Source organism: Tursiops truncatus, chromosome 4, assembly GCF_011762595.2.
Source record: "Tursiops truncatus isolate mTurTru1 chromosome 4, mTurTru1.mat.Y, whole genome shotgun sequence".
NCBI lineage: Eukaryota > Metazoa > Chordata > Mammalia > Artiodactyla > Delphinidae > Tursiops > Tursiops truncatus.
In genome coordinates, this window is record NC_047037.1 from 92,666,166 (window position 1) to 92,738,254 (window position 72,089).

The 72,089-nt window shown below is 34.2% G+C and overlaps 1 long non-coding RNA gene across 1 annotated transcript; it reads right to left on the minus strand.

The window, feature by feature from the left end:
* Positions 1-4,050: 4,050 nt before the first annotated feature.
* LOC141278485 (uncharacterized) lies at positions 4,051-41,364 on the minus strand. The gene is made up of 3 exons (XR_012331243.1): positions 41,319-41,364; positions 8,342-8,381; positions 4,051-4,115 (listed from the first exon to the last, which is right to left on the minus strand). It is a non-coding gene; the product is annotated as an uncharacterized lncRNA (long non-coding RNA).
* Positions 41,365-72,089: the final 30,725 nt, after the last annotated feature.

Genomic DNA, 72,089 nt, shown 5'->3' on the forward strand with positions numbered 1-72,089 from the left:
TAGTGCATAATATAATATTTCTTTAAAAAATTTGCACGTGTAACGTCTTTTCCAGTTTATGGGAAATAGTACAGAAAAGGTGGTACCATATCTAATAAAATAGCCAAGAAAATTTAACATTAAAAAAAACCCAGGATATCCTGTACTAAGCTACCTACTCTTATATTACTATTCCTTGACTTTATAATCTACACTGCAATGAAAAAGAGGAGAAAAGAGAGAGTAAGAGAGATAGAGAGAGGTCCAATAAGCACATCTTACAAATAGAAATATATAGATTGAAAAATATCATGTTAAATGGGAACTGATTTAGTGAAGTAAATCTTACTTTGATTTAATAATTAGATGTTTATACCAATAAATGCAATGCAAACTTGCACACAAAGTACTGTTTTTATTTATAGGTGCTACATTTAAAATGAAAATTGACTAAGCTCTGGTAGGATTTAAAATCATGTTATATGAAGGTAGGCGAGCAAAGCCAAACAAAACAAAACAAAAAAAGAAAAGCAGGGGAAACTGAATACTCATTAAATACATTTATTTATCATGCAGAAGATGAATTAAACTTGCTTGGTTGGCCCCCAAAGCAGTAGACAAGGACCAGACAAAGGATAACATATACCTGAGGAAGAATGTGGTGAATTTCCCACCCTGAAATGGCATGCCAGAGGTAGTACATTTTGTACCAATGAATATGTTCACATATAAACTGTTTGAATATTAGATGGGAGAGATTTGAAGAAGGATTCAAGTATTATAACAATGGATGGCAATCCTATACTATTAATAACTCCTTTCAACTTTAACTTTACAACTTATCTACATAAATTAATAATCGGAGGTAAACACCAGAGAGAGAACATGGCCACTGCCAGATTTCTGATGTGTTGTCTAAAAGCAAATTTATAATTCTATTTCTAATTTTACTTACTTTGAAAGGCTATAAACTTTAAAAATATGTATCAAATTTTATAAAACATACCCTTCAATTCCATTTCTGGAAATGTATCCTAAAGTATCATTAGGATGTATACTTCAACACTATTTATAATAGAGAAAAGCTGCAAACCATTCACATTTCTAAATATAGCGAATGGGTTTAAAAATTCATGATATATCCAAATATTTGACCCGTATATAGCTATTTAAGTGATGTTATAGAAGAAAATTTAATAACATATGAAGAGTCACATGTTACATATACCATTAACATTTTTTAAATGTATAAAAATCATTTGTATGGTATACTTAAATTATAGTTGTAAAAGTTAGCTTATATATTAATTAATTGACTAATACTGTCTGCAATGTGCCACCTATAACATAAGTTTCAACTCATTATAAACACACATATATATGTATTGGAATGAAACAAGAAATATTTACAAAAACATTGTTAGTGGTTTTCATCGCAGAATATATTATGGGTGGTTTATTTCATTTTTAAAATTAGTTCAGTTTTAAAATAAATGCATATTTCTGTTAAAATTATGCTCAACCCCACTGAAGTAAGAGAGAAGCCACTAATTCAATTTTATTTTATTTTCTCACATTCAATCATTAACCAAGCCATGCTGATTCTACATTCAAAATATTTCCAGAATTACCATTCCTTTTTGCTGAATATTTCAAAAAACTCCTAATTTCTGTTTCCAGCTTTTTTGCCCTCAATGATGTCTTCAGTGTTAACTATTTCAATGGAGTTTTGCTGCCATTCACCAAGACAGTTATATAGGAGGAAAAATAAGAGAAGATGATGGATATTTTGAGGATGGAGCCAGAACAATTTCTTAGACCACACATTGATCGATAGAGTTTTTCTCCACCACTTTTATGACAGTTTTCAGAGCTCTCAGTCAACAGATAGAGGTTTAGAGAGTATTTTATAGAAATATAATAAAATTACATTCTAAGATTCTTTGTCTCATTTATTTGTATTTGCATAACTAGTACAGATTAAAATCCTACTGAATACTTTCAAGGTAGAGATTTTAAAATTATGGAATTTGTCACATTCAAATCACTTCTCAGCAATTACAGATACAATCCATATATTTTTCCCACTTTACTATTTTAGAAAATGTAATCTATAAATGTATTATGTGTCTAATCTAGGTTTTGAAGAATAAGAAATGACTTTCTTAAACCTTTCTGTATAACTTGATATCCACATTGTGTTCTTGCATTTTATTTAATACCAAGTTCTCTAGAAAAAAGTTGTAAAACAAAACAGGGCATGATTAATATTCAAAATGATTACCTTGGTTTCTCTGATTACTTACTAGATTGACATATACCTTAGAACAGAAAGATATATCCTAATATTGAGTTTTCCCTAAAAGTCATTGTGACAGGATAAAAAAAGCTCACTGTACCAAATATTTCAGAGTTATGTGTTATTCTTCATATTATTTGTATTATTCTGAAAGAGTTCCTTCAATACTTCTCTACCAGAAAGAACTATTTATAATTTTATGGTAGGTTTTCTTTACACACAGAAATATTTGTGTGGAATCAAATAAGGGTTGTGACTTCCTTTAACTTCCAAAGGACTTACTTGGTTCAACTAAATTAGGTTCTTCATAACTTCTGCTAAGAAAAATATTAGAGAACACTACTACCTGTTCATCTTACCTCTCTCATGCTTTCTTTTCCTAAGACAGACAAGTTTGTGAAACTATCTTTTGGATAGAGCATCTGGTGCACAAAAGGTGTTTTAAATAAGGCTGGAAGACTAAAAATGCCAACCAGGGATTTTATACTGAGTGACACATGTTGTTTCATATCTACTTTCAATTTCCAAAGAAAATGCCATTTATTAATTTTATTGCAATATTTATTGGAATGAGCATTTTTACCTTTTCAGCATTTGCCTAGACAATGACACTTTTTAAAAATTGTTGCTTACAAATCAATAGACTACAGAAGTGACATGTAAAACCTATTTTTAAGAGAATGCACTGAAGCTATGCCCATGTCCATATGCTTGATTGAATCTAATATCCAGGCATGTATTTCAGTCCTGATTATAATTTGCTTTTCAGATGCCATGACTGGAACTTCACCATAGTCAATCCAGTAAGGTCATTATTATCATCAGAGTTTTTTTTTTTTGTCATAACTATTTTAATGGCTAATTGGATTGGATATGTAGATGCTTCATTGATCTCACAAAGTCCTCAATATGGAAGAGAATGAAACTTAAACAAATTATTTTTGTGAATGGAGATTCCCTTTTTCTATATACAATGAATAAACAGGAGAAATGGAGTTATTAATTTGTTTCACTAGTGAAATTACATTATTAACTATAATATGCAAACAAAATAGGTAATTTATTCCCACTTCCTTTAATAGAGAATTAATTTTGTAAGTCTTTTTTTTTTTTTTACATTTTTTTACTGTGGCTTAAATTTAAGATAAATTTACTTAAAATATACTCAAGACTAAGTCAGTTACTATTTTTTGCAAGGCTTAACATGAATTTATGCATCAGATATTTTTACCATCACACACTCATAACACAAACAGACACATGCACACACAAACACCATATACATATAGACACACAATCATCAATCTACACCACAGATAGACACACAGGCACACACAGACCAGCTGTTTCACTGAGCAATGTTCTCCTACAAGGCCTTTGGTTGACCTGTCTCCAGTTATTGATTTTTGGCTATTTCACTTATACCAGAAGGAAATAGGTAGTGATTCAATTTCCTATTACTCAATTTAGAAGTAAAGAATTAGTGTCACAGTGAAGAAAAAAAGAAAGCACATACTGTGTAAAAATGAAATATGGTATATTTTGTGAAGGGAATGAAGAAAAGAGACTGTTAACAAGAATGGGAAAGATCTAAAAAAAGGTAAAAAGCTTAATGAGAAAAGGTAAAGGAATGACTATGAAAAATGACAAGACAGATGGAGGAAGAGAGATGGGATTGAATAAGGAAAAGAGATTCAGTGAGCACAGTCTTCACTTTTTCTGTCAGAATGGCTTTCCTTCCTCATAACAAGGGAGAATATTTGCAAAAGGAATGAAGACACATCCATTTTCCTCTGGCATTTTTGGAGGTTGATTCTGCCTCTTCTCTGTTAAATTCCTAAATGTAATGAAAAAAGTAAGCTGACAAGTCTGAAGAACAGGTCAAAAAGAGAGTTCAACTATTTGACATTTTTTTTTATGGTTTAGTAAAATTCCTCTTCCACTATCACTATCTCCAGCCAACCTCCAGTACCAATGAGTTGCTTAGAACTTAACTGACATAAATTATTTCATTTCTAGAAACATATTTTTAAAATTCCACCTTTGTTTGGAAGTTCTTTTCCCTTACTTTCTAAAAAAGACACTCACTCTCTAATGCTGCACAAAATTTTTTGTCAGATTTTTCTTAAGCTAACATGCTAGCTGACAAAATAGTCTATTAATTATCAGAACTAATCTGATATTGTTTTTATTGGATACTTGTGGGAGCAGAAGAATAAGGGTATTTTATTTCTTTTTTTATTTGTTTTTCAATTTACAGCCATCTGACTCAAACCTGAAACTTGTGGCAGGAGTCCCATTAAAAAGAGGAATACAAAAACATGAATAAGCATTGTTTTTATAACTGAAAATTGAGACTAGGTTCACAGTTTTATAGAGACTTGGTTAAAAGACCTAGAATGATTACATATTTCAGAAATCTGTACTTTAGGCTCTGTCATGACTTACAAAAAGAAGCAAAAATGTGTGACTTTCCTACAGTAAAAGACTGGATTATTAAACAGGGACTCCGTCTTACTTCGTGATTAAGGATAGAGGTCTGAAATCAGATAACTTGGATCCCTTTTCTGCCACATTCTAGCTGTATATCTGTAGGTATTTCACAATTTTTTATATAAATGGAGATCATGATACAACTTCCTCAAGGGGTTGGGTTAATGATTAAATGAGAATAATAGATAAAAACCAATGAGCCCTTTGCTCAGCTCTTCTAATTTTTAAGAAAATTGTGTCATTATTACTTGAGAAGAAAACATGGTTTTAGTCATACAGTGAGGCCATAGAATACTGTCAAAACTTTGATTTAAATGACTTTTCTTCTATATGTGGACTCAAATGTTAACACTGAAAGGAACTTTAAACAGTAATATGTCAGGTTGCATTTCTGCTTAAAATGAAGAAAGCCACAAGTGAATGTCATACACTAAAAAAAAAAAAAACCTGAATAATCTACAAAATGACATATTTGAGCCTATTTGAGAGCTAAGGTTGTAAGACAACTGGATTAATTAAATTCCTGGGAGTACCAAACCCCTCTGAGGGGAGATGGAGACACACAAAATGTCTCAACTTTCACAGAAAACAGGAAGAAGAAGTGGAAACCATAAAAAGAGAGGAAAAAATGAAATTTTAATAAATTCTTAAAAGCCAAGTGTGGGCTACTGTAATAATGTAAAATCCTTGGGAGACCCAGACAAAAAGAGATATCTAATTCAAAGACAATTTCTCTTCACCAAGCTTCTATCAGGAGCTCAACAGAAATATTAGATGTGGCAGATTTGTTAGATCTCCTTTCATTGTCACAAGCATTCAGGAATGCCAATGTATGAGACTCAGTCATGAGTTTCTGGAGAAGCCCATTCACACTCTGGACACTGTTTGAATCCAAGCTGACAAGTTAACTTAGAAGAACTTAGAAAAAAGTCCTCTTCCTATTTTTTTCAGGTGTTCATGGACTTTTGAAAACTCTCGGTCCCTGCAGTCCACTGAGTACGAGGAAACAGTGGTAGACCACCAATGAAGGGATTGAGGCCTATCATACACTTAAGGTAACCACAGCAACGATAAAACAAATACCACCCAGACTATATTGATTCAGCTCACCACATTAACTGCCTAACAGGAAAGAGGGGTTCATTTCTGGACACAACTATTATTTGCTTTGGCCGCTACTTTTTCTTTATAAACAGTGTTTGACAATTAATAAAAACTTATGGAACACACATGAAAAAAATTAGGCATTATCAAGAGAAAAAACTCTCAAGATAGTTACATTTAGAGATGACCCAGATAGTAGAACTATCAGGAAGGGGCTTTAAAATAACTATGATTAATACATTTAAAAAAATCTAGTGAAGAGACTATTTTTAAGGGTTATTTTCATATTCTACATAGCAGAGAAAAGAATCAGTTATCTTGACTACAGGTCAGTAGGAATAATGTAAACATAAATACACACACCAAAATATGGGAAAAGAACAGAACATAAAATCAGAGAGTATTAAGATAATGTCAAAACAGTCTAAAATGCCTGGAATTGTTACCCTGAAGAGAAAAGTGAAGGAGTAATAAATACTGAAAGAGACAGTGTATAAGAATTTTCTAACATTAATGAAAACTTTTAAAAAGCACAGATCAAAGAAGCTCAGAAAACCCCAAGTAGGAAAAGTAGTAAGAATTCAAATAATGAAACAAACAAAAACATGGCCACATAATTTTCCAGCTGCTGAAAACCAAACATAAAGAGAAAATCATGAATGAATTCAAGGAAAAAAATAAATATTGCAGACAGTAAATTGAAAGTTTTGCCAAAAACTGTCAGATGTCAATGGAGAGACATCTTAAAGTACTCAAAGGAAAAAATGTTATTTTAGAATTATTATGGCCTTCACAAATGAAAGCAAAATAAAGATATTAAAAAGAGGGATAAAATTCATTGTCATCACTCTTATACTAAAACAAATATTAAGAGGAGTTCCTCAGGTAGAAATAATCAAATAGTAGATGGAAACTTGAATTTATAGAAAAAATGAGCATGGAAAATGGTGAAAATTGGAAACTTATAAACTGAATTTTCTTTATTTTTAATCTCCTTAAATGATAACTAGGTAAAAAATAGAAATAATTTTTACTATTTAAAATACACATAGGTTTAAAATATACATAGAATAAAATATGTGACAAAAATAGTACAATTGTATGGGAGGAAGGAAATGAAAGGATATTCTTGCAGACTTCTTACATTATGTGAGAAGAGGTATAATAATAATTAAAGGTACTTAGTGAGAAGTTACAGATATATGCTGTAATCCTAAATAACTTTAAAAAATAATATTAAAATATATAGCTAACTAGTCAATAAGGGTTATAAAATAGAAACAAAAAAAGATTAAACCAATGTAAAAGAGTCTCAGACAAGAGAAAAAATAAATAAAAACAGATGGGGGGAAAAAGAAAATAAATAGATTATAGATTTAAAACTCAACTATATCAACAATTACATTGAATACCTGATGGTATAAACTCTCCAGTTAAAGGCAGATATTGTAAGACTTGATTTAAAAAAAAGAAGGAGCACTAACTAACAGTATGATGTCCATAAGAAACCCACCTCAACTGTAAAGAAATGAAAGACATAAAAGAGTAGGAAAAGTTATACCATGTTAACACTAATCAAGAGAAAACTAGGATGTTATATTAATGTCATACAAAGGAGACTTTGGAAGAAGGACTTTTACTAGAGATAAAAAGAGTCATTACAGAAAGATAATGGGTTAACTAATCAATAAGACAACAATCTTATGTACTTAATAACAGAGCTTTAAAGTAAAAAAAAAAAAGCCTAATAGAACTAAAAAAGAAATAGGCAAATCCACAATTATAGTTTGAGATTTCAGCACTCCTTTCTTTGTAATTGATAAAACAAATAGACAAAAATCAGTTAAGATGTAGAAAACTGGAATAACACTGCTAGCCAACCTGACCTAACTGATACTTATAGAACACTCCAATCAACAATAGAAAACACATTCTTTTCAAATCAAATATAACATTCACTAAAGGTGTGGTGCTAACACCTTAGTAAATTTCAAAGAATTAAAATACTAAAACTCATGTACTCTGATCATAGTAGAATTAAGACAGAAATCAATAATAGAAAGACATATAGAAAATGCTAAAACATTTGGAAATTAGAGACCTCACTTGAAAATAAATTGTATTCTCCATTGGGATGAAATCATAGGGGAAATAAAATATTTTTTTACTGAATAAAAACAAAAGCACAACATATCAAAAGTTGTAGATTTCTCTAAGTCAATACTTAGAAATATGTAGTTTAAATATTTATTTTAGGAAATAGAAATGTCTCAAACCAGTAATCTAAATTTTCAACGTAAGGAACTAGAAAAAGATGAGCAAAGAAAACATAGAGGCAGAAAAAGGAGAGAAAAATTTGAGGTGAAAATAAAAGTTATGAAATGGAAAACAGGACAACAGTAGAGAAAATGAATAAAAGCAAAATATATTTTTGAAAATAATGAATACAAATGATAAATTTCTCACCAGTCTTTTTCAAGAAATAGAGGTATCAAATTATCAACATCTGAAAAGAAAAAGGTAACATTATTACAAATTCTACAGAGTTTAAATGGATAATTAACATCTTCCTACAAAGAAAACTCCCAGCCCAACAGGCTTCACTGGTAAATCCTATCATCCATTAAACAGACAAATACCAATTCTACACTTTGTTACAGAAAATAAAGGAGGGAAAGACACATTCCAAGTCATTTTATGAAGTTCGCATTACCCTAATACCAATGCCAGACAAAGTAACTGTAATAAGAGAATTATAACTCAATATACTTCATAATAGTTGAACTTCTATCATTACCTTAAACCATATTTAAAATATTAATTAAAAATGGAAAATAGACCTAAATATAAAAGCTAAACCTATGAAATTTCTGTAGGAAAACAGTAAAAAAAAATCTTTGTAACTTTGCATTTTGTTGTGGTCACCCTATGGTGGTGGCAATTTGTTTCAGATGTAATATAAAGAATAATGGCCTCTCAAGGATGTTCACATCCTAAGCCCTGGATCTAGTGAATATGTTTTATTATATGGTAAAGGCGAATTAGATGTAAATGGAATTAAAATTGTTAATTAGCTGACCTTAAAATAGAGAGTTTTTTTTCTAGAATATCTGGATGGACCCAATGTAATAATAACAGTTCTTAAAAGTGGAATAGGGAAGCAGAGAGAGGTTTAAAGATGCTGTACCACTGGCTTGAAGATGGAGGAAGGAACCATCAGCTAAGGATTACAGGTGGTGTCTAGAAGTTGGAAAAGACAAAGCAATTAAATTTCCTCTATATCCTCCATAAAGGAATGAAGGCATGCCAACACATTAATTTTTTTTTTTTTTTTTTTTTTTTTTTGCGGTACACAGGCCTCTCACTGTTGTGACCTCTCCCGTTGCGGGGCACAGGCTCTGGACGCACAGGCTCAGCGGCCATGTCTTACGGGCCCAGCCGCTCTGCAGCATGAGGGATCCTCCCGGACCGGGGCACAAACCCGTGTCTCCTGTATCGGCAGGCGGACTCTCAACCACTGCGCCACCAGGGAAGCCTAACACATTAATTTTTGTCCAGTGAAACTTCTAACATAAAGAACTATAAGATAATAAATTTGTGTTGTTTTTAAGCCGCAAAGTGTGCAGTAAATTGCTAAAGCAGCAAGAGACAATTGATTCAGATGTCAAGACTGTTGACATCACATATGCACTAAGAGGGCATGAAAAGATTTACTAACACATAATAAGGCTTTCTGGGGAGGTCAAGGTATCTCACAATTGAGAGAGCACGAAGGGGCAACTGGTTTTGGGATTTTCTTGATATAGGTGGAACTATGGAGAGGGTTCTCCTGTATAGCCTGAGGTTTACTTGGTTTGAACTTCCTGCCAGCACCAAATGAGGAAGCACCTGAAATTTTTTATCAGCTTTTCAAGATGTGGAAGAGAAGGCAGAGACGTATGAGTGGAGCATGAAAGCTGTCAACAAACATCAAAAATGAAATCAGACTTTATCATAGTGTACAGTTTTCATCAAAATTAGAATCTTCAGGGGCTTCCCTGGTGGCACAGTGGTGGCCCGCGTACCGCAAAAAAAAAAAAAAAAAAAAATTAGAATCTTCAGTTCTTTAAGAGATACTGTCAAGAAAATGTAAACACAAGCTACAAATTGGGGAAAATATTTGAAAAAAAGATACATTTGGCAACAGAACTATGTCCAGAATATTTTTTAAAAAGTGCTCTTACTACTGAATAGTAGAAGAAAAATATTTGAATACAAAGTACCAACAAAGATATACCAATGACACAGAACCACATGGAAAGATGTTCAACATCTTTATACACCAGAGTAATGCAAATTAAAACCACAATGCAATATATATATATATATATAATCTCCACTAGGATGTCTAACATTAAAACGACAGAGTTTCAAGTCTTGGTGATGATGTGGATCAAATGGAATTCATACTTTGCTGCTGGGAGTGCAAAATGGTACAGATACTTTGGAAAACAGTTTGGAATCTTATTATAAAGTTATATATATAATTATAATATAATCCTGTGACATTTCTCCTAGATATTTATTCAGGAGAAATGAAATATATGGCTACACAAAGACCTGTACATAAATATTTATAATATCTTTATTCATAATAGCTAAATACTGGAAAATTCCAAAATGTTGATTAATTTGAAAATGGATAAAAAATAGTGTATCCATACAATGGAACACTATGCAATAAAATGGAATGAACTACTTACTGTTGCATGCTACCAAATGTTTTGATACTCAAAAATATGTTACGTTAAATAAGCCAGATACAAAAGTCTAAATATGATCTGAATTCTTTTATATGACAGTCTAGCAATGGTAAAACTAGAGAGAAAGAAAATAAGAATTTGCCAGGGAACAAGATGAGACAAAGGGATGGACAGCAAAGGGACCAATGGCAAATTTTCAGGGTGATGGAAACAGTCTCTATCTTGACTATAATAATGTTTATATTACTGTATATGTTTGTCAACTCATTAAACTCTTAAATCAAAAATGATGAATTTTTAATGTAAATTACACCTCTCTAGATTGAACAAATAGGGTAAAATGTTAATAAACATTGAAAATTTTGTTTATATGTGTGCTCAAAATTCCATTCTTTCAATTTTGTCCCCTGTTTGAAAATCTGCTGTAATAAATGAGGGCCATAGGGCTTTGGAGTCCTGAAAACTTGCATTCAATTCCCAACCAACTTTATTTATTAACAAATGCTTAAGCTTGGACCATATTTTCCCCACTGCTAAGTAAGGAACACAATGTCTAACTAGTAGGATATGCAGATTAAATTAATCAACTTGTGTAAAGTACCTCTAATATAATGAATGCCAAAGACACGGTCCACTAAATTTTCTATAAAATTTTTCATTTCCTTAACTTACTTTATCAATGATGCCTTACTACCATGGAACATGAATAACATTGTCTCTTCTTGTATAAGTAGTCTGCAGGACGTCCATTTAGGTATTTCAGAAAGCTTCCTTGTATCTAAATATTCTTTTCACTGCTACATGTGATAGAGTATTGCTGCTAATCATTGTTTTAAGTTAAATATTGAAGGGTCCTTTAAAAATAAATACATATTATGGAGCATAAACAAAACTTTAATTCTTGATGAAATAGACTGTAAACTAGTTGGAGACAGGGAGCAGAGTTCATGATTCTTTCATTAGAATACTTGCACATAGAGTAAGTTGTCTAAAACAAATTCATGTTAAATGCAAAAAACCTGGGAAAGTTTCTACTGTTCTTTTCTATTCTTTTTTAACAACCATCTTCTTCCCCTCCCCTTACCTACTCATCCTGATCTTTTGATGTTATAATTTTTTTAAATTTTTTTCTTTTACTATCTACTTCAAATAGTACTTTTGTCATGAAGCTTCTTCTGATCTTATTTTAACAATCTCATTCTCTACTCACTTCATCATCCTGACCACACATAATCTCTTCCTTTTATGAACATCCACAGCACTTTTATTTTACTTTCAAAATTCTAAACTGAGAAACAAAAGAATTTGGGTTATTTTCCTCATTCTACCAGATTTTAGTCACATAGCATTCAGAAAGTTATATAATATGAAAAGCCACCATTTTCTCATCTGTAAAATGGATATAAAATTACTTTTTCTGTCCCTTAACAGGAACGGTGAAGAGATATAAAAAGTACAAGGTTCCTGAATGGATAAAAATATATATATTTATTATCTGGTGAGATGCTAGTTTTTAAATATTAAGTAAAGAATGATGTTAAACAACTATGTGAGATTTCTATGGCCCAAAGATTGAATTCTGACTATTTAACAGAGGAGAGCTGGATCCAAAGAAACTTGTGGAAAGGATAAAGAGACAACACAGCAGAGACCTGTATAGACCATAGATTAAAATTTAGAATAGAATAATGACATCAAATTCAATGGCAGAATGAAGAGATGAAGACTCTGATTAATTGCCTGAGATAATCTGCTTCACACATACACACTTTTTGAAACACACTTGAACTCAGAAACAATCCTAGGAAAGCAAGAGAAAACATCTTCAGTTGCTGAAACTGTATTCCTTAATTGTGGAATGGAGGTTTAAAATATAATTTGGATTGAAATACAAAAAAAAAGAGAAAATTACATGCTAAATCTGTATTTTCTACATGCACACCTAATGAACTAAGAACAGCAAGACAATATGATGGGGTCAATGAAGAGTAAGCTTTAAGACTAGTTATGTCTGGGTTCAAATTCCATTTTCCCACTTACTAAATAAATCACTTGGGGTAAATCATGTAAACTCCTTGACTTTTAAGTTTCCTCATCTGTAGAAATGAAATAATATTAGGATATAATTAATTAGGTAATTTTGAAAACATAATGAGATGAAGTGTTAAGTATCATTCCTGGAACGAAGTGAATACTCACTAAATATGCTTTATTATTATTATTATTTAGGGTGATATTTTTATTCTGCTTGGTATAATATGTGTTTCCCATCCTGTTAGATTATTGGTTATTTTTTTATTACAGTATCTGTATTATACGTAATTTATGTTCCAAACCAAACTTGAACTTTTGCTTGACCAGAGAAGTTACACAATATGTATTTATTGAACTGAGTTGTCAATTGGATTTTTTAGTCACTAATATATTTCCATTAGTTGACTTATAAAATTATCTCCAAAGGGCAGAGCCCTGAGGGAATATAATACAAGGCAAAGGAGTTTTGATGAGGAAGGGAAAAAAATGTCTTGAATGAGGTATTTCAGCAAACACAGGATTCAGTAAGTGCCCTTAACAATCCAGAAGCTGTATTAGTATCAATACAGTGCATAGTAATGACAGGGAAAAGGTGCAATGAGAAAGAAGGTGAAAGACACTTTAAAGTTTGCTTACATTAGGAGTGGAAGTCTTGGTTACATATAAACCTAGTCTAAATTTCTCACCAAACCCCATATCCCACATCCCTTTTAGCAAATAATAGAATAGTAGGTATCTAATGTTCTTTTATAAGATTGCAATTATTCTCAAGTCAGTTTTCTCCTCTTCCTGACCACTGTGGAGCATTATAAATTCTTCATTCTGAGAACAGACTTGATTTGTTTTAATTTTGGTAAAATGCACACAACATAAAATTTTCTACTTTAATCATGTTAAAGTGTACAATTCAGTGGCATTAACTATATTCACAATGCTGAGTAACTATCACCACTATCTAGTTCCAGAACGTTTTCACCACCCCAAACAGAAACTTCCTACCCATAAGCAGTCAATCCATATTTGTCCTCCTCACAGTACCAGGCAAATATTATTTTCTGTCTCTATAGATTTAATTATTTTAGATATTTCATATAAATGTAACCATATAATATATAGCCTTTATGTCTGGCTTTTTTAGCTTCACATAAGGTTTTCTTGGTTTGTCCATGTTGTAGCAGGTAGTAGTATTTCATTCCATTTTATGAATGAATGAATAATATTTCCCTGTATGGATATACCACATTTTGTTTGTCTATTAGTCCACTGATAGGCATTTGGGTTGTTTCTAACTTTAGGCTATTCAAATAGTAGTTCTACGCATATAGTGGACAAGTTTTTATTTGAACACCTATTTCCCACCCTTTTGGTTATATATCTAGGAAAGGAACTGGTGAGTTCATATGACAGTTCTATCTTTAATTTGTTGGAGAGCTGCCAAGTGCTTTCCATAGCAGCTGGACCATTGTATGTTCCCACCCGCGATGAATGAGATTACCAAATTTTCTACATCTTTGCCAACACTTATTTTCTTTTTCCTTAGTATAACCAATATAGAGTGTATGAAGTGCACCTCACAGTGCTTTTGATTTGCACTTCCACAATGACCAGACATTGTGCATCTTTTCCTATGCTTGTTGGCCATGACTGTTATCTTTTTTTTTTTTTTTTGAGAAATGCCTATTCAAGTTTTTTGACATTTTTTCACTGGATTGTTTGTCTTGTTGTTGTTAAGTTTAGGAGTTATGGGAGTCAGTCCTCTGACCCTTATCATATATATAATTTGTAAATATTTTATCTGATTCTTTTCACTTTCTTGATAGTTTCCTTTGATGAACAGAATTTTTCATTTTGATGAAGTGCAATTTATCTGTTTTTTCTTTTGTTACTTGTGTGCTTGGTGTCATATCTAAGAATTTCTTCCAAAACCAAGGTCCTGAGGAGATACCCCTATGTTGTCTTCTAAGAGTTTTGTAGTATTAGCTCGTTTTTACACTTTCAGTAAATTTTGAGTTAATTTTTGTATATGGCATAAGGTAAGGTTCCAGTCATTGTTTTTCATGTAAATATCCTGTTGCCATAGTACCATTTCTTGAAGGGACCATTGTATGCTTGGTCTTGGCACCCTTGTGAAAAGTCAATTGACCATAGATGTATAGGTTTATCTCTGGATTCTCAATTCTATTTCAATTATCTATATGTCTAAACTTATGTCAGTAATATACTATTTTAACATGTAACTCTGTAATAAGTTTTAAAATTGGAAAGTATGAGTAATCCAACTTTTTTCTTTTCAAGTTTGTGTTGGCTCTTCTGGGTTCACCGCAATTTTATGTAAATTTTAGGATTGGTTTTTCCATTTCTGCAAGAAAAAAAAAAGCAGTTAGGATTTTGATAGGAATTGTATTGAATCTTTAGATCATTTTAGTAACCTGTAGATTACTTTCATCTTACAAATATTGTCTTGCAACCCATGAACATGGAATACCTTTACATTTGCTTATGTCTTCTTTAATTTCTTTCGGCAATGTTCTGTAGTTTTCAGTGTAGAATCTTGCATCACTTTGGTTAAATTAATTCCTGGTACTTTATTATTTTTGATGCTATTTTAGATGGAATTATTTTCTTAATTTCCTTTTTGGATTGTTCATTGCAAGTTTATAGAAATACAACTGATTTTTGAGTGTTGATCTTATATCTTACAACGCTGCTGAATTTATTAATTAGGGCTAACAGATTCTTGTGTTAATTATTTAACATTCTCTCTATATAAAATCATGTTATCTACAAACAGAGATGGTTTTACTTCTTCCTATTGTATTTGGATGCTGTTAATTTCTTTTTCTTATGCTCTGGCCAGATTCTCTAGTACCATTTTGAATAGAAGTGTTGAAAACTGATATTCAACCTTGAAATTCTTGCAATACCAGCCTCATAGAATGATTTAGGAAGGCTTCCTTTCTCTTCCATTTTTTGGAAGAGTTTCAGATGGATTGGATTTAGTCCTTCTTTAAATGTTTGGCAGAATTCATCAATGAAATCTTCCTGTTTTGGCATTTGTTTGTTGAGATTTTTTTTTATTACTGATTCAATCTATTTTGTATAATTCTATACAGATTTTCTGTTTTTCCTTTAGTCTGTTTTGTTTATCTAATTTGTTGGTATAAAAGTGTTCATAATTCTCTCATAATTCTTTTTACTTCTCCAAGGTCGGTAGTAATATTTCTAATTTCATTTCTGATTTTAGTATTATATGTCCTTTTGCCTTTGTTTTTTGGTCAATATACCTAACAAAATTGGTTTGCCAATTTTTTTGATCTTTTCAAAGAACACACTTTTGGTCTTTAGGTTTTCTTTATTGTTTTTCTATTTCCCATTTTATTTATTTCCACTTACATCTTTAGTATTCCTTTTACTCTGGTAGCTTTGGGTTTAGTTTGCCTTTCTTTTCTAGTTCCTAAAGGTATAAAGTTACTCATTTGAGATTTTTCTTCTTTTTTAATGTAGATGTATACAGCTTTAAATTTTCCTCTGAGCATTGCCATATGTACGTCTTTAGGGATGTGTCTGTTAATCTCTTATGAAGTAAGTCCAAATTACCTTTTTGTTTTTCTTTGATGGATTATGCATTTCAACAGCCATCACCAACACCAAAGACATGAAGATTTTCTCAGATGCTTTATAGTTTTGCATCTTATACTGTCTATGTTCCATTTTTAGCTAATAATTATCAAAAGTGTATTACCTAAGTCTGGGTACCTTTTCCTTTGCATGGAACATTTGCAATTGTTCCAAAACCATTTGTTGAAATGGCTATCCTTCTCCATTATTTGATCATTGCTCTTTTGTAGATCAGTTGACTATATTTGTGTGGTTCTATTTGTAGGCTTTCTATTCTGATCTATTTATATTTTCTCTAATAGCGTGCTCTCTTGATAACTATAGCCATTGAATAAGCTGTGATATCATGTAGTGTGAGTCATCCAACTATCATCTTCTCCCACACCCTTTCCCTTCTTCCTCTTCTTCCTCTTCCTCCTCCTTCTCCTCCTCCCCCAGTATTTGGTTGGGTATTTTAGGTCCTTTCACTTTTCATATAAACTTTAGAATATGTTTGATAACATATAGATATAGATACAGATATAGATGTAGATAGAACTTCTTTGATTTTTTATGTGCTTTGCAGTTTTCCACATGCAGTTCCAATATATATTTTATTAGGCTTATACCTATGTATTTCATTTTGGGAGGTGTATTTGGAAATTGCATTTTTAAAATTTCAAATTACAAGCAGTTTCATCTAAATACACGGCACAACATAGTGCCTCTTGTATAGCACCCATTAAATAAATAGTAGCTATTATTATTTTTGCATGGGAAACTATAATTAAATAATAGAATGTGAGTTGATAGGGAGAATATAATTCTTAGAGAAATCAGATTGTTTATCAGACTGTGCTTGAATGATTTTTATAACAAATAGGTGTATTCTGTATTTTCAATAACCAAACTGATAGGAACTTTAAACTTGGTTAGCAGAACCAGTCTGTTAAAATTATGGATGAATTTGTCTGATAAATATGTTGGGCTTGGTAGTAAGACACAAAACTTATTTCTAGTGCTTATTATACACTAAAAAAATATATATATATATACATATATATATATATTTTTTTGCGTTACACAGGCCTCTCACTGTTGTGGCCTCTCCCATTGTGGAGCACAGGCTCCGGATGCACAGGCTCAGCAGCCATGGCTCATGGGCCCAGCTGCTCCGCGGCATGTGGGATCTTCCCGGACCGGGTCACGAACCCGTGTCCCCTGCATCGGCAGGTGGACTCTCAACCACTGCGCCACCAGGGAAGCCCCCAAATTATATCTTTTTAAAGACTATTTTGGTTATTGGTTTTCCCAACTTGGAAAATTACCACAGTCATGTCTCCTCTTTGATGATAGGAATATCTAATGAGATGATTTAACTGGAGGGAAAACATTACTTACTTGAAGGATAGGAGCGATTAGCAGTCAAACAATTTATCTCCAACAAATATTATTTTTTGAAAATATTGAATGAAGGCAACCATAATTGCCACAGGGAGCTAATGAGTTATTACTACTGCATACCTCAAAAATGTAATGTACCTTTCTTTTCCCTTCTGCTGCAACAAACCTGGGTGCTATATATTTCTTCAATCTCTTTATTTATAGATTCATGTATATCTATAAAATATGCGTGTTGTTGTTTGTCCATGGATGCCCAAATCACTTACAAAATTTAACCCAAATAAAAAATTTTAGTCTACTCTTGCAAAATAGGTGATAAACAAATATATACATTTATTTATTTATCCTATGAAAATATTATCTTTGGCAACAGAACCATACAAGTTTCTGTCATTTTGTGACATAATGGTTATTATCTATATTTTATCTTTAGTCATTCTGTTAAGTACTAAATGTTCCTTGCGGTAGGTCTCTTGTAAGTATGGAATAACATGACCTGAAATTTATTTTAGTATAAAAGAGATAAAATATCTTTTAGTCACTGACTGTTACCATTTCTTAAAGGAAATCCTTTAGGCTCTCGCTTCTAAATCTGTGCAGAAGCTAACTTCTTTTCACTACTTTCCTCCTGGTCAAAGCTACCATCTTCTTCTACCCAGGTTTTTAAAATAGTTTCTTATCCTGCAGCCAAAGTGGGCTTTAAAAAAATCAGATCACTTCATAACTTTATCCAAAATCCTCTAGTGGTCTCCCTTTTGACATAGAATAAAAATGAAAGTTCTTACTATAGCTTCAGGTCATTAAGGAATCTGCCCTGCTCCCACTTCTAGTCCCATGCTTACCATTTATTTCCTGACCTCTTCTCCTTCACTCCTATCCTTTCCACATTGGTCTCTGACGTTATTTCTAGAAATGCCAGGGATGCTTAAAACCTTTCCACTACCTGTTCCCTCTAATTGGAATGCTCTTCCTCCTTATATCCATATAGCTCCTTCACTCACATATTTCAAGTCTGTTCAATGATACCTTTTCCAGGAGGCTTGCCATCATGAAAAATAGTTAAATATAAACTGTTTAAAACAGTAACATTCTCCTCCTCCACTACCATGACACTCCCAATTCCTCTTACCTGCTATTTTCTTTATTTTTTTAAACAGCAGTTATTGTCTCATTTATTATGGTTTAGTGTCTATCTCTCCTAACTAAAATATTTACTTCTTAAAGGTGGGGTTTTTATGTGTTCTCTTTAGCTGAAGTAACCTCAGTGCCTAGAACAATGATTGGAATATATTAGGTACTCCATAAGAACTGGTTGTGTAAAGAACTAAATCACAGTAATAAGAAAATGTTCAAATGACCCAAATCAATGAATGACAAGTAGGAAATGGTTAATCCAGGCCTGTAGAGAAAAGCATGAGTGGGACCTCTTAAGAAATCTTTTAAATGATCCTGGAAGAAGATATTCTCATCCACATTAAAAGAATGAGTGGAATGAAGTCAATGTTGAATGAAGTCAATGTACAAAATAATACATGGATATTTGGGGGCTGTGGCACTTAAACATAGTTATATATGTCTATCCTTGACTATCAGAATGGAGAAAATGGCTGAAAAGGAAGATACACCAATCAAAGACATTCAGGAAAATATATGGCCTCTATCAATAATGAGGTATAAAAATATGACACAACACTAATAACTGGATGACAAATTTAATTTCAAAATATTATGAATTTCAATTGTGAAATAGTTAAATTTCAGAATATTATTAGGAATAATATACCATATAAATAAATTCACTTGCTTACATTGCAACAGCATGAGTAAAATTATTTTCTGAAAATCCTAAATATTATAAATTTTCTTACAGTCTTTCTATGAGGAGTTTTGTTGTCAAATAAGAATAGCAAGGTTTCAATTGTTAGAATTATAAGTGAGCCATAACTGAAATGTTGATTTAATTAAACTTTGATGGCTATACTCTAGGACTGTACTCAAAACAAGACTGTAGAAACTTTACCTGGAAGGGTCCTGCTCATACTTCTAAACATGATTTATTTGAAAAATCAAATGTGCCTGTCTTCAGGATATATAGTGTGCTCAATGTAGAAGTTTCCATGAGGGCACAAACTTTCTATGATTTATTTTTGAAAAGCAATTAGCATTTATTAAAGTAATATTTAAGAAATAATTCTAAAATATATAATGAAAGTCTGCTGTGTTCCAGGCAAATACTGACAACACAAACAATGAAAATGAAATAAAATGAAACAAATAAAAATTTGTTCTTTTTACTTTTGAAATTTAATTTCAAGTTACTTTTAGTCTTCAAAGTGGATTTGTCCAACAAGCTGATGTATATATGACCCTGGAGCTCAGAGGAAAGATATGGACTAAAGACATGAATTATGGAATCCAAATATATAGATGATGTTTAAGTCTTGAAATGGATAAGATAATCTAAGAAGAAAGTTTATAGAGGAGAAAAGAAGAAGCCATATGTAAAGAGAAAAAGTGTCTATAGAAGAAGCACGGAAAACAAATAGCATTACTAATATCATTTTATGGAAATCATGACTAACCGTATCAAATGCTGCTGAAAATTCATGTAAAATGAAACAAAATAGAGGTAACCTTAAGGTAATGGATACTTTACTCACCCAAATCCTCACTCCAGCTCCTGAGAGTGGTGCTAATTGACAGCTCTCAACTCTCAGTCTTTTTTAGATATGGCTGACAAAATCACACAGTCTTCCTGGGTAAGCCTAAAACCAATGACTGGACTATTTGGGTTACATATGCATTTCTGACTCTTTTCCCCAACTAGAGATAAATCAGAAGGGTCATCTCAGTTTCACAATTCCTTGTTGTGTATCCAAGCTAAAAATTTAATATCCAAACTAAATTCTTTTTCATTCTTCCCTTCTCTTAAAGGTAGGCATTCCCCAAATTTCCTGAATATCAATTTCTATCTCAGTGACTGCTATCCAGGTAACTGACCTGTAACAGTTGATGATGGTAGTGGGAAGAGAAAGTGGACATCAAGTTGGGATTTTAGAGCTGGGAAAGACGACTTCATCTGGTGGTAGTGGAACACAGATAGTTCCGGCATAAGACGGCAATGCAATTGTTAAGACTTTTACCTAATGGGGAACTGGGATAGAATAATCTGTAAAAGGAAATACACTAGCAGGCACAATGCATCATTCATTTGAAAAATATAAGGAATTAAACTGATGGCTTTTGAATTGGATTGCTTTTGCTAGGGGCACTTTCATGAACTTTGTGGATAAAGATAATGAAAGGCTAAACATAATTAATCAGTAATTAAAGCCTGAATGTGAAAGCCAGAAAGCCTCCTTGGCACCATATAAAGATACTGCAGTCTCCTGCAGTTAGAGGGCAGAGAAAGCTGAGGATCACATCCAGATTTAAGATGTGATTGTGTAGCAGAACTATAATGAAAGTTACATTTCAAACTGGGCAGGTCTGCTGTGTCAAGGTCAGAACTCTGACTGAAAGGACATGCAATGAAAGTCACTGAAAGGGGACATCTGGATTGGTGCATTAAATGCTCAGATTCCCCTGAATTTTCAAGTTTGTAGAAGTGGTCGTACAATCTTCTCTCTTAAGAGCTAACAAACTTTCAGTTTCTTGAAGATGATGCAGAGGTCTCTGCCCTGGAAGAAAACAACCCACTCCACCAGAGTTATCCCCAACTTCCCCCTAACCATTAAGTCAATAACGAGAATTAAGTTACTACCTAACCCATAGAGGAAATCTTGCTAATGGAGCACAGAAGCTATAAATGCTGGACTGTTACCAGGAGGAGTAAGAGTGTTTATAGGTAGGAGACAGAAGATGCTGAATCGTAGGGGACAGAATATAAAGTTTGATAATGGACAATTTATCAATATGGGAACACATTTTCAGACACATATTTTAGTACTCTACAAAAAACTTCCCCCAAAATTCAAACATGCTGCTAGGATGACCCTTAGAAACTTGGGGAAAATGCAAGACCATGCAAAGTGAAATAGAAATCCAAATGTTTCATAGAAAATGACATGGGAAGGAATCAAAAGGTCTAGAGGTTTAGTCATTCTGCAGAGTGCATATAATGTGTAAGGCCAGAAAACCCACTAGCTGATTATGTTCCACTGGAGGATTTGGAGGACATCAAATTTACAATAGTAGTAATGGCCCAGTGAAAAATGAGAAGCTTATCCATACCTGCATTTTCTAGTGCAGGGCTGATGTAGAAGGTGTTGTGGCCGATTTGAGCTTTCCACTAGTAATGGGGATGCTACGAACCCAAAATACTAAAGTCTACGGGGTGGTACTTAACCATCAGAAGCCGGATGGGTACAATGATCATAATAAATGAGAATATTTGAGTGCCAGCAAGGAGGATTGGACATGAAGAGAGCTAAGAGAATGTTTAATAAAATATAGCATCCCTAAGGCAAGATAGAAGACAGTTGACAAAGGTATTGCTTAAAATATTCAACCCAAAGAAATCAAGTATGTGTTCTCAGGAGGCTGATGACACCTGCTCCTATAGAAAAGTATAATCTCTTGCCCAGTTTCCAAAATTTAATTGTTCAGATGTGGAATTCATTGAAGGGAAGAAAGATCCTAGGAGAAGGTATTCTGTAACATTACATCAGGTGTATAATGTAAGGAACCACTCAGTGCCTTCCTAAAGGAATGTATAGCTATTCAGTAACTGTTACTGGTGTGAGGAGAATATTTACATGTTTGGAGGACTATAGAAGCTAGGATTGATAACTGATACACAGGATTTAAAGGATCCTCACTATACTTATGGTAAGAGTGGTGGCATATGGGAACTAGTTAATAGACTGAGTCCTGGAATAGGGCCACCTCAGAGTGAATCCCCTGGGTACAAAGATTCTATGATGGTCATTCCTCTTGTTCCTCGATGTGTAATTAGAATGCAAATATGAGTGACAGGCACATCACTATCTTTGTTTGTAGGATAAGAGCAATTGTATTGGTACAGGCAAGTACAGACCTCTGAAACTGCCCCCTCCCTCGTGTCCTAGCCAATATAGTAGAATAATCATATATTCCTGAGGGAATGGGAGAGATCAGAGTCACCACTAAAGGATCCAGGAATGGTGGTTCTCATCATATCACATCATATCACAATTTAATTCATCCAAGGCACCCATAGAAAAAACAGATAGTTTCTGGAGGATAACAGTGAACTAATGGAAATTCAATTAAAGAGTAGCTCCAATTGTACCTCCTGAGCTAATCGTTGTATCTTTACTAATGTGCATTACTAGAGTCTCAGATATGTGATTTGCAGCCATTGTCTAAGGAATGCATCCGATCAAAAGGGATCAAAAATAGTTCACATACTTAAGAAAATCAAAATATTAACTTGAAAATTTATATGCACCACCAGGTTCACTGCAGCATTATTTACAATAGTCAAGATATGGAAGCAAATGTCCGTCAATAGACTAATGGATAAAGAAGATGTGGTGGGCTTCCCTGGTGGCGCAGTGGTTGAGAGTCCGCCTACCGATGCAGGGGACGCGGATTCGTGCCCCGGTCCGGAAGGATCCCACATGCCGCGGAGCGGCTGGGCCGTGAGCCGTGGCCGCTGAGCCTGTGCGTCCAGAGCCTGTGCTCTGCAACGGGAGAGGCCACGGCAGTGGGAGGCCCGTGTACCGCAAAAAAAAAAAAAAAAAAGATGTGATATATATATATATATATATATATATATATATATATATATATATATATATATACACACACACAATGTAATATTACTCAGCCATGAGAAAGAAGGAAATTCTGCCATTTGGTACAACATGGATGGACCTCAAGGGCATTATGCTAAGTGAAATATGTCAGAGAAAGACAAATACCATAAGATCTCTCTTATATGTGGAATCTCAAAAAACAAAACAAAACAAGCTCATAGATACAGAAAGTGGTGGTTGCCAGAGGCAGGGAGCTGGGGAGTTGGGAGAAATGGGTAGAAAGAGTCAAAAGGTAAAGAGAAAAAAAGTTTATGCGCCATATGGTAATCAAAGTAACACCTGGGCATCGGAGTGGTGGGAAATATACATATTTAATTTTATATTTTTATGAATAATATATAAGGAGTATTTTTACCTTCATAATAAAGGAGAAAAACTTATTTTCAAAAGGACAGTTCAGCCCCAAATTTACTTCTTCCAGTATAATTTATATAAATTTCAATTTCTGATTGCTAATTTTTTGCATAAATACTTGCAAACTCTGAGACAAAGTGGGTCTACAGGGTGCAGCAGCAAAGAGGACACTGATGTGAGACAGATTATAATCTTGAGTGGAAGTGATTCATTTGCAGAAACATTATGGACCTAAATAAAAAGATAAAGTGCTTAGATCAGGGTCTGGCACACAGTAGGTGCTACTTAAGTATTAGTTGTTATCATTATTGTGACTATTGTTACCATTACTTAGCCTTCTGGGCATCAATTTCTCTCAGCCATTCCTTAGTGTGTAGGAGCTTGCTACTCAAAAAACAAAACAAAAATTCACATTCGCAAACACTAGACAAGAGTGCATACTTACAGTCTTGCCCCAGGGCTATGTAAACCTGTCTGTCCCCCACCCAGCATAGTATAGTTCAAATTCAAAGAAACCTGGATGGTCTGGACATCCAGAGAACACCACAGGGGTCCATTATATCAATGGTCTCAAGATAATAAGAACAAGTGAGCAAGAGGTTGGAAGTGCATTGGAAGCCTTGGAAACACATGCTCTCCAGAGGTGGGAGATAAACTCTTCAGTTTCAGACGAACACCTTATAAATCATCCACTCATGAAGTACTAAATCAATTAGCAATATTCCGCAAGTTTCCAACAGTCAGATTCTGTAATTGACCACCCCTTTGCTGGCAAGCAAAGGTGCCCACTCACCAACACTGGTTAGGTACTGCTGCTGCGGAATACGTAACCTACCAGCAACAGAAACCAACTCTAGGTCCCCTTGTATGAGACCATTCTCTTGACCAGGAATTGACAAACTGGCCCATGATGCAAATCCAGCCCTGTTTTTACAAATAAATTTTTATTGGAACCTAATCCCTCTTTTATGTTTATATATTTTCCATGGCTGCCTTTGTGCAATAGTAGCAATGTTGAGTTGCGAGAGAGACTGCTAACCCACAAAGCCTAAAACATTTACTTTCTAGATCTTTACAAAAAAAAAATTGCCTATACTTACTCTAGAAAATCAACCAGACGCTTTGGTGGCAAATTGCCTATACTGTACTCCTTCCAACTTGGAACTGAAAGTGATCCATCTGACTAAAATCAACACATATTCTGAGTATAGATTTGCCTTCTCTGCCCAAAGGATCTCATCCAGATTTGAGGCTTACAATCTAGAGACATGGAACACCACATATTGCATTGGACCAAGGAATCAAATTAGCAGAAAAGGAGGTGTGTCAGTGGATACATGACTAAGATCCTATTACATACAGCATGACCTATAAGCTGAAGTCCTAATAGAGAAATGGAGAAGAATTTTGAAGAGGCAGATGAGATGTCAGCTAAGAAATGGTACCCTGTAAGCATGGAGAATCATCCTACCACATGTAGTGTACAATTCTAATCAACAATTATCATATGGTGCTATATATTAGCTTGAATACTTGGATTAAGAAACCAAAGGATTGGGACTTCCCTGGCGGTCCAGTGGTTAAGACTGGGTGCTCCCAATGCAGGGGGTGTGGGTTCAATCCCTGGTCAGGAAACTAAGATCCCACATGCCTCACTATGGGGCCAAAAAAATAGAAACCAAAGGATAGAAAAAGAAATGACTCCATTTAGCATGGCTCCTAGTGACTTATTTGGGTCATAAAATTTCTTTTGCCTGATATTAGTTTAGCTACTATAACCTTCATATGCTTACTGCTTTTATCATATCTATTTTTGCCAACCTCTTCCACCTTTTACTTAAAATGAATCTCTTATAGACCTTGTATAGTTTGACCATCTTTGTTCTTAAATTTGAGTGTTTATTCATTAAATTTAATGCAATTTCAACATGATTGTATTTAACTTTATAATTTGATTAGAAATTATCTATTTTTCATCTTTTGACTGATTAAAAAATATGTTTTCTGTTTCCTGCCTTTTTTGGGTTATTTAACTATCTTTCATTGTTCTATGTTAATTTTTCCTTTTAGCTTTCTAGGTATAGCTTTTGCATTATTTTACTTTATTTTTCTTTTGGGGAATTATACTATGCATCTCTATTATAATCTATTTAGAATTAATATTTTTCCCTTTTATGAAAAATATTATAAAAGGCTTACAAATTTATATTTCAATTGAACTCCCAAGCTTTGTGCTATTACTATTAAATATGACAATAAGTTTCTGTAATTTTTGCTTTATATTGTCATCCATATTTAAAAGGAAATGTTTAATCTTCTGTATTCACCTACATAATTACTATTTCTTTTCTTGTCCATTTCTTCCTTTACATACTTTTTCCCATCTGTTGCCATTTCCTTCAAAATGAACTTCCTCAGTATTATTTATAGGAGCAGATTTAGAAGCAAAGAATTCTCTCAATTTATTCATATATATGTATTTTACATTTTGCAAGTTGAAAAATATTTGTGTATATATCTCTGGATGTAGGGTCCTGTGTTGACAGTTTTTATTTTTTTTCCTCAACCATTTGAATATATCACTCCATTGTCTTCTGGCCTTCATTGTTCCCAGTAGAGGTCAACTGTGGTCTCTATTATTGTAATTTTTCTACCTTTAACTATTTTCAAGATTCTTCTCCACCTTTTTTCATTCTCAGTATTTGATTATTTCGATAATATAACTACTTTGTGCTGCATAGTGGCATCTATGCATTTGTCCCATTTGAGATTCACTGAACTTCTTGGAAATGTAAATTTTATCTTTTTTCAACAAATATTTGAATATTTGGGTTTTCATAGTTTATTTTATTTGGTCTTTTTTTTCTGTGTAGTTTTCATACTTCTCTCCTTGTAACTTCAGATGTAAGTGTGCTATAGGCTGTTTGATATTGCCTCAGCTCACAGAGACTTTATTTTTTAATTTTAAAATGTTCTGTGTTCCTCAGATTGCATTCAAGTTTAGTGATCCTTTCATCTGCCTTATCTCTTATGAACATGATCCTTTTCAGCAATTTTTTCATATCAGATATTATATTTTTAGTACTAAATTTTCTATTTTATAGCTTTAATATTTGCTATTATTTCCTTTCATTTTGTTAAGCATATTTCATATTATATCTTTGAACATATTTATAATAGCTACCTAACCTTCGATATCTGTTAAATACATTTTAAACACCTTTAAATCCTTTCCCATTCCTTTATTAAAGAAATAAATTCTCTTGTGTATTTTCCTTCTTTTTCTAAAATCCAGTGGTTTTTAATTAAATGCTGATAATCATGTATTCTACTCTGAACAGTTTTTATGCTGCTTTAGAGAAGCTTCTGTTTTTTTCAATTTGTTTTGCTTTCCTGGCAGGTAGTTTTTAAGGTTAGCTCAGACTGACCCCCTTGAGGCACGTATTAAGCATTATTAGGGCAGGTCTAGAGTTGTATGTATTATATAATTAGGATATCCCTACTCTTAACTCTTTTCTGTGTGTGTGTCAGCTGAGTTCCTGTGGTGTTAATAAAGTCTCTACACTTTGCCTAATTAGATATCCTGCATCTTCTATGCAACCTCTGGAATCTCTGTTTTGATCAGAGTTTTCCTGTACCTTTTCCTGCCAGGCTTTATGAAGTCAACTTTATTATCAGCCACAGACTTACAAGGAGTCTGTACAAACCTCTGGAGCTTCTTCTCTTCATACTTTCCTCCTTCCTTAAATTCTGTCCAGAAATTTCAGCTGCATCAGACCTTTGATCATTGCCTGCCCAGCATCTCCATTCTCTGCTTAGTCTCTGCATCCCCTTGGTGTCATCCAGAATGTGACCTTGAGCAGAAATCTAGAACAATCTTGGATTCATTTTGTGTTTTTTTCCTTTCTTTTGGTGCTCACAGTTTTGTAGAGTCTATATTACCTACCATCTAAAAAGAGTCATTTCACATATATTTCCAGTTTCATAGATTTTTATATATTAAGGTCTAGATAAGTAGCAGTTATTTACTCATTTATGGCCCATGGACTTAGATATTAGGAGAAACACAGCATCAAATGTAACAGGGTGGAAAAAGGAATATGGGTATGAATGTATTTATTTTATAGTTTCTTAATGTAAGGTAAAAAAAAGTTTCTATCACATGGATTCTACATCATTAATAAAGTATGTAATCTATTAATAAAGAAAAGAGGGTGTTTGGGTCAAGGTTGGGAAAGTAAGGGTGAGGGGAATTTGCTAGACAGAGGTGAACATGTTTTCTTTTAAAAAAAATGAAAAAATTCACTTTACTAATATTTAATTTAAAATGTTTTCATCATTGTTTTAAAGTGGTTGTCTGCCTTACCAAATAAAGATATATAAGAATAGAGCATTTAAAGAAACTGACAGTAAGCTAAAGAGTAAAAATTGAATTCAACACATCTCCAAGTTGCTGAGAATTTTCTAAATATTTTCTGGATACAATTCTAACATATAAATATTAAATTTAAAAATACTTTGTCAACATATTGACCTTTAGAGTAAATTGATTAAAAAAGACTATAGCATAATGCATGTTTCATTGTAATTAAGATGTTGTTATCTATAACGTTTAAACACCTATTATTTGACTTCCTCTTTATCCTACGTACATAAAAAGAAATAAATAGACACACAAATGCATATTAGATCATGGGTATCATAGGAACAGAACTGAATTCAATAACAGAAAATCTCGTTCAGCTACTTACCAGTCTTGGGAATTTGGAAGTCACTTAAAAATACCTGGGACTTTGAAATTGCATCCAAATAATAATAGGTAATAAACATTACATATGCTCCTTATGTGTGTAAAAAAAGAACAAATGACATAAGTTATATGAAAGCATGATGTTGAGTTTAGGGAAGGCATAGAAAAGGCAACTTTATCCTATAAAGAGTTTTTTTGTTTCTGTTTTTGTGTTTTTTTTACTTATAGAGTTTTAAAAATTTAACATAATAGAATGTGGCATATGTTGGTTTTGGGTTTTTTGTTTTTCTGTTTTTCCCCCCATTGCTTTCTACTCAGGAATAGTAAAACTCTGACTCAAGATCAGAATAATTTATTTGTGATAGTTCTAAAAGTCATTTTTTTCTTCTAAGAGTACTGTCTCCATTTAATAAATATGAAGTAATGAAAATTAAATGAAACAAACAAGAAAATTAAATGAAACAAACAAGAAAATTAAATGAAAATTAAATGAAACAAACAAGAAAAACAGTAAGCAGGCTTCAAAGTTCCATCTTAATTTTTCAGACTCCACTTAGCGCAGTGAAAAGAACATACGTTTACAGATCTAGTCATTTATGTAAAAATTAAATTAATGTGTTAGACACTGTATTAGGCTTTGTGAATTAATAGACAAAGTACCTAAAGTTTGCTCTCATGAAACTTAACTTTTGATTGTTACAGTAGAAAATGAAACTGAACATAGAAAATGAAAATGAGAATAATCATAAATTGATAAATGCCATGACTGAGGTAAATGCAAGGACAATATTACCCCCTCAATTTCCACCCTCCTAACATCTGTACTTTAATTCCCCATCAAAAATCTCTCTTCTTGTGCTCTTTACATTCCTTCTGTTCTTCTCAAGGGTGCTTCTACTGCCATAGGTCCTCTCTCTGCTTCATCATAAATGTTATTTTTTTCTTTCATTACTACATCATTTCCAATAGTACACATATATATGATCTTAATCCACATACCCTCTGCTGTATCTTTCTCCTCTCTTTCAAAGCAAACGTAATGAAAGAATCACCTTCAGTAATAATCTATACATGCTCACGTCATTATCACTCCCTAGTCCATTCAAATTGTCCTTCATTTCTACGATTCCAGAGTGTTCTCTTGTCAAGTTTAACAATCTCCTGCACATACTTCTTAATTTGAGTGACTTCCTGGCAGCATTCAAGTATGTGAGAATTGGTTTAAAAGTACTTTAGGATCTTTTTTCCATCTCACTCTGCAATATCATCTCTGACCACCTTTCTGCTTAATCTCTATGATCTAGCAACTCTGGCCTTCTTTCAAATTCTTCAACACCCCAGGGTGGGGCCTTGGCATAGGCAGTTTCTTCTGTGAAGACTTCTCTTTCCTCTGAAATTCACATAGCTGAATTCTTTTGTCATGTACATCAAAGTTAAAGGTCACCTCATTTAGAGCTTTTCTACCTGCTTAAAGTAAAATAGACATACAGTTCATTTCTATCAATCATTTCAATTTTTTTGCATAGCTTGTGTGGTTCTTAAAGGTCAACTTATTTTATTTATATATTATCTACATCTCACATTAGAAAATAAACTTCATGAAATCAAGAACCTTGCATGTTGTATTCACTACTATCATCAACACTAAAGATACAAGGCAGATAATTCATGATTAACTGACACTGGTTAAAATATTGAATGAATATATAAATAAATATGAAATAAATAGATGTCCTTAATCCAGACTAAGGTTTTCTGCTGCAGATGATACTTGAACTGAGCCTTGAGAATAAACAAATGTTCTGTTCTTCCAGTATATGAGAGGAAGAGGGCTATTCCAGTTATAAAGGTCCAAGATGAGAAAGAACCAGTACATGATACAGATGGGATTTGTATGATTTGGCAATTCCTTATGTATATTAGGTAAGTTAGGTAAGTTTATTAATATCTCTGTGCACAAATATTCTAATTTATAAAATAAAACATAATTTACCTTATAAGATTGTTTTGCAGAATTAGAGGATAAGAATAAACTTACTTAATTCAGTCCAGTGTATAATAATTCCCATTTTTCAGATACACAAACAATTGCCCATTCTTTCCCACTATTCTTTAATAATGCATTAGATTTTTGTGTTAAGTAACAAAATACCACACATTTAGCATCTTAAAACAACACAAATCCATTATCTCACAGTTTGGCTGAATCAGGAATCTGGGCATGGCTTAACTGGGTCCTATGCAAGTTTAGAATCAAGAAGTTGGCAAGGGCTCAGTTCTCATCTGGAAACTCAACTGACAATGAATCTACTACCAGGCTGACTGAAATGGTTGACAGAATTCATTTTCTTGTGGCTGTCTGACTGAAGGCCCTGGCTTCTTGCTGGCTATCAGGCCATCCTGTCTCTAGAGGCCACCCTTATTTCCTCACCATGTGGAACTCTACACATGCCCTCTCACAACATGGCCTCTTCAAAGACAGAAAGAGAGAAAAAGTGTGAGTTTCCAAGATGAAATCTTATAAAATGTAATATTAGGATTTATGTCCTAAAAAACTTTACAAATTTTTTTTTTATAAGAAGCAGTTCATAGATCCCACCACCACTAAAAGGGAAGGTATTATACAAGAATATGAGGATTATGGAGGCCTCCTTAAAATCTGTCCACTACAAAACATGATAATAACCATCTCAAATTCCCAAACTAAACTATGAGTGACTCCTACCTTCTTTATTTCTCTCTTCTTAAAAAAGAAAATCTGAACAGATCAGTAAGTTGCCCCAATTTTCAAATATTTTGTTTCCTCCAAAGATATCATTTCCCAGGTTATTTTTTAAGACCCTTGGCACAAACTCTTAAACCAGAAAACCAGAAACTACAACCTATTAGACAAACTGATGCTTTTTCCCATTGTCACTGCCTTTCTTCATTTCATGGCAAATAGTTTTAATACAAAGAATTATAATGTACAGTCTGTGAATTTTTTAAGCACAAAATCACCACCCCTCCCCCAATATTCTTAGGCTTTATTTTACTTAATATTAACGAAAAATTTCAATCACTTGACGTTTTTCACAGTATAGTCTTCCAAACTGCTCCAACGGGCCCTTTAAAAATTATCCAGCTTTTGTAAGATAAGATAATGCCTGGCAATTATCTAGCTTGAATCCTTTAGCCTACCACACATAAAACAGGAATCTTGGGGTTTAGTAACTAATTTGTCTGAGTGACAAGTTCCTCTTTTCTACGTTGCCTTCTTGTCCAGCCACGACTGAGGATCATTGCCTCTACCTCATTTAATGTGAAATGTACTCTATCCCACTCCATCTCCTCCGTCTTACTCAGAAGAAAACAGGCTGTTTTTCTACAAAGAATCTCCTTAGTTCTCCAAAGAGGTTTACTTACTTTCATTTTTATTTTCTTTTCATAATTACAAGTGGCACTAGATTGCATAATGAAAATAAACACATTGAAGTCAGAAAGAAGAAAAGGAACGTGCAACAATCAACATAGTTTTCTATAAAATCTGCTTTAATTAATAAGTGGACATTGAGTATGAATAGAAACTGTGGCTTTGGGAAAGGGGCAAGAAGTCTGTAGAGATTCAGGTCACATATAATCATGATTGCTATTTCATAAAACATTTCCCTTGAACTTATCTGTGTCACTACTAATTAAACTCCTCTTTTAAAGATAGCTTTCAGTTATAAACTTTTTAAAAAGGGATCAATTAACATATTGTCACAAAAGACAAGGGAAGCCGGAAGACAGATCAGAAAAAAACACCAGAGACAAAGTTAGAAGAAAATATGTTTAACCCTTATTTAGAACTATCTGGGTCTCATTTGAAATAAAGGGAGGAATTATTTGACCTTCAAGCTTTGAAATAAAGGGAGGAGTTATTTGACTTTAAGCTCTTTTGTATTATTAATCCATTTGTATAAACAGAACTTGTTATGCAGTTGTATTCTTGGATTTTTTGGCAAAGTCATATATATTCCATTTAACAATTTTTCATTCCTTAAGCTCTAACAATATAGACCCTATATAGTAATTTGAGACTTTGGGATCCTTCGAGACCTTGCATTAATTCCTGACGAATGGCCGTGAAACCACTAAATCGGTAGCAACATTAATTTTACACCACTCGCTATTTATTTAGGACTAGGTTGTTTGAATCATTTTCCTTTGCAGTAGTCAGTGAGCATTTTTCCTCTTGAGGCTAACTTCAGGATTACATTAATAATTTATCATAAAGTTAACACATAAGTAGACTGTTTTCATAGGATTATGAAATCAATCCACCAATATTAACAATTTTTGGAAATAAGACAATACATGTGAAGATGGTGGGTAAAATGAAGACAACATAGAATTGGTTTGAGGAGTAGAGATGCAAAAGAAATTTGATTTAGACAAAGTGTAAATTGTAATCTCTTTCAGTGGGTTTGATAAGTGAAAGCTGAAGAATATCAGCTTTAGATATTTATACTTAGGCATATAAAACATGATAAGATTGTTTCAAATATTAGATGCTATATAAGGAATTCTATTTTGAATAGCACATGAAGATAAACAAAAATATAGGTTAACGTTGCACTGTAGTAAAAATGTGGGAAAAACTGTCTTACAACTGGAGGACACCAGTGTCCAATACAGTGGTTAAGCAAGGGTGAAATATTTTCTTCAAGCAAAAATCACCTGCAAAGTTTTAATAGAAAAAGGGAGCATGTAAACTGATATTTCATATATGTTACATCCAGGGACACATTATGCTACCCCATTTATACATATAATTAGATAAATTATTTAGGCAAAAGTTTTCTGAAAACTTATCCCTAACATTTTAAGCCTCTTTCTTTTAAAAAATATTTTTGTTGTAGTTAATAGGATCAATGTTCATTAAAATTTCTAGCCAATTTTTTCTATTAGAGTAGTAAGCCATTACTTTTGTGTGAGTCTGTGTTATCTTGTATTCAACAACTTGGATAGTGTTTTAAGAATTTTATCTGTAATCTGTTATGTTTACACCTACAAATGCATAACCTAAAAGTAATGACATTTTGTTTCTTACTTTTCAATAAGAATCGATGCTAATATTGACTGCACGTTTGTCGTTTTATATTTGTTCTTAGAAATTCAAATCTGATCTTCTCTCTAAGCATTATTTGTTAAAAATATTTTGTATTAAGATGAGACCTCAGGAAAGCTCACAATTTGTTTGTATACTAAATTTTGGTTTCATATATACTAATTTAAAACATCAATATAATTTGTAGAACAGTAGAGAAAGAAGGTACTTGTATCTTGTTCTTAACTTAAAAGTGAATACATGCCTCAAATCTTTTACTCTACATGATAATTTCTAAAGGGTATTTACATTAACAATAGCTCTGAGTAGGCAGGACGTGTTTTGATATCACCATTTTATAGATATGAGAACTGAGATTCAGACAAGGTAACTAACATGCTTGAGGTTTTTGACAAATGTTTAGAATTCTTTGACTCATACAGCCCAAGTCTGACTATTTGGTTAAAATGCTCTACATAGCTATATTACACATGGAGAAAATTTCTTGATGACTTAACAACTTTAGGATACAAGACATCGTAATGGAAAATAATTATTTTAAGAGGCGATTTATTTTTGCCAATTGTGAGCGTAGCTAGGAATAAAGGGACAGCTACTGTGTAATATGCTTCAGTTGCAGAGGACAGGAGGCAGGGGGTCCCTGCATTGTGTTGGACGAACCTGTAATGTTTAGTAACAGTCACTAGGATGGCTGGAATTTTAAAGTAACTTGTGCAAGAACCAGCGGTTTCATAGAGCGTGTATGCTGGAAGGAAAGTGATCATTTACAGTTCAGTAGAATTTCCATTTCTGGAAACTCATCCTCTATAATGTTCTTTGATAACATTGAACAGTGTATCAAAGACATCCTCTGGAGCCATTGAGATTGATGAGGAGGAAGCTGTACCCTTCCACTCCAGGCTTTTTAAAGAATTTGCATTTTCAAAATTTCTCCCTCTGCATTTCCAATAGCTATTCACTAAGAGGATGGAAGCTAATGTCGACTACATACTTGTTGCTTTATACTTTTTGGGAAATCTAATCAGATCTTTTCCTTATGCATCATACTTAAAAGTTTTGTGTGTCTTGTTTAATTAAGATGGGAACTCAGAAAAACTCAGTGTTGTTTCAGATACTTTGATCTTCTAATATTTGTTTTTTATGTTTGATGTTCTCAGGGTTTGCTTCTGATGCGATGATAATTTTAGGATTAAATTTTGATTATTTAGCCTTTCACTCCTCTATACCTCAAAACTGTGTTTGTTTGTTTTATATTTTTAAAAATGTGTTTGCTCATAGACATCTACTCCTAAAGGAAAGGATTTTAATTCGGTTACTCTAAAGTAGGGTTTCTCAATCTCAGCACAATTGACATTTTGAACTGGATGATTCTTTGTTTTGGGGAACTGTCTTGCACACTGTAGGATGTTCAGCAGTGTCCTTGTCTTATTTTAACTATATGCTTGTAGCACAAAGTAGTGGTTCTCAATGGAGGGCAATTTTGTCCTTCAGGGAACATCTCTAACAACTGGGGAAACGGGTGCTACTAGCATCTAATGGGTAGTGGTCAGGAATGATGCTAAACATCCTACAATGCACAGGGCAGACCCCACAACAAAGAGTAATCCTGACAGAGATGGCAATAGTTCTGAAACTGAGAGACCCATCTAAATCTGTTGTAGTTCTTTATTTAAAAGTTAGAATGCCAGATTGATTTCTCTAGGAGGAAAGCTTTCAGGAAACTTCAACTCTAGTTTTAGATGTGTGGCAGAAAGTAAAACAAGACATTTTGCTCTGTAATTTTGAAATTCTGACCTCCACCTTTCTATGTCCATCTACATCTGTCAAATTCAGTTACACAATCACCTTGTGTTCTACAATTGATGCTCTTCCATCAGGTTCTGTGGTTTCAGTTACACACCTTTCATATTTAAGATTAAGTTCATACGTGGATAAGCTTTCAGATTTAGTTGCTCCTACACTTAACAGTGCTACATTTATAATATAGTCAGGGATATTTCCTCTCACCTTGCATTGCTTCAGACTACACCTGGTCTTTGTCCTCAGTACAGAAACTTAAATCTTAGCTTTTAACAACACTGCAGAGCAAAATGCAACACTATGGGGTCATTCCTCTAAGCCTCAATTTCCAACTGAATGAATATTTAAACTATACACTATAGAAGGGCATCTCTCTTAAAAACTTTAAACTATCTTTCATAAATTTCTCCATAAAATTCAAATCTTGGAATGTTGCTGCATGGTCGTTTCTTTCCAAGTGAACCTTGGAATATATGAAATTTAGAATAACAAGGCACCATAAATTTTTATTAAGAAATTTAATGTGCTGTAAAACAGCGTTTTTCACCCAAAGTGACATTAACTGTGCCTGTACAGAGAGATACAGCCGTTTCCTGGGTCATCACAGCTTTTGCAATCCTGAATCCTTTCACGCACCTGTGAAACTTTGAGGTGTGTGTTGCTTTTGATTCAGATTTAACAATCCCATATCTGTTCAGAATTCCAGTGACTAAACTGACTCTGGGCTTATTTAAGGCTAGTACTGGACAATTTTTCATCAATGCATATGCCCGCCCTCTTCCTTTCGTGCACATACAGCAGGTAATGGATCTTAGAAATGGGCTGAAAATCCTCTCCATTACATCCTGGAAGAGCAGCTATCTCCTCACCAACTCCCACCTGTTGGCCTAGTGCTTGTACTATGATCTGCTACAGTTACTGCCTTCTGAGAATTTATGGGCCATGAAGTCATCACAGGCTGCTTAGCCAGCTCTCAACTTGTAGCTTTGCATCAAATAATCCTTCTAATCCTGCCAAGTGAAGGGAAAGTATATTTTCCCCCGAGAATTCACAACTTTCTTGTTCTCACTTTTTAAAAAATAACTTTTTCTGTGCTGGCCAGACAGTCACTGTCAATTCTCTTCAGGGTTTTTTTCTCTAGATATATTTAGATTTTTCTGCCCAACTTGCCTTCCAATTTCATCTCTCTATTGTATATCCTATTATTATATTGTATTCCAACTATTTCTGAAGAGTAGCTTTCATCTGCCATTTAAATGCTATTGACAAGACTATATACTCAGTAATAAGAACAAGATTTTTTTTTAAAAGTCTGTAGTGAGCACTCTCTCCAGGAGTATTCTCATATACTCACTCTCTTATTTTCCTGTTCCTCACAGTTTGTTATTTAATCACTCTTTGTTAACTGGATTTCTCAGTTACAAAGACACATTATATTCTACAATCGATGCTTTTCCATCAAATTCTGTAGTTTCAGTTACACACCTTCTGTATTTACAATAAAATTCATACTTGGATAAGCTTTCAGGTTTAGTTACTTGGTTTTTAAACCTGTCAATGAATCTAGATTTAGCCATCTGCGGATTCTACTCCTTGTCTCTGCTCACCTATAGTCCTGTCTATGGCAGTGATTTAAATCTGCTCCAGGTTCTAGCCGACATGTAACTTGGTGAGATGGACCCAATTTTTGCTTTTTAGCTTAAAGAGTGAAACAAATATTATCATAAGTAGAGACTGCAAAATTTGCAGCAGCATCTTGCAATACTTAGCCATTTTTGTTATAGCAAGGATAATTTTAAAATTTTTATAAAGAACTGGTAACTCATTTGATTCAGAAGACATGATGGAAGACGTGACGAGAGTAGTGATTCTTAGACACTTTGGCATAGGCTTTTGTATTCTGATAAAAAGAAATTTTTTCTTCAGAATATAATACTTTAAATTTCAAAGGGTTCACTGACAGTAAAGACCTTTCATGGACACCTTAGTGACCTATGCATACAAAGTTAAGAAACTCTATGCTAATGACTTTAAGTATCAAACATGAGATGTGAGATTTGTAATAGATACTCTATCTTTTTAGTCTAGAAACTTTTCACTACTCTCCTAGAATAGCACCAGTCAAATATAGTGGTGACAATTTCCAGAATAAAATAATAATAAAATAAAAATTAATGAGCAAAAATATACTCCAAGTCTTTCATTGCAATATGCTCCTATAAATATTCTCCAATGTAAAGAAACTATTACCAATACCCAGGCATAAATAGAAAAGACAAATAGATATTCAAATGTAGTATACTTTATGCAAAGAGACAATCGTAGAATAAATAGTGAAACTAAATTCAAATGACTAGAGACTCATTGCCATCTATTCAAAGTTAAGGGACACTGGTATATAGATATTTTATTTATTTATTTTTTTGCAGTACGCCGGCCTTTCACTGCTGTGGCCTCTCCCGTTGTGGAGCACAGGCTCCAGACGTGCAGGCTCAGTGGCCATGGCTCACAGGCCCAGCCGCTCTGCGGCACATGGGGTCTTCCCGGACCGGGGCACAAACCCATGTCCCCTGCATCGGCAGGCAGACTCTCAACCACTGCGCCACCAGGGAAGCCCTAGATAAATTTTTTACACAAGCTTGGATGATTTGTCAAGAATTAAAAAAACATATAAAAAGAGAGCAAGAGAAGGAAAGCAAGAAAAGAGCAAGAAAGAAGATGGGGCAGGAGAGAGAGAGAGAGGAAGAAGAAGAAGGAGAAGAGGAGGAGGAGGAAGGGGAAAGGGAAGGAGAGGAGGAAGGGGAAGGGGAAGAAGTAGGAGAAGGGGGAAAAGGAGAAGGAGGAGGAGGAGGAGGGGCGTAAGAAGGAGAAGAAGAAGAAGAGAGAGAATGTGTCTGTTATATTTACTTAATTTTTTAAAGATCTAATGTTAATTCTCTTTCATTTAATGCTTCATGATCCCATATTTCTTTGGTAATTTTCTCTAATGGCACTAAATAAATCAAGATAATGGAGACTTTAATTTTTACTGCATTTAACCCCAACTTAAGTGATGATCCCTTTACCAAGATGAGGCAACATAATTACTGAAAGTCACACATTACCCAAGCATATCTGGTTCTTGAAATTTGTCACGTCAGTAATTCTTTTTAACAGAATTTTTAAAAAAATAGGTTGTTTCAACTTAATGACCCTTATTTTCCTGCAAAATGCCTTCAAATTTCTTTTACTTTTTCTCTCTCTGCTAGTATTTATATTCCTGAATTTATCAGGTAATAGTAAAACTCTTAATAAGTTCTTTAAGATAAATTTCATTTGTATTGCTCACTACTTTCATTGCTGTTGCTCAGCATTTATATAAAAAACTTTTGTTTCTTCAACTTTTAACTATTATGAATAATGTCCCTATAAGCATATTATTATATTTTTCTAATTAAGAAACCATAATTTTAAGTTGTTTAAATAATTTGTTTTGACTGATGCAACCAGATATAAAATTAAAATTTAGCACAGCTACACTTGGGCAAGATCTCAAGAAATGGGGGGAAGGGATCTGACAAACAAGTGCTGCCTCAATTTTTCAGACTCTATCTCAATCCTACTGTACAATTTCTGATTTAACAGATCATTGCTATGGCAACTTGAGAGTAATGCTCAGAGGAAGGGGTCATAAATACAGCATAGGATTTTCTTTAGATTGCTATACATAGAATCAGGTGATCTTGAAAACTAATCAAGACAAAGCAAATTGTGCACAGATCTATCCCTTGTCAAGAGTGAGCTCTATTGCTGAGGAGAAAAGAGAGCTCTATGTGGGCAACTGATATAGACATTTTGCAAGTATTTTGTCTTCCTTAAATGGAAGTAAAACATGTCAATACTTGTTGAAACTCACTGGTTGCTATTTCCTTTAGATAATTTATAGGAAATAATGTTAAAATGAGAAAACTAGGGGCTTCCCTGGTGGCGCAGTGGTTGAGAGTCCACCTGCCGATGCAGGGGACACACGGGTTCATGCCCCGGTCCGGGAAGATATCACATGCCGCAGAGCGGTTAGGCCCATGAGCCATGGCCGCTGAGCCTAAGCGTCTGGAGCCTGTGCTCCACAACGGGAGAGGCCACAACAGTGAGAGGCCCGTGTACTGCAAAAAAAAAAAAAAAAAAAAAAAAAAGAGAGAAAACTAGTGTATTTCTAGTGATTTCTGTAATTAAAATATTAGGAAGAATTTGGGAAATGTAGGGTTTTTTGTTCAATCAACAGTTCATATTGAAAAATAATTTTTTAATTCAACGAATACATATTAAATATTTACTCTGTGGATTAAATGCAAATCAATTTTAATATATATCCTTGACTTTGGAAAAATAAAAACATATAGGAAGTCAAGAAATGGAAATTAGTTATATCAAGGAGTCGTAAGTTCTATGGGGTCAGATATTAAGCACCATGCTATATAATTTTATTATGAGGTTTGAGTGTGGCATACAGGATCTGAAGGCCATGAAGTTCTCAGGGCTTCAATTCAAACTTCTGCTAGTTCTGGGAGCTTGATAAGGGTATTAGCAAATTATGAATGGCATTGTCTTGAAGGTGGGTGCTGATTTTACATAGGGTATGGTATAGAGAAACTGAAAAATGAACAAGGTTTGTATTTAATACATTAAGTAATATGTAAAAGATAAGTTGGTGTCTGACAGAGGTAAAATAAGTATAGATAAAAATGAAACAAAGAAAAATGTAAAGGGACATCTAATTCCAGACATGATAGAATCATTGGTACTAGACAAGGCCTCTCACCCAGGCTACTACAAAACTGGAAAAAACATATGGAATACTGTTTTCATTCATTGGAAAACAGGTGACCCACAATGTACAAAACCTATATACTGAACACTACAAGTCATTTTAAGAGATATTATAGAAAACATAATTAAATGGAGATGCACACTATATTTATGGAATGAAAAACTCAAAATTGTTTAAGATGCCAATTCTCTGCAAATTGTTTTAAAATTGTAATATAATTCAGACAAAGTCTTAGCAGATTTCTCCTTTATAAAGATTAACAAGCTGATTCAAAAATTCAAATGAATAATCAGTTTTAAGTAATAGTCAAATTTATATTTAAAAGGGAGAAATAAATGAGTAATAACACTACCATAATTTAAAAGGCTACTATAAAACTACATTAATCAAGAGACTGTGGTATTGATCTAAGGATAAGACAAAACAATCAACAGAGCAGAATAGAGAATCCAGAAAGATACCTGGATTTACTTGGTAAATTGGTTTTCAACAAAGTTGCCAAAACAAGTCTATGTGGAAAAGAAAGCTATTAAAAATAGTGATATAAAAATTGACTACTCATATGGGTGAAAAAAATGAACCTCAATCCATACCTCACATGTACACAAAAATTAATTTGAAAGGTATAATAGCCCTAAACATAAAAGTTTAACTATAATGCTTCTGTGAATGAAAAATATTGCCTGACATATCATTAAACAAAGAATGTTGCAGCTACCAAGCCATCACATTACAGCCGCCCAGAAGGTGAGCCCTGAGGGAACTCAGGGTAGAAACAGGATGCCTGCCATCAAGACCCCAGCCACTGTAGCCACCCCTCAACAATGCACCCTGAGGAGACTCAGGATGAGAAAGCACAAGATACTGGCCCCATATAGCTGAGGTGCATATCAAAGGAATGATTTCAGTGAGCCCAGACTCTTGCATCTTCCCATACATAGAAAAGCACTAAATTCTTTAACTTGAGATACCTGGTTTTCTTTAATTAACAGTAATCTTTTGATGTTCCGACTACTTGGTGTTTGTTGCAAAAGCTCCTATATATCCTGACTCCTCACTTACCTCTTTGGAGCAGTCTCTAGAGGAGATGTTGTGGCCTGGGCTTAAGTCCTCAGTTTTGTCTGCCAAATAAGACATAATTTTCAACTTTTAGGTTGTGCATTACTTTTCAGTTGACACCTCCAAAAGAAAGTGAGGAAGAGTATCTTTGCAACCTTAGGGTAGGCAATGATTTATTAATTAAGATACAGAAAACACCAACCATAAAAGAAAAAAAATTGACTTCAAAATAATAATTTTAAAAATCCTGCTTTTCCCATGACACATGTTCAGAAGATGAGTAGGCAAACCACAATTTTTGAGATAACATTGCTAATACATGTTTTGATAAATGACATTTAAGAATGCATAAAGTACTCCGCAAAATATTTGATAATATTAGAACAATTCCAATGAGAACAAATTCAATAAAAATGTGCAAAAAACTTGATTATTATTTCATAAAGATAGAGTAAAATTGTATACAAATGACCACTACACCCATGAGAAACTGCCCAGCCTCACTATCTATTTTAGAAGTGCAAATTAAAAACACAATGTGGTAACATTATGTATAGTTTAGAATGGGTAAAAGTAAAAAAAGACCAATTTTAGTGACAATATGAAGCAACCAAAATTTTCATACACTGCTGGAGGGGAAGTAAAATGGTACAACTTTGGCAATAGTTTTGATAGTTCTTATGAACTAGTAATTCTACTTTGTAGGGATTTATTCAAGATAAATAGATGTATATGATCAAAAATACTGTGAACATAAATGCTCCTAGTAGCTTTTTTTTTTAACATCTTTATTGGGATATAATTGCTTTATTAGCAATTAATTAATAATATCCTATTATTAGGATAATAATTGCTTTATTATTAGTGTTAGTTTCTGCTTTATAACAAAGTGAATCAGTTATACATATACATATGTTCCCATATGTCTTCCCTCTTGCGTCTCCCTCCCTCCCACCCTCCCTATCCCACCCCTCCAGGCTGTCACAAAGCACCAAGCCAATATCTCTGTGCCATGTGGCTGCTTCCCACTAGCTATCTACCTTACTACGTTTGTTAGTGTGTATATGTCCATGACTCTCTCTCGCCCTGTCACAGCTCACCCTTCCCCCTCCCCATATCCTCAAGTCCGTTCTCCAGTAGGTCTGCATCTTTATTCCTGTCTTACCCCTAGGTTCTTCATGACATTTTTTTTTCTTAAATTCCATATATATGTGTTAGCATACGGTATTTGTCTTTTTCTTTCTGACTTACTCTCCTAGTAGCTTTATTCATAATAAACTCAATATGGAAGTAACCCATTTTTCTTCCTTAACAGGAGAATGGATAAACATAATGTAGTACATCCCTCCAAAGTAATTCTACTCACCTATATATGTGTCACTATTATATTCAACAGGATGAGTAGATCTTAAAAATATTATGCTGAGTAAAAAAATCTGAATGCAAAAGAATATCTATTGTATTTTCTATTTATATGAACTTCTAGATCCAGCAAAACTAATATTGGTGCAATAAATCTGATTAACAAAAATCAAAGGTACAATAAAAGAAATCATTCAAGAAATATTTATTGCATAATAGCTATATGCTGAACATTTTTATTGAGTTACAGCAAAAAAAGGCAAAACTCTCTCCCTTTGTAGATTTTTCATTCAAGAAAAGTGGGGATACATACATACATACATGCATGTATAAAACACAAAGTATATCAAAACAATATGTGTCAAGTTGTATAGAGAAAAATACAGGAGGGTATGCTGGAAAGGACTCTTAGAGAACAATAACTTTGAGGGAGGAAATGAAGAGAAAAAAGCTCTACTTACAAAGAAGAAAGATATTCTAGGCACATGGAAGAGCAGGTGCAAAGTCCCTGAGGCAAGTGAATACATAGATTATTGGAGGAATAGAAATGAAGCCAGTGTGGCTGGAATGGACTGACCAAAGAGAGAAGCAGTAAACAAAATCAGAGTGATGAGGCCATAGGAGGGGGAGCAGATCCTATAGGGTCTTGTATCTGGGATATATATATATATAGATATATATAGATATATATATATATGTAAATCTCTGAGTACCTTCTTACATTTGAAAGATACTGAAGCCTTGAAGCAGACGTATGACATGATATGATTTACTTTTTAAAAAATGTTCTGCTTTTTGTTTTGAGAATAGACTTTAGGGCCTCAGGAAAAGAATCAGGGAAATCTGAAGGGAAATTATTGCAACAATTCAGGAAGAAGTGGGGTAGTGAATTATAGACAGATTCTACATATTTTTTTGACAGTAAGGCCAAGACTTATTTGATGTGGGGTAAGAGAAAAAGATAAGAATTGAAGATAACATCAAGGTTTTGGTTTTTAGTTCTTTTGGGTTTCATTTTTTGCTTTGTTTTGTTTTGTCCTGAGTTTATTTTGGACTGGAATAACAATTTACTAACATAGAGAAGATTGTGAGAAGAGTGAGTGCAATAAAAACAGAAATTCAGTTTTGGATATGTTAAGCATGAGATTTTTATTAGGTATCATATTGGGTTTGAGTAGGTTTTTCATTACACGAGTCTGATGTTTGCATAAATGCCAGGACTTAAAATAAAAATTTGACAGTTACTGATATCTGGATGGTATTTAAAACCATGAGACTCAACATCTAAAGGGGTGAGTATAGATAGCATAAAGAAGAGGCCCTAGGAGAGAGTTCAGGTACCCTCCAACATTTAGAAATTGGAGAAATAGCCAGAAACCAGAAAAACAGAATGAGAGGGAGAGAACAGCAAGTTAGGAAAAAATGCAGGACAGTGAGGTGTCTGCAAAGTCAAATGAAGAACCTGTACCAAAGAGGAAGTGGTTAATGGTGTCAAATGCTGATGAAAGTTCACTAAAGATAGAGACTGAAAACTTTTGGCTTTAGCAGTATTGAGGTCATTGGTGACCCTGAATAGAGCAACTTCAATAGAGTGAGTTTATGTGGAAGTCTCTTTAGAGGGAGTTCAACGGAAAGTGGGAAGAATGAAATAAAAGACATCTAGTATGGATAGGCTATTTGACATTTTGTGGTTTTTATCTCTCTAAAAGGTAGTACCTGGAGGTGGATTACTATGGAGTAAAGAGATACTTTTTTTTTTTTAAGATAGAAGAATTTACATTATGGATATATCTAAAAAAAGAGCAAAAGAACAGCTTAATCTTCAGTTTCTTCTGTGCTGGGTCACCATGAGGTGACTGCAGACCATCAAAGAAAGCTACAGGTCCTATGAAGTCCTAGCTTATATCTGCAACTATATTTTCCAGGTTCCATTAAAGTTCCTTTTTTTTTTTTTTGCGGTACTCGGGCCTCTCACTATTCTGGCCTCTCCCGTCTCCCGTTGCGGAGCACAGGCTCCGGATGCGCAGACTCAGCGGCCATGGCTCACGGGCCTAGCCGCTCCGCGGCATGTGGGATCCTCCCGGACTGGGGCACAAACCCGTGTCCCCTGCATCGGCAGGCGGACTCTCAAACACTGCGCCACCAGGGAAGCCCTAAAGTTCCTTTGAATTATACCAAAAAAAGGCAAAAGTCATCCCGCCTATGGATGGCACTGGTTTCCTATGGTTTCCAGTCCTGCAGACTTCACCATTCCTTTGGTGAAGTGAATTTCACTTGTGAATGGAAACCATTTCCAGCTGGTTTCTCAGCTCTGCTCACATTTTGTAAATAGTTCATTTTTGCAAATTTTCCTAAATTAACACAATTTTGAATGTACTATCTCTATTGTGCTAGGATTTTGATTGATTAAACAGGCTTTATAGCCTACATTTTTTTCTTAAACTGTATTATCTACATTTGAACATGTGTATAAAAAGGACAATTTCCTAGGTTACTCTAATATTGTACAATTAATTCAAGTGGAGTCATTAACTAAGTTCATTAGAAACAAAGGAGATATGCATAACTATCAGTAAATCATGGAAAGACGTTTCATGAGCAAATTCTTTCAAACTTTCAAGGAACAGAATAATTTCTATGTTACTTAAATTTTTCGAGGGAAAAGAGAAGGAAAAAAATGCTTCTTTGGTATATCTTGTTTCATGCTATTAGCATAGACTTAATTTTAAAAATGTGAAATAAATGAAACAAAAATAAAGTTGGGTCTCCATTTATGCATATAGATTTAAAAAATTCAAAATAAATATATTAGCAAATATTTTCATTCTAGTTGGATACTATTTTTTTTTACAAGAAACAAAATCTATACTCCTATCTCAAGAGTACATTGTTATGATCGATGCATTGATGCCTTCTGGCAACATTGAAATGGACACCTGTAAGAAACTAGGGGAAATATGGGAAAAAGTTATACTCCCATACTTTCATCTACATCATAGGATATCTCTTTTGTAGTATCTCTGCATATCAATTCCTTTCTTTCTTTGATACAGAATAGTATTTCCCTCCTCTAACGTGTAATTCTTTTTTTCAACTCTTCATGACTTCCTTTTGACAGTATTGGATTAAAATACAAGTTTAGACTTACATGATACCGCAGAGATTTAAGTCTACCTCATAGCATTTTTCAGATTTGGATCCTATTGCTACTTCCTTTCCTTGGCATTTCAAATTCCTGAAAGGCTATCTCATTGACCCAACAAACAGTTTTTAATACTATGCCCTGTCATAGATCACTGGATGGTTAATATATACTGCTTCTCCTTGAGAAGTTTTTGTTTTTAAATATGATTTTAACATTATGGTTAAAACTATTCACTCATCAACAGATCTTCACAAATTTCCCTATCATATATCAGGCATTGCACTAAGTGGTAGGGTTTCAAACACAAATAAGAAACACTTCCTTACCTAATTAATCTTATGTTCCTTTGAGTGAGATAGACAGTAAATGTGTAAACAGATGTGCTACATAATTTCACACAAGCACTAAGAAAACAATAAAGCAGTCTGAGGGCAATATAAATGGACAGACACATTTCAAAATGGAATCGTTCTGGAAAGCCAAACTTGGAACTGCAATTGAAGCCTATTTGACAAATATAATGAAAAATACAGTATAAGCAATATTTTCACAAATTGATTAGAGATTGAGATACTTTAAAAGAAAAAGAAAAAAAACCTTAGTCTAGGTGTTGGAAGGAGCATGGCAAATAAAATACATTTTCTCTATCCAAATGCTCAATATATTAAAAAAACATGATAAAGAAGTAATGCATACGGGCACCCAATTATGACTTGCTGAGTGGGTTATCTCTTTGTGCAAGTAAGTTCTTAATAACAATGAACTAGAGACTGAGAACAATTCTTCCCTTCCCTATCACAGACAGTGTAGGGCCAGGTCTAGGCTTACTATGCAATGTCAGAACATAACCTCTAAAATTAAAGTATAGGGAACAGAGTGGACATGACAGCTTGCTCACCCAAAAATAGGAAACAGAGAAAAAGAATGGGAAATATCAGCCAGTTTCTCCTTCCAAGTCAAATTTAATCATGATTCTTTTCCAAAAAAATAAGAAATAAGGTGGTAAAAAGTTGTTGGAAGATATAGGGAAAGTCACCATTCTTAAAGTCAGAAATAAGGAGGAAACATTCACAAGCTGATATTTTCAAGTTTCTTAACAACTGGTTGAATTTAAGGACTTAAGCACTAAGCCTAGAGTTAATCCAGAGTTGGAGGCAAGATCAGCATATCTGCCCCTACCTCCATATCAGCCACTTTTTAGGATCAGCCCAGGATTACTGATGAACAGTGTCAATTTTTTCCCTCAAAAGGTTATGAAAAGGCTCAGAATACTACATTAACTAAAACTTTGAAAAGCTGGTATCTTCTCAAGGCTCAAAATTCACCATTTTATTTTTTGGCTCAAATTTGTTCCAGCCATGTTGTCCAATAAAACTCTTCAGAGGGTCTGTTCTGTGACTAGATAACAATATTAAAATTCTAGAACACAGTGTTAGTGGAGATCTTCCAAATTTGAATATAAATCGTTTATTAATTTCCAAAGAACTTCAAGTTCAATTAATTATCCTTGCAAAATAATGTCCATAGGAATTTAATCCCCAAATAATATTCTCATAATAGTCTAAAGTCTAAAATTTTTACATTAATCTTTTCTCTAATTTCTTATTTTAGTTTAATCCACCATTTTATCTGAGTAAACCAGAAAAGTTCTGCAAGCTGATGGAGATAAAGTGTCTTGAGCAGCTATGGTGTCGATGTCTCACTGGAATGAGTGAGCTCCTTCAGAAATTGTAGAAGATCAGTGACAAATCTCTGATATGTCTCACATTTAAGAAAATCTAGAATTAATAAGATACCATACATCATTTCAGCACCGGCATATTTTCCAATAAACTTAGAAAACATGTCAAACCTTGTTCACTAGGGCAGTTAAACTAGGCAAAATTTTGCTTTCAGAAGCCCACACTCAGACGTGCCAAAGACTATAACAAAACTCAATGGTGTTTGAGAGAAGGGGCATAGAGGGAACATCTGGGTTTCAGCTTTGCCAATGTACCAGTCAATTTTGCCAGATGACCGGATCCCATGATTTGTGAATAGGTGAGATTAGGAAAAATCACACAAAAGAAGTTAATTATGCCACTATGTTTAGGATATCTGGAAGGAAATTCCATTATGCAAATGTTCCCTCTCTTAGAATAGCATTTAAGATATTCCTGCCTTCTGGTAAAGTTTAAAAATTTGTAATGGTGACAGCCTCAATCACCAGATCTTAGTTGACAAGTCTTTCTTCGCCATCCAGCATATTCAAACTCTTAATTTACAATGTCCCTGGGAGTCCACATTTTTGACAGGACAACACTACATGGAGGTAGTCTGTGTTAGTAGCATGGCCTTTACTATCTCTTGTGAGCAGGTCTCTCCATCCTATTCCATAATAGCAGCTTAAGCCTATGACCCCCCTTCTAGGCAAGTTTCTCTCAACCCCATATGTGTTTCAGCTGGAAATTTATCCACAAGGGTTTTCTGAACTAAAGCCACTATTGGTGCATCTGTCATATGCTTCTTATCACACTGCCTTTCCTTTGGAATAACGGAGAACTTTGATGACATTTCTTTATGTTACACATTTTTCTACACTGGGAATTGTTCTGTAGTGGAATATGTCTGTAATGTTTTTATTTTCCTGTTGGAAGGTCTATCTGAAATTATAAGAGTTTAAACCATTTGTATTTTGATTCTTTCCTCTTCTATTCAATATAATATCAGCATATTTTGTTGAATCAAAAATCTTTCTATTTTACATTTGCTTCCTGTCTCAGATATTTCACTAACAGCTTCTTTTAGGTTTTGAATTGTAGGGTCTCCCATAATTCAAATAAGATTTTATAATCAAAGACTTCTGCATCTACTAAAATCATCTCTTATTCAAAAACAATTGTGTCTATATTCATTGTATATACATATTGAATAATTTTACCCAGAAAGTATTCTACCCATGAAGTATTCTCTCAGCAGACTAACTCCAGCCTAGTCTCTATTCATTATTATTCTATCTGGATCCCTCTTAATATATTTTATCCTTCATCTTCTCTTAAAGTTTTAATTTCAAGGAAACCAGAAAATGTCACCTCAAAAATGTGCATCTTTGACATAAAAATTATTTTGAGCTGCAGGCAATTAAGAAGCAGCAAACACAGGGAAAGTTCTCTCTACCTTCCTCTTTTCTGCCTAAAGGCAAGGTATAAATTATTTGCTTACAGGATACAGACCCATATCAGCACAGAGATGGCACCAAGGAACCTGCAAAAAAAACATACTCCATTAGTACGGAGTATGGTTTACTTACATATTTACTTTCCCACAGTTTACAACACCTAATTCCCAGAGACAATCTTTAGATCGCTTAAGGCTATACTTCTCAAACTTCAACACAAGTAAAAATCACCCAAGGTCTCCATAACATGCAAGTTCCAATTCATAGGTTTAATTTAGGAGAAATGTATCAAGGTGTAAAAATACATCTTGATTGATGCCAATGCTGCTGGTCTGTGGACCACACTTTTAGTAGCAAGGTTTAGAAAGACCTTAGGGTGTTCTGTGACTTCAAAGTTGTCCATCTTCTTCAACCTAAGAAGATGATAATTTCTCCTTACCAACAGAGCTCCTATTTTTGTATGTTTTTTTATTATAAAATATATCCTCCCTTCTTTGAGTAAAGTCATAATTTTCATCTCAGAAATCTAAAGCCAAGTTTATAGATCTTGTATTGAATAAATACAGAGTCAACTTGGACAAACTATATTAATTCAAGGATAGTCATTTCAGAATTTTCCCTTTAGTTTCTAAAAGACATTTTAAAAGATATTTGAGACAGCACATCTATCATTGTCTATATGACTAAGAATAATGATTTAAAGCTAGAACTCCATTAGAGCTCTGTAGCACCAATGGAGTTCAGTTGCCTTATTATAAGCAGCATTCGTGGTTCTCCTCACCGAGGCTAAAGATTTTTAATCCTGCCCCAGCCTCATTTACAAATCAGGTCAGGATTTCTGTTTAGCAAAATTCAACCTGACATAAATTGTAACCCAAACTCTGTCATTTTTCTGTAACCTAGAGCGCTGCATGGTTCCATTTATTCTTTTTTTCTTTTTAATATTTATTTATTTATTTGGCTGCTCTGCGTCTTAGTTGCAGCACATGGGACCTTCGTTGCCATATGCAGGATCTTCATTATGGCATGCACGATCTTTTAGTTGTGGCAGGTGGGATCTTTAGTTGTGGCATGCAGGACTTTTAGCTGTGGCATGCGAACTCTTAGTTGCATGTGGGATCTAATTCCCTGACCAGGGACCGAACCTGGGGCCCCTGCATTGGGAGCGCAGACTCTTAGCCACTGGACCACCAGGGAAGTCCAGTCCCTTTATTCCTGAGAACTTTACACCATTCCTGAGGCTTTTGAGGCCCAAGACGTTTTTAAAGAAATTTTTAAGGACTTTCTGTTTCTGAAATCCATAGGGTTTTTGTTAAACTATGGCTTTCCCATTAAAATTTTTAAAACATATTTTAAAATGTCAACAATATTCATCATTTCAAAATAGCATAAGAGGGGTGGAGTCAAGATGGTGGACTAGGAGGACACGGAATTTGTGTCTCCGCAAAACTAGGGCACCTACCAGGCACCGGTGGGAGGCCACAGACACCTAAGGGGATGGGATGAACCCCCAGTGACTGGGTAGGACGTGGGGCATGGGGAGAGTGAAGGGGGAGGAGAAGTGGAGGTGATACGGGACTGGTGCCCCTGAGGGGCATCTGGGGGAGGAGAAGGGATCCATGCCTGAAGGAGGAAATCAGGGGACCACTGGGAGGACAGAGGATCAAAAGGGAGCATGGCCAGTTTTCCTCTGCCCACTTGGACCCCCAGAAGCCTGCTGAGATCCTGGGCCTGATCCTGGGCTTCTGCCCACTGAGGCCCCCTCCAACCATATGGGTCCTGAGGGAGTGGGAGGGAGGGAAGGGGGAGAAAAAGTAAAGGCCTGACTTCTGGGACCGGCACCCCTGAGGGGTGGCTGGGGGAGAGGAGGAGCTCCTACACCCCTGAGGGGTGGCTGGGGGAGAGGAGGAGTTCCTACACCCAGCAGGACATGGTTAGGGGTCCAGAGGGGATGGGGGTGACCCTGGGGGAGATGGTGCAGGGGGCACAGAGGAATGGAAGGGAACATGGCCAGCCCTTTCCCTGTCTACTTAGGCACCTGGGAGCCTGTTGGGCTCCTGGGACTAATCCTCTGCGCAGGAGCCTCCCTCCTGGCATGCAGAGCCCAAACCCGCCCCTACACCCCCATCCAGGACCCTACCTCTACACTCAGAGACCCCCTACAATAAGCTGGGCCTAAACCCCACCAACACACCCTCAGGCAGAGCCCTACCTCCAGACACCGGAACTCCACGCTCCAGAGGCCCTCCTTTCCGATGTGCTTCCTCTCCCCTTCCACCCAAGTCTTGAGCCTAGGCCCCCCCCCACAATCAAATGTCACCCCCTCACAGGCCTAGGTTCTGCCCCCTAAAACCCCGCCCCTGCCTAAACTCCACCCCCATAGCCAATACTTTTTTTTTTTCGTTTTTCCTCTTTTAGATTGGGGTTCTGTTTTACTTTGTTGATCCATTGTTGTTGATTCATTTATATTTTTATTTGTCCTAATAAATCTTTTATTTTTCTAATTTTATTTTATTCTTTACACTTTGTTATTGTTCTCTCCTTTTGGCTTGTTTCCCCCGCCCCCACCTTTTTTTTTTCTTTTTTCTGTTGTGGTTTTATTTTACCTTGTTGCAGTTGTTTAAATTACATTTTTATATTTCCTAATATATTTTTTATCTTTCTATTTTATTTTTTTATTCTTTGACATTGTACTGCTCTTTTATTCTTTTTTTTTTTTTTTTTTTTTTTGCCATGCCACACAGCTTGCAGGATCTTGGTTCCCAGGCCAGTGGTTGGGCCTGAGCTCCTGTGGTGGGAGCTCCAAGTCCAAACCGCTGGACTAATAGAGAACATCAAACGCCAGGGAATAGTAATTGGAGTTAGGCCTCCTGGAGGTCCTAATCTCAGCACCAAGACCTGGCTCTATCCAACTGCCTGCAAACTCCAGTGCTGGATGCCTCAGGCCAAACAACCAGTAACACAGGAATACAGCTCCACCCATCAAAAAATAAAAAATGAAATGACAAAATAATGTTACAGACAAACGAGCAACGTAAAAGCCTACAAGACCGAATAAATGAAGACAAAATAGGCAACCTTTCTGAAAAAGAATTCAGAGTAATGATAGTGAAAATGCCCTAAAATCTCAGAAACAGAATGGAGAAAATATAAGAAACATTTAACAAGGATCTAGAAGAACTAAAGAGCAAACAAACAGTGATGAACAACATAATAACTTAAATTAAGAATACTCTAGAAGGAATCAATAGCAGAATAACGGAGGGAGAACAGAGATGTGAGCTGAAAGATAAAATGGTGGAAATAACTGCCAGTGAGCAGAATAAAGAAAAAAGAATGAAAAGAATTGAAGACAGTCTCAGAGACTCTGGGACAACATTAAACACACCAACATTTGAATTATACAGGTCCCAGATAAAGAAGAGAAAAAGAAAGGGTCTGAGAAAATATTTGAGGAGATTATAGTCAAAAATTTCCCTAACATGGTAAAGGAAATAGTCAATCAAGTCCAGAAAGTGCAGAGAGTCCCATAGAGGATAAACCCAAAGAGAAACACTCCTGAACATATATTAATCAAACTATCAAAAATTAAATACAAAGAAAAAATATTAAAAACAGCAAGGGAAAAGCAACAAATAACATACAAGGGAATCCCCATAAGGTTAACAGCTGATCTTTCAGCTGAAACTCTGCAAGCCAGAAGGGAGTGGCATACTTAAACTGATGAAGGGAAAAAAACTACAACCAAGATTACCCTACCCAGCAAGGATCTCATTCAGATTCGACGGAGATTTTAAAAACTTTACAGACAAGCAAAAGTTAAGAGAATTCAACACCACCAAAACAGCTTTACAACAAATGCTAAAGGAACTTCTCTAGGCAGGAAACATGAGAAAGAAAAGACCTACAAAAAATAACACAAAAACCCAAAGCAATTAAGAAAATGGTAATTGAAACATACATATTGATGATTACCTTAAGTGTAAATGGATTAAATGTTTGCACCAAAAGACATAGATTGGCTGAATGGACACAAAAACAAGACCTGTATATATGCTGTCTACACAAGACCCATATCAGACCTAGGGACACTTACAGACTGAAAGTGAGGGGATGGTAAAAGATATTCCATGCAAATGGAAATCAAAAGAAAGCTGAAGTAGCAATTCTCATATCAGACAAAATATACTTTGAAACAAAGACTATTAGAAGAGACAAAGAAGGACACTACATAATGATCACGGGATCAATCCAAGAAGATATAACAACTGTAAATATTTATGCACCCAACATAGTAGCACCTCAATACATAAGACAAATGCTAACAGCCATAAAAGGGGAAATTGACAGTAACACAATCACAGTAGGGGACTTTAACACCCCACTTTCACCAATGGACAGATCATCCAAAATGAAAATAAATAAGGAAACACAAGCTTTAAATAGATACATTAAACAAGATGGAATTAATTGATATTTATAGGACATTCCATCCAAAACAACAGAATACACTTTCATCCCAAGTGCTCATGGAATACTCTCCAGCATAGACCATATCTTGGGCGACAAATCAAGCCTTGGTAAATTGAAGAAAACTGAAATCGTATCAAGGATCTTTTCCGACCACAACACTATGAGGCTAGATATCAATTACAAGAAAAAGAACTGTGAAAAATACAAACACATGGGGGATAAACAATACTAAATAACCAAGAGGTCACTGAAGAAATCAAAGAGATATCAAAAAATACCTAGAAACAAATAGCAATGAAAAAATGACAATGCAAAACCTATGGGATGCAGCAAAAACAGTTCTAAGAGGGAAGTATATACCACAACAATCCTACCTCATGAAACAAGAAAAATCTCAAATAAACCTTACACCTAAAGCAATTAGAGAATGAAGAACAAAAAAACCCCTCAAAGTTAGAGGAAGGAGAGAAATCATAAAGATCAGATCAGAAATAAATGAAAAAGAAATGAAGGAAACAATAGCAAAGATCAATAAGACTAAAAGCTGGTTCTTTGAGAAAATAAACAAAATTGTTAAACCATTAGCCAGACTAATCAAGAAAAAAAAAAAGAGAAGCCTCAAATCAACAGAACTAGAAATGAAAAAGATGTGGCAACTGACACTGCAGGAATACAAAAGATCATGAGAGATTACTATAAGCAACTCTGTCAATAAAATGGACAACCTGGAAGAAATGGACAAATTTTTATAAAAGCACAACGTTCGGAGACTGAACCAGGAGCAATTAGAAAATATAAAAAGACCAACCACAAGCACTGAAATTGAAACCTTGATTAAAAATCTTCCAACAAATAAAAGCCCAGGACCAGATGGCTTCACAGGTGAATTCTATCAAACATTTAGAGAAGAGCTAACACCTATCCTTCTCAAACTCTTCCAAAATGTAGGAGAGGGAGGAACACTCCCAAACTCATTCTGTGAGGCCACCATCACTCTATACCAAAACCAGACAAAGGTGTCAACAAAAAAGAAAACTACAGGCCAATATCACTGATGAACATAGATGCAAAAATCCTCAACAAAATACTAGCAAACAGAATCCAACAGCACATTAAAAGGATCATACACCATGATCAAGTGGGGTTTTTCCCAGCAATGCAATGATTCTTCAATATACACAAATCAGTCAATGTGATACACCATATTAACAAACTGAAGGATAAAAACTATATGATAATCGCACTAGATGCAGAAGAAGCTTTTGACAAAATTCAACACCCATTTATGATAAAAACCCTCCAGAATGTAGGTGTAGAGGGAACTAACCTCAACATAATAAAGGGCATAAATGATAAACCCACAGCCAACATCGTTCTCAATGTTGAAAAACTGAAACCATTTCCTCTAAGATCAGGAGCAAGACAAGGTTGCCCACTCTCTCACCTATTTTTCAACATAGTTTTGAAAGTTTTAGTCACAGCAATCAGAGAAGAAAAAGAAATAAAAGAAATCCAAATTGGAAAAGAAGAAGTAAAACTCACTGTTTGCAGATGACATGATACTATACATAAAGAATCCCAAAGATGCTACCAGAAAACTACTAGAGCTAATCAATGAATCTGGCAGACTAGCAGGATACAAAATTAGTGTACAGAAATCTCTTGCATTCCTATACACTAATGATGAAAAATCTGAAAGAGAAATTAAGGAAACACTCCCATTTACCACTGCAACAAAAATAATAAAATACCCAGGAAAAAACCTACCTAAGGAGACAAAAAACCTGTATGCAGAAGACTATAAGACCCAGATGAAAGAAATTAAATATGATACAAACAGATGGAGAGATATACCATGTTCTTGGATTGGAAGAACCAACATTGGGAAAATGACTATACTACCCAAAGCACTCTACAGATTCAGTGCAATCCCTATCAAACTACTAATGGCATTTTTTGCAGCACTAGAACAAAAAATTTCACAATCTGTATGAAAACACAAAAGATCCCAAATAGCCAAAGCAATCTTGAGAAAGAAAAACAGAGCTGGAGGACTTGGGTTCCCTGACTTCAGACTATACTACAAAGCTACAGTAATCAAGACAGTATGGTACTGGCACAAAAACAGAAATATAGACCAATGGAACAAGATAGAAAGCCCAGAGATAAACCCATGCACATATGGTCACCTTATCTTTGATAAAGGAGGCAAGAATACACAATGGAGAAAAGACAGCATCTTCAATAAGTGATGCTGGGAAAACTGGACAGCTACATGTAAAAGAATGAAATTAGACCACTTCCTAACACCAGACACCAAAATAAACTCAAAATGTATTAAAGACCTAATTGTAAGGGTAGACAGTATAAAACTCTTAGAGGAAAACATAGAACACTCCATGACATAAATCACAGCAAGATCCTTTTTGACCCACCTCCTAGAGAAATGGAAATAAAAACAAAAATAAACAAATGGGACCTAATGAAACTTAAAAGCTTTTGCAAAGCAAAGGAAACTACAAACAAGAAGGAAAGACAACCTGCAGAATGGGAGAAAATGTTTGCAAATGAAGAAACTGACAGAGGATTAATCTCCAAAATATTCAAGCTCATGCAGCTCAATATCAAAAAATCAAACCCAATATGAAAATGGGCAGAAGAACTAAATAGACATTTCTCCAAAGAAGAAATGCAGATTACCAACAAACACATGAAAGGATGCTCAACATCACTAATCACTAGAGAAATGCAAATCAAAATTACAATGAGGTATCACCTCACACCAGTCAGAATGGCCATCTCAAATCTTCAAACAATAAATGCTGGAGAGGGTGTGGAGAAAAGAGAACCCTCTTGCACTATTGGTGGGAATATAATTAGATACAGCCAGTATGGAGAATAGTATGGAGGTTCCTTAGAAAATGAAAAATAGAACTACCATATGACCCAGCAATCCCAGTATTGGGCATATACCCTGAGAAAACCATAATTCAAAAAGAGTCATGTACCACAATGTTCATTGCAGCTCTATTTACAATAGCCAGGACATGGAAGCAACCTAAGTGTCCATCGACAGATGAATGGATAAAGAAGATGTGGCACATATATACAATAGAATATTATTCAATGCAAGCTGGAAGAAGAAACAAGAGTCCTGGTTCAGAGACAAAAGACTTAGTTACTTGTGGCACATGAAGTATTCAGCCATATAAAGAAACGAAACTGTGTTATTTGTAGTGAGGTGAATGGACCTAGAGTCTGCCATACAGAGTGAAGTAAGTCAGAAAGAGAAAAACAAATACCGTATGCTAACACATATATGTGGAATCTAAAAAATAAATGGTTCTAATGAACCTAGGGGCAGGACAGGAATAAAGATGCAGATGTAGAGAATGGACTTGACGACACTGGGATGGGGAAGGGTAAGCTGGGACTTAGTGAGACAGTAGCATTGATATATGCACACTACCAAATGTAAATACATAGCTAGTAAGAAGCAGCTGCATAGCACAGGGAAATTAGCTCGGTATTTGTGACCACCTAGAGGGGTGGGATAGGGAGGGTGGGAAGGAGATGCAAGAGGGAGGGGATATGGGGATATATGTATGCATATAGCTGATTCATTTTGTTATATAGCAGAAACTAACACAACATTGTAAAGCAATAATACTCCAATAAAGATGTTAAAAAACAATAGCATATGATTTAAGACAATGTTTTTTTCCTTAAGAACTGGGAAGGGTCTGAGATGTTACCTGCAAGCTAGCAAATTAACCTGCCACAGTTTAATGCAAGCTGGAAGAAGAAACAAGAGTCCTGGTTCAGAGACAAAAGACTTAGTTACTTGTGGCACATGAAGTATGAGTTCCCTGTTTGCATTACTTCGTCCTTCCACGGGAGGATGAGAAATGAGAAATGGTCCTGGTGGGTGCTGCACATAGTAGATTTGTGTCACAGCTGAGGATCCCCAAGCTTACAACACACTCAACCTTAGAAGAAGACTGGGAGCAACTGTACTCCATCTTTGCCCCAGAGCGAGACATTGTCTTTAGTATCCTGAAAAGCAAATAAATTTTCCCTGTCCCAAAGGAAAAAGCTATCTTTATAGTCCAAAGCTATTTGCTACATAAACATCTTTAAACAGATTTTCTGGAACAAATATTGTCAAGAGATGTGCAGAAATGCAAGAGAATTATCTATCAACATTGCCCAGGTCTCAGCCATTAACAGTCAGCAACACATCTGTAAAACCAGCCCTGCTACACAAAAAAAGACCTTGCAAGTCACTAAATTCAAGAAGTTGCTTGATGCTCATTTTTATTTTATTATTATTATTATTGTGGTACGCGGGACTCTCACTGTTGTGGCCTCTCCCGTTGCAGAGCACAGGCTCCGGACGCACAAGCTCAGCGGCCATGGCTCACGGGCCCAGCCGCTCCGCGGCATGTGGGATCTTCCCGGACCGGGGCACGAACCCGTGTCCCCTGCATAGGCAGGCGGACTCGCAACCACTGCACCACCAGGGAAGCCCCTTGAAGCTCATTTTAAAAACACCATCGGAGAATAAACCCATTCACTGTAGCCATGCCAAACGTTTCAGTCTCTGCTTAAAATTCACTGCCCCAAATTCCATGACTTTTATTTTCTTTGAATGTATTTTTTCTCACAATATCTGATTATTTGTTTAAATGTAACTTTTCATCTAAAACTAACACATCTGCCATTCCCAGTCTGATGCACAGAGAAGTAGAAGTCTCAGTCCACATACAGGCTGCTATCCAAGAAAGAAGGAAAGAAAGCTGCTGAGCTGCACGTGCCCAGTTTTGTCCTCCAAAAAACACCAATCTCATGTGTTCGTTTCTTTTTCCTGAGGTGGAATGAGGTATAGAGAGAAGAGAAAAGAATTTAGGGAAAATTTTTCTTTATGGCAACCGTCAGTAGAGAATGACAATGAATAGTATTTTATAGAAAACAATTTCTAGAATTTAAAGAAAGAATTTATAGAAGAATTACAAATAACTAAGTGTATATAAAGATATTGAACTTCATATTTTAATTATCTAGCTTGTTTCTCTAAATGTCTGTGAAAATGTATGTGCCTGTCAGTATGAAAGAAAATGTTTTTTCCTCAACATTGCCAGTGTAGGTATTATCAAACAATGTTTTATAGGTAGACAAAGTAGAAAACTTTTTTAGAGCTGCAAATATAATAATTACCTACAAAGGTTGTTAAATAATAAAGGCATTTATGATCTAATATAACAAGAAGTTCAAAACCAGGGCAGTTCTAGAATTGGTTCATCACTTAAATGGCTACTGTCTCTCTCAATATATGTGGCCTGCCATCTTCAGTGCATTGTTTTTTGGTTTTTAGTACCATTTGTTTCTGTTCTTAGCATCTTTTTTAGGTAAGTCTGCTATTTTCTTACTACTTAGATAGAAACAAGAATTTTCATCTGATCCTGTGAAATTTAAATTGTTCTATGACCTTGTGAATGTCCAATTTTTATAAAAGATCCATGTGTACTTGAGAATTGTATGTATCTATGCATTTGTCTATTAATTGGTCACTTTAATTGTTCAAATCTCATATATTATTTCTATAACTTTTCATAACTGAGTGATCTATTTCACCCTTCTAGGACGATGTAGATTGGTTTTACATATTTTGAGACCAATTTATAGGGTGCATCAAGTTTAAAATTGTTGTCTATTACTAGTGAGACTTTTTTTTGTATGATATCAATATACCTATCCCATGTTTCATTTGCTTGGCATTTGCCTTTTTTTGGGGGTCTTTTTTATACTGTCTTGTATAAAAGATTTTATTTTATACAAGATATTTGTTTTTATATTTTAGATATTTATTTTATGTATTTTTCTTTGAGATTTTTTTCATTTTATTTTAGTTATTTTAAGATATTTTTCCTAAAAATGTCTTATTTTAGATAGATTTTAGATATTTTTATTTTAGATGTTTTATATTACATAGTTTTTCTAAAAAGAGCATATAGGTGTATTTTTAATCCAATCTGGCAAACTTTGTTAACTAGGAAATTCAATCTACTTAAATTTATTTTAATTATTGCAATGTTTTGACTTAATTTTAACATAGTATTCTCTACTTTATATTTTTCCATATTTTTCTTTCCTTTTAATATTCCCTGAATTGATTTCTTTTCCTCATTTCAATTTCTTTCCTCTGCTGATTTGGAGGCAACATATTTTAGTACTATTCTATTCTTTTATTGGATTCCTTAAAATTTTTCATGCATACTTATCATAAGAGAGTCCCAAACTAATCATGCTGCTGCCATTTATCTGAGAAATACAGAGACACTAGACAACTCTATTTCTAATCACTTCACTCATTATTCTCACTTCACACTACATTTATTGCAGCTCTATCTTCAATTATTACTTTTAACCTATAGATTAGACATTATTCTTTGTTACAGTGATAATGAGTTTATATTTACTCACAATTATAGTCATTTCTTTGATCATTCATCCTAGTCTTTCTTCCAACTGAAGTATATAACTTCAAAGCTCATTTTTTGAGGATCATCAGTCATTTTATGAATTTTTAAAATTTTCTTTGAAAAATATTTTTATTTTCCTCAATTTTGAATAATAATTTAGCTGAAGGGTCAGCTGAAATGTCTGAAGTGTCACAATAACCTATGTAGCCATAGACTTCTTTTTATTAATTCTACTTTATATGCTTACTATTTTTTAGAAATTTCAATTGTTTCATCAGTTTTGGAAAATTTTTAACTAATGGCATTATCTAATGGCATTAGCTGTGAATAGTCTTTTAAATTTTATGTCGCAGTCTCTTTTTAAATATCCATGCTTTATCAGAAGATATATCCCTTCAATTAAATGGAAAAAAATTCCTGCTATATCTTACTTTCAATTTTATCACCATTTTAATCTTATGCAATAATTAACTGATATGTATAACTGACATTTATTGAGTCTACTGTGCCAGCCATTTTTCTCCAGGAATTTATCTTTTATCATAAATTCTTGATTGCTTTCAAAAGTAAATATTTATTAAGAATCAATTATAACTCAGGCACTGTATTACTCAGTGTTCTCCAGAAAAACAGAACCAATAGAATGTGTGTGTGTGTGTGTGTTTGTGTGTGTATATATATATATATATATATATATATATATATATATATATGTAAATATACATATCTTACATTTATATCATGTATATATATTATTTATATGTGTGTGTATATATATATGTGTGTATATATATATATATAAAGAGTTGACTCATGTCATTATGGAAGCTGGCATGTCCAAAATTTTCAGGGTGGACTGGAAAGCTGGAGACAAAGGAAAGCCAAGCCTGCAGGTCCAGTCTGAACACTGACACGTTGGAGACATAGGAGAGCCAGTGTTTCAGTTTGAGTCTGAAGTCCATCTGGTGCAAAACCAGAAAGAGTCAGTGATGCAGATGAAGTCGAAAAGCAGTCTGATGAATTCTCGCTTGCTCAGGTGAGGCCTTTTTTTTTTTTTTAAAAAAAAAATTTTGGGTCCTCCATGTCTGCATCATTCTAAGCCTCATTCTCAATGAATAGCTGTCACTAGCAATTGGGGATATATATTTCTAACATATAGCACTTTATGTCTAATTGTCCACAGTTTGGTCCCATAAATTTCTTTAACTACAGTAGATGAACTTACCAGGATCATGCCTACTTTTAGTACTAAGACTAATTTAGTAAACACATATATTTTGGGAGGGAAATAATTTATGCTAGAGATTCCACTATATTGTCCTCTCTAATTTGAGATATTTTTTCTTATTAATGGTGATTGAGGAAACATCTAACAGGAATTAAAGTACATGAATCATAACTTTGGAAGGAAGCAGAGACTGACATCTAAGGTAGGGAAACTTCCAGAACTAAGATTATATGATTATATGCTATTTTTGCTGTTGTTGTTCAGTTGAGACCTCTTTTTTTTAAAGTGTAGGTAAGTAGAGGAAGATATGTGACTACTGATGTGAACACACCTGTTAAGTTAGCTGTCTATTACTCATAGAGATCTTTCCCTTAGTTTATATAACCTCTGATATAAAATTTTTCTTCTCCCAAAGTGATTCATTGTGTTTACAAAAACTTACTTTCATCTCAAAATTCAATAAACCTTTGATAGCTTGTTAATTGGACAGAATTACCTAATCATTTGTTTTGATACACACAGCTTGGTTATTTGTAATAGGTGTTTTATTTTAGTATTCATAGATCAACTCTTGGAGACTTATCAAATAACATCTAAACTTGAATACTTTTACTGTGACTGAAATTTGGTGCTCATAATTATTAAATTGTGCTAAGTTGAGCAAAAATACATATAAACAAATTCACATTTAGTTGGATCAAATTATTTTTCTCTGTAAGGCTATTTATGTTATTTCAGTTATTTGATAAGGCCAAATCCTTCATAGGAAAAGAAGTAAGCTTGCCCTTATTCAAACTAACAAAGAGAAAAGATAAAACTACAAAGAAAACCAGCAGATGGAAGACCATGACCAAATCTCATCTAACATTTCCAAGACTAATTCTTTTCCTGTAAAACCTTTCTAAAGAAAAGTGATGCACAGTTATGCAGCTTCTATTAAAAGTATTATGGCCTAGATTTCACCCTTTGTTTTTTTATCATTTCAAATTCAACAGATCACTAACTTCTCTTTTTCACAGAAGGTGTAGTTAGTGAAAAAGCAAAACTTCTTATTATACTGTCAAGAATAATATAATTCATGGTTGAGATTTTTAAGAAGACCAGTTTAATTTTTAAATGTATTATTGTTGTTAACTAGAATGATAAAGTCCAGTTACCTGTAATGATGCTCAACGTTAATGTTTTCCTTTTGTTTCTAGTTACAACTGAGATTTGCCTTGTTGTGCTGCCAAAATGCTACTCTGATGAAGCTCACTATTGTTAGCATCTAATTCAACCCTTGCTTGCATAAGAAACCCTTACTGATTTAACTTACAAAGCTGATTATCATACATTTAAAAATGAATAGAGGAGGGCTAGGTCAACATAAATGAAAATATTTTATTTAATAGCACACTATTGCTTAGTACTGATTTGTTACAGATGTGTAATGTATCATTTTGAGACAGGAAGGAAGGGGGCAGGGCACAACAATTAAAAGAATGACACAGCCATTAAGAAGAACAGAACACCACAAAAACCGGTTAGAACCTGCTAGGCCCAAGATGGTGGAAGATTCGACTTCCAGTAGACCCTGAGACTCATTATACACTCACTGTAATGTATTAGCATGCTAAATGGCACACCCACAGGTGCCATGACAGTTCCGAGGCTGACCATAAAAGGACAAATGTGGGTGATGCTGGAATTCCTGGAAATCCCCTTCTCCAAGACAATTAGAATATTCCTCCCACTCATTAGTCTATGAAATTACCCAGCCCATAAAAACTAACCACCCCACACCTCACCTTGGCCATTCTCACTTCCCGACATGACCCCAAGCCCTGGGGCCACCTCTCTCACCTTCTGAGACAGCCCACACTCTGTCTATGGAACGTGTATCTCTCTAAATAAACCTGCTTTCACTTTACTATGGCTCGCTCTTGAACTCTTTCCCGTGTGGAGCCAAGGACGCTCACTTGGCGGCTTGTCCCGGGGACTCACCTAGATCTGGAACATGACCATCCTCTCATACCCCATTTTTCCTATAGCAGACTAATATCCCCAATTTCATCTGTCCCCAGTATAGTTTCTGCATAGCAGATAATGCTTTAATATAAGCATGTATACACACATACAAATACATAGATGTATACATGTATATGTGTGTATATATACGTATATGTGTGTATATATATATATATTATTATTACGCAATTTTGATCAAACTATGCAATGGCTCTCCATTTTCTTAGGATGAAGTAATAATTCTGATAATTCTTTACCATGGCTTACAGTGCCTTGATAAAGACACTGCCTCTTTGCTCTAACTCATTTTCCTCTAACTCCATTTTAAGTAGTTATCTAATTATTTTCTTCTCACTACACTGCAATTACAGTGGTCTTTTATTAAATACACTTACCAAGTTTTTAGCCATCTCTGTGTTTTTATACATATGTCTTAATACCTCACTTGACTCATCTTTTGGAGATTAGATTGAATATCTCTTCCTAGAGAGACTATCCATAGAACATCTTCCATCCAATTTTTTTTTCCTTCTTTCTGGTCTTTCTATATTTTGCCTTTGAAATGATTATAGGTATTTCATAGTTATATGTTTTTGTGTGTGTATGTGTGTGTGTTTGCACATGCACACATATTTCCCCTTATAGATACAATGTTGTCTATAGTTCTTACATATATATTATATGAGGGAACGGATTCCGACTGCCTTTCTTTCACTTAATAGGATCTGGGGTAGGATCAGTGGAAGATGAAAAATTCTCAATGTCATGAAAACAAGAGTTGGAACAGTGTCTCCTTGGCATCTGAGTGCCACTTTTTCCTTTCAAACTTTTTTTGGGACTGATAACGTAGACAATGAGGTTTACACCCACTACTGCTGTAGCCAAAATGATTTTCACTCCAGAAATAGTGGATTTCACTATTAATTCACAGGAGACAATGTCATCTCAGTGTAACCCTTGCTGTCCCTCAGTGGTCCATCCAATGTTTCCTTCTCCATCTCCATCCTATTGACATAAAAGTACTTTGGCAACTTTTTTAAGACTATAAAACAGATCTTCAAAAAATGTGTCTGGGATTGGTACATAAAAGCCCATGTCAGTGAATTTCTCATTTGCCTGAAGACTTGGCAGTGTCTTTGAATGCAGGAATAATATTCTGGGTAGCACAACAAACATCGAATCACAGTCTGCCAGAATGGCCATCCACTTTCTTTCGGATAGTAGTTGTACATACACTATGGTCATGATGGTGAAGTTGCTTGGATATTCTTGTCTAAAGGAAATGAAAAGTTGTTGGTGTGGGAAATATTGTTGACAATCTTGAAAGAGTAAGATACTTTCATGGTTCACTTCCAACACAAACATGGAAATAGCAACAAAATGGGAACAGATAATGACATTTTTATTCCATGCTGTAAGTGATCTTAAACTTTTCTGAGGCTGAAGATACCTATGAACTCCACATCATATTTAGAACTGTACCACTCCATTCAGGCTAGTAGAATTGCACTCCTGGAAAATAGAAATGGGCTTCCCACTGATCACAAGCTTCCTATTCTCAGTAAGGATGGTGCACTGAGCATACCATAAGAATAAATTATGTAGTTGAGGATAGTGAAGGAGGTGGTAATTGTTAGAATAGCTTCTGTGCTGGTATTGAAAATAGTCCTAGTGACCAGTTGTCCAAGGCTGCCAAATCTTTTTGCTCTAATTTTCTTCATCATGCTTCAAGAATGTGGCACTGAACAAGAAGGTATGACTATTTCATGAAATTTCAAGGGACAGTATGTTTACTTTCCAGACTCCCTTTCTCTTTAGAGAAATTTTGTAAGCTTAGAGACCAGGTCTTTCCAGAAGAAGTATTTGTTAATAAATGATATAAATGTAAATATACACAACTGAGTTCAACCTTCCCACAGTGATATTTGGGAAGTCAATGGCTGAAGCAGTAACATATATCAAGTAGCATGTGCCAAGTCACTCAAAAATTCCATATAGAAATTCTTTTACTTTTATTTAAATAATTCAATATATATCACCTTAAAACAACTAAAATCTACATGATTTTTATTATCAAATGATTCTGAATGCAAACTTCTTACATGACACACCTGCTTTGGGGATATACATATTATATCGCATGGTTAAGAAACAATAGAAAACATATTCTCTCCTTATATTTTCAAAAAAACCCTGAAACTGTAGGTTTGTCTTTGGATTGTCTGATATTATAATTTTTAGGGAGGGGAGAGGTTTTCTAAATGGGAAGGTTATTCTTATCTTGTAGGAATGTAAAATATCATTATAGAAAAATCATGAGATTAAAATGCCACAAGGAAGAATGCAGAGTGTCAGGTATAGAGGATAGCTTGGTGGGGAGGGGGATTCCCTTCTCATTTAATGTAGCTGCTTTCCCCTACTAATAAATAGTGATCTGTATGATTGTTAAATGATCTTGTAAGAGTTATTTTGCAATCTGCAAAGGAAAGTGATAGGTGACTGCAATTAACTTTAGACTTGTTTTTCATTTAGACTTTTTTAAGAATAGAGTAAGAAGAAGAGAACTTTGTTAAAAATGGAAGTAACAGTGGCTCTTAATTAATTTCATAAAATGATATTTAATAAAATGTAGTCAAAGTTGCAGCCACTTTTTGAAAAAACATAGCCAATAATTTCTCAGGGTATAATGGTTCACTAATGTACACATGTAATATAAAAGCTTTCAGCCTTAGGCAAGAATAAGACAATACCTCATTCAATTTGCTTAGTAACAAAAATTAGTTGAACCATGTATGGTTAGCTTATCATCACTGACTGGAATTCAATTTCTGCATGTCTATTTATACCAACAAAAGCCATTATAAAAACAGGGATGTGATTATGTGATAAAGGTAGACTTTAGGAAATGATTTCAAAGAGGTCTATGAAACATATTCTTTCCTAGCAAGATTATATCATTAAAATAAGGCCTAACATGTACACAAAATTAGAATGTTGTTTTTTTTTAAAAAAATACTTCAACATTTTTAAAATTTACACAACAGATAACAAACAATGGTAAAGATTATTTTGTGATGAATAATAAACAAATTTCCTCAGGGTGGTGGAGACAGTGGACATCAGTAAATTCTGTAAATTTTATGAGTTTATACGCAATGAAAAAAATCTTATTTTTTTGTGCATTGAGTAATGTGTATATATTTGTATAACCACATAACTCAAAGTGTTAAAAGGAAAATCCTCCTTGGAAAACTTTCTGGCAATCATAGTTACTAGATATCACTCACTTCTTAGCCAAAGGAGTCTTCCTGGTCTTATTTGTGTTGCTTTCTACCTATCTATACAGACTGTTTCATTCTTCCCATTATTACTCAAGCCAAGGCCATCATATCTTGTTTTACTAAAGCTGCCTAACACCTGATCTTGTTGACCCATAATTCATAAACCTGGAATTACATTACATTTACACTAATGCAAATCTGAGCATGTGTGCACCTCATAAAGATCTCCAGTCCCTCCCCATTGCCCTAAGGTCATATCCAAATGTCTTAACAAGGCCTATTTGACCTGGCCTCTGATAACCTCTAAAGCTTTACCACATGGCCCTTTCCTCTTGTAACATAACACTTAGAGCTCCTTATGTTTTCCCAATAGCCCTTGGCCTCTGATCTATAATACTGGAAGGCACTCTTCCTCCTGGCTAGAATTCTCTGCTAATTCTTCCCCTAAGTACTGTTCAGACGTCAGCTATCAATTTAGGTACTCCTTTCTCTAGGAAGAGACCTCATCCACAAAGCTCTGGTGAGGTGCTCAGTCTGTGTTCTTCTACAGCATGAATATATGTCTGTTTGTTAGATGTCTGAGTCCTTCTCAGTGTGTGAACTGCTTGGAGGCAGGCATTAGAACTTCTTTCCTCTCCTATCTCCACTACAAAGAGTAGTGCCTGGAATATAGTTCAATGAATAGTTATGGATTAATGAGTTCTGAAAGCCTTTAATAGGTTGAGTTACATGTGTATTTACATTACTATTATAATATACATGTCAATATTAGTATTTACTTATAGATGTTTAAAAAATATATAGATATTAGATGTTTAATCAAGTTTCTACATAGTACTTTAAAAAGCCATATTTAGTAACTCTCATTTGTATGTTTTATTTCTATGTATTTGCATCTGTCTCAAGAAATCTAAATTGATTATTTGTCTATAAAATCAAATAATGATAATGTGGCACTCATCTGCTCCAGTGATTATTAAAATATCTCCAGTGAAAATGTCAGGAAATATCAAAGAAGAAAGAGAAGGGAACAGAAATCAACACTTTTTCACTTTGTCAGTTTAAGCTCCTTAATGAAAAGAGAAAGTAGAGAAAAGAAGTAGAAAATATTAATTGATTTTAGAAAGTATTAATCAAACATTTAAATCCAAGATAGAAGAGAGCCAAACACATTTAAATAATCTAGGTCACATGACAGCCATGCTATATTAATACAAAATTTACTAACTTACTTAGTGAACTCCTTGTAGTTAACTGGAATAATTGATGATGGTCTGGGTTAATACCAAGATCTGAAAAGGAATAAAGAAAACTGTGATACTTATTTTAAAGTATACAGAAAGCACTTTTACTTGTTACTTTAAAATAACATTTTTATAATAAGCTCTTACATTTAAATAGCACTTTATAATTTAGCAAATAAACTTTTGTATCCATTATCCAAAAGGACAGATAGGAAAGCTGTGAATATTTGTGCATATTTAGAATAATTTAATCCATCATTGCCTACACAAGCAAAATAGATTTTTGAGATAGAAATTATGTTTTAATGATCATTTAATACACAGATATTTTAATGAGTAGGTAGACACCATCTCTTTTTTTTTTCACCCTCACTTAGTTTCATAAACTGCTCTTTGAATATCGTCTGAATGTATTTATACCATGGAATCTCTTTGTAACAACTATTATACTGTTTCAAACACAGGACAAACATATTCATCCAAAATATTTTACTACTATTAAAATTACTTTTGATACACTTGCTTAAACCTTTGGATGATTTAAACATAAATGAATCACTACAGATAGACAACATTTTTAAGGTGTCATGAATTTTAATATTTATAAAAAGATGTGGAGTTAAGATAAATAAATTTTAAAAAGCATGAGAATAAAATCAATGTTGTTAGTTTCCTTGACTAATAAGACCATTGAAAATCAAAAGTGCATAAATGTAAAAAATTTATAAAAAATTTATAAAAATACTGAATTGATTTACATTATCTAAACTGAAGAATTAGTTGGAAGTGTTAAAACTCTGATGAAAACCATGTGAAATGATAAATACAAATGAGAGACTTAATGAGAGAATTTCATTCTTGGCAATCCTAAAGAAGTATTTAGTATTTTATTAATAAGTTTCAGTTTCTGGAACAAAGCTTTTTTCTGGATCTAAAATTATAATATCCACAGGTACAATTAACTGAAACATTTCATTTACAATAATTTAGTGACACAGCTGGAAAGAGCTCAATGTTAGATGTCAAATACTGTGGTAAGCTTACTACTTTATAATAATTTGTAAAACTAATTTTAATATTTTATTTATAATAAAATATAACATAATTAAATAATGGCATTAAATATATAATGATATATTTATTTTTTCAATTAAAGGTATTGTATTACCTTTGATTTCACTTTTCTTTTAATCCCTTCCTCCTATCTATCACTAAGTACTCTCAAGTGTGGTCTTTTCCAAACCATTAACTGCAATTCATTTCTGTTATTTCCAATATTCCTTCTTTAAAGCAATTCCCACTCTAAAAACAGCTCTCCCTTTGTCTGTACAATAATTTTGCAATTGTTCACCCCAATGACACTACTCTTCCACTGTAATCCATACTCTACAGAGCACACTTTCTCTTCATTAGAAAATGTATGTCAGATCTTCTCTCTCTCATAAATAACAGATTGCATTAGTTCTCTCACTACACTTAATATTTTTTAAACCCCTAATCACAATTTACAAAACCTTACATAATTTTTGTAAAAAAATAACTTTTAATGTTTCCTCTTATAAGCTTTTAAATTTTTTCCAACATATTTTTGAACATATAATTATCAGAAGTGGAATAATGTTTTCTGCAATCAATAAAGAAGCCTATATGAGGTCAGAATAATCTAAAGAACCTAAAGGAAACCAGAGGAAGCATAAAATGTAACAGTACAGAACTTCAGATTAGACATCAAACATGTTTCCAAAAACTCTGACACTGGTTGTTTTTTTTAAAAAAATAATTTATGCTGTCTTAATCTAAGTGCCTTTATCCTTAAAATATCAATAGCAATAGATCTTACTTAAAAGTGTGGCTATAACAATGGCCTAAAAACATAGGTGTGGGCTTCCCTGGTGGCGCAGTGGTTGAGAGTCTGCCTGCCGATGCAGCAGACACGGGTTCGTGCCCTGGTCCGGGAAGATCCCACATGCCGCGGAGCGGCTGCGCCCGTGAGCCATGGCCGCTGAGCCTGCGTGTCCGGAGCCTATGCTCCGCAACGGGAGAGGACACAATAGTAAAAGGCCTGCGTACCACAAAAAACAAAAAACAAAAAAAACCCATAGGTGTAAAAAGGTTATACCTCAAGTAATTAGTAATCTATAAATATTAGCCACTATTATGTGGGATTTAATTTTCTTCCAGTTTTAGTTGAGAGTTTTAAAACCATTTTCATTATAGTTAGAAATGCAGTTGCAATAAATTTCAAAGATCAATATTATTTATAACAATATATTTTTCTCATTTGATCATTTGTCTCTTTAAGAAGAAAACTCATTCACTACTAAACACATCCTTTCTTTTTGTGTCCTTTGGAAAAGATGATCAGGTTGGTGATAACATATGAAATCTTGTTGCAGTTTCTCCCATCTATTCATACCTGTCCATGCCTACTGTCAAAACATTATTTTTGTGCCTCATCCACATAGTTCCAATTTTCTAAGTACTCACTTTATTTTCAGATTAGACCCTAGTATATTATAATTAGGCTATTGTTTGAATACTCTTAACACACAATCTTAACTGAATCATTCTTGCTCCAAACTGTATATTACCACTGTGAAGTGAATTATATTTGTTAAAAGAGATTATTTCTTATCAAAGACTCACAAATATAATTGTATCTGTCTTTCTAATATTATCTCTTACTTTTTCCCTAAAATGGATTCTATGTATTTAAATATTCTATGTATTTAAACTTGATTAATCAATGCATTAGTCAATCTGAAAAGCATACAGTTCTCTGGGTCTCCATCTCCTTTTTCACTCAGAAATTTTTACATTATGAAATTTCATAATTTTTTTATGGATTCTACTTTATCTACTTATGGAATTTCACACATTCCTTATCTTCTCAAGTTCTTCCATGATGTCCCTAACTTTATGACCTAAAAACTGATTCATCTGCATTCTTATGATGACAAAACCCATCCTTCGGTATTCTTATGGTACTAGGTTCGTCTCATGCTTGATAACATATTTTACATTGAGAACTACATTGAGCTGTGTATATATATGTGTATATACCTAACTGTTACATTAATTTTAATGTTTTTAAAGAATCAACAACTTTATTGAATTATATTCTAACTAATGTCCAGATTGTAACATATTGTTTATAGTAATCACACATTTCATATAAATTTTGTAAGACATTTAGTACAGCATATATATATATATATATATATATATATATATATATATATATAATTTTTTTTTTTTTTTTTGCGGTATGCGGACCTCTCACTGTTGTGGCCTCTCCCGTTGCGGAGCACAGGCTCTGGATGCACAGGCTCAGCGGCCATGGCTCATGGGCCTAGCCACTCCGCTGCATGTGGGATCTTCCCAGACCAGGGCATGAACCCGTGTACCCTGCATCGGCATGCGGACTCTCAACCACTGCGCCACCAGGGAAGCCCCAGCATATATATTTAAAACAAATATTTCCAATAGCTGAAAGGCTGGGAAAATACAATTCTTTGGGTATCTCTTAAGAGTAATTAGGTAACTATTTAGAACAGAGCTGTCTAGTAGACTGCTCTGTGATAATGGCAATATTCTATATCTGTACAGCCCAATGTGGTAGCATTGAAGGTATTTTGCCTGTATAAACACTTGAAATGTGGCTAGTGTGACTGAGAAACTAAAATTTTAATTAATTAACATATTTTTATTTATTTATTTTTCTCTGTGTTGGGTCTTCGTTGTTGCGTGCAGGCTTTCTCTAGTCACAGTGAGCAGGGCTTACTCTTCTGATGCTTCTGTGTAAGATTTTGTCTGTATAGCTTTGCTTTCAACATTTGTCCTCGGGTTCTATCCGTCCATTGTTTTTATTATTGTTTTCCTTTTTTTAAAAAAAATTTTCTTAATAATTATTTTTTATTTTAATAACTTTATTTTATTTTATCTTACTTTATTTTATTTTAGCCTCTTTCTTTCTTTCTTTCTACTTTTTCTCCCTTTTATTCTGAGCCGTGTGGATGAAAGGCTCTTGGTGCTGCAGCCAGGAGTCAGTGCTGTGCCTCTGAGGTGGGAGAGCCAACTTCAGGACACTGGTCCACAAGAGACCTCCCAGCTCCACAGAATATCAAATGGTGAAAATCTCCCAGAGATCTACATCTTAACGCCAGCACCCAGCTTCATTCAATGACCAGCAGCTACAGTGCTGGACACCCTATGCCAAACAACTAGCAAGACAGGAACACAACAACACCCATTAGCAGAGAGGCTGCCTAAAATCATAATAAGTCCACAGACACCCCAAAAGACACCACCAGATGTGGACCTGCCCACCAGAGAGACAAGATCCAGCCTCATCCACCAGAACAGGGGCACTAGTCCCCTCCACCAGGAAGCCTA